The sequence below is a fragment of the Nannobrachium achirus genome (genome assembly GCF_963921795.1).
Source record: "Nannobrachium achirus genome assembly, chromosome: 13".
In the NCBI taxonomy this organism is placed as follows: Eukaryota; Metazoa; Chordata; class Actinopteri; order Myctophiformes; family Myctophidae; genus Nannobrachium; species Nannobrachium achirus.
The window spans coordinates 19,037,567-19,109,655 of NC_137833.1; the positions used below are offsets into that span (position 1 = coordinate 19,037,567).

The following is a 72,089-nucleotide window of genomic DNA, read 5'->3' on the forward strand; positions in this document are numbered from 1 at the left end:
TCAGTCTGGCTAATGCTAGGCTAGTCTTTTCCTTGCTCTGCGAAAAAAGACATGATTTAACTCTTTTACTGCTACGGACGTTCCCGTTCGCCCCATTTTTGATGGCGGCGCGATGCCAATACGGCTAGTTTCTTTTTTACCTTGTTTTGATGTCTGTAAGCTGATGGGGGGTCGCGCAGGTGTGTACAGTAAAAAAATCTCCCGTAATGCTGCTCTCAAAAATCCACTTCACGTAAACATCAATTTAGTCCCAAATTACTTCCTGGCTTTTTTCTATGGACAGGCGTAAGACAGCGCATTCCTATGCTGTGGACCACGGCGAGCCCCATGGGCTAATTCCATTAAATGTGTTGCATATGGCTGCCCTCTGATGCCAGTATGGCCAAAGTACATATTATAAAACCCATTATAAAATGGATTTGTTTAAAAAGAACCAATAGATCATTTTCTATAACATCTCAAAGGAAAGCTGCTTTTTGCTGGCACCAGACCCAAAAAATAAATAATAACATCTGGCAGTAAAACTGTTAAATGCCACAAACTTAACGTGCACGTCCCTGCAAATGCATGGAACCAAATGGACCCGTACAGACAGTTATGACGGCCGTGCGTGCATGTTTGCATCGAGCGACAGCTGCGAGCACCTGAAGGGTGTGAGCCTAGAATGAGTGCACCCGAACTTCTAGTAATTGTCTCCACCAGCCGAAGGCATGGGGGAGAGTATGTTTTCCCCTCCGTCCGTCCGTGTGTCCGTCCGTCCGTGTGTCCGTGCGTCCGTCCGTGCGTCCTCGCAGTTTGTGTGCAGCTAATCTCAGTCGCTGTTGGCCCGGTCGCTGCCAAAGTGAGCACACACATTCCCTGGATGCCAATCTAGAACCTCTGCCCTATATTTTTCAAATGGGCTTTTTCTAGCGCCACCTAGTGGCCGATGTTCGCAAGACACATTTCTGTGCACTACTCTTACAGATTTTGTCCAAAAATCCTACAAATCGGTAGGAAGTATCTCGACAGTCATGTGATCGACACGGATCTGTCCGATTTTTCATATTCCATCCTGATTGGCTAAGATTGGCTTCCAAAGTTTGTAGGATTGAGCCGTTTGGAACAAAATGCCTCAAATCCCAAACGCAAAGTGCAATTATCATGAAATCGCGCACAAATGTTCCCACTAGGTCGAAGAAGAAATGCCACTTACAATTTTTGAAATCAGCCTCATGGTGCCGCTATAACAGGCCGATTTGTGGTTTTACCTATAACTCCATCGATCAGTTTCAAACTTTGTAAGCGCATTCCCTAGAGGCTAAGGATAAACCTTTGCCCTGCATTTTTCACATCAGCCTTTTATAGCGCCACCTTTGGGCCGACTTATGTAAAACACATTTTTGGATATTACTCCTTGAGATTTTATCCAAAGATCACGCAAATCGGTACACAGTATCTCTATAGTCATGTGATCAAGTCCGATCCGTCTGTATTTCATATTCCATCCTGATTGGATAATATTGGCTTCCAAAGCTTGCAGGATTGCTCAGTTTTTGAACAAAATGCCTCAAATCATCAACGCAGCTTGCGATTACCGTGAAATTTGCCACACATATTCCCACTAGGTCAAGGAACAAATGCTATCTTTTTCACATTGGCCTGGTATAGCGCCACCAGCAGGTAGACTTTAGCAAAACACATTTTTGGAACACAATGCTTCAAATCATGCATGCAGCATCAGATTGCCATGAAAGATCTAAGTTGAAGAACATATGCCACCCTTTTTACATTGGCCTATTATACAGTAGCACCACCAGGACGCACGGCCTGGTGGAGACCTGTGCTCGGAAGAGCACTGCTTCTAGTTTACATTGTGAGAGTAGGCTGCCACACTGCTCAAACTCACACTGCTATTGAATGTTAAGTGTCTATTATGTCCAGAGTATGTGTTGCAGTTATGAATGGTTAGTACGTCACTCCAAGGTTAATAAGTCAAATTCCTGTTCATGTCAAGTGACTCTAAATCTGATTGTGATCTCATTTTCTTCTGGCTACCATCCTCATGGTTATGTAATCATTCTTTCAAAGATATCATCCACCGCACCTGTATCTGGTACACCTGGGTGTAAATGATGTGACTGCCTGACACAGGGAACACTTTTCAATAATGTAAGGTTGTGTTTGGGTATAATTTATACTCCGTCAGACATACAAAGGTGTCACACATGAAAATAGCAGTTTTATTGAAAAATATAGTATTACAATCGTATTGAGGAAAAAGAAATGCTGCAATTTTTTCCAAAAGATTTATACCCTGTATATAACGGTACAATGTGACATCAGAGCCCATGTGGTATGCACCTATATTTCAATTTATTTCCATAATTTTGAAGAATATTTTCACATAATTGTAGTTCATAAAATGCTTTAACCCATTTGGTTGTATTCTGCTGTATTACTGTTTCTGCCTGTAGTTTATACCAGTAAAGCAACCCTTTTGAGGACTATATGGTTGAACTTCACTTGCCGATACCCTGCATACAATACATGCGTATTTTTGAGAATCTTATTAAAATTTCCCACCAACATTTTATTTAAAATAATTAATTTGATTAGTTGGTTTCATTAACTGTTGCACATCCGCGATACGGTTGAAATGCAACTCATAAACTGAAATCTGTTCTAAATTTGTGCCATTTCAGAGGTGCAATAAAACCACAGTTTATAACAGGGCCATGGGAAGTTTAAACAGCCAAGTAATGTTAAACGTGAACAAATGGCATGCCAATCTGCTCACTGGGCACAGGGGCCAGGATTATCTGCATGACGTGCCACTGTAATGTAGAGAATGCCAATAAATCCTCCATTAATCACTTTAATCTGGACCGCAAAAATGAATGAGTAATGCTATACCCGCCCTCAGATGAACTCCCAACAGCTCCGGGTGAAGCTGTGCAGTGGCCAACACTAGTGGGAACTGGTAACTGCGTGTGCAACTGTACTCATGTGAAGAAGGGCCTTGATCTGATGACTAAGAACACACACACTCACCAAATTGGCAGACTACTAATTAAAAAGTATGAAACCTAACAACTGTACATGTAAAAACATATGCATGTTTTAATGAAAAAAGTGATATGAGGAAAATGGGTCAAAACCCCGCCCCGCCTCACAAAAAGGTCAAGTTACCACATACTGTATCACAACATATCGTCGTTGTCGAGTGGAAACCTTGTATGTCCAAAACCGTTCGTTTTGTATTTATCACTTTAAAAATGATTTAAACTAGTGAAAACTAGTGAAAACTAGTGAAAACTAGTGAAAACGGCACACAACGCCTCGCGTTGGGAGGCGTTGTGTGCTTGTAGATCTGCTGTTTTCACTACTTTTGTGCGACGGCCTTGTGTGATGAAGCAGGGCTTTACTTTGCGAAAGAACGTACAAATTTGCCAAATTTGTAGGTAACAGCGACACGCTCCCAAACTACAAAAGTTAAAGCAAATAAGTTGCCATTAAGCTAAAGTAATGGGTTCAGATCTTGAGCCAAGTCTCCTGAGGAGGACAATTAACGTCTCCAGACGTAAAAACAAAAATCGACAAATTGACATATTTGTTTAATTACTTTTTTCACAACTCATGTTTACCGTTAGTCAGGCTGAATTAAAGCTACAACACTGAATACATGTTTCTTTTAACCGATCTGCACATCTGCAGTGGTTGGAGGTAGTCTCCTACTCTTCCACTGAGAAATGTAGACCCTGGTGTCAGGTAGCTACTGGTTGACAATTGTCAGTAAAGTTATTTGAAGTTAGACGGTGCACCAGATTGTACACTAGATAAATTGCAATTACATCTCTCCATCGGGAGAGGGAGACAACAGTCATAAAACATAGGGATTGTAGCAATATATATATATATATATATATATATATTTACGTAAGCTATTTGTCATAATAGAGGTCCTAAAATGCCTTGTTTTTTTTTCTAATCCCCCAAAGCACTTGCTGGGCTCACAATGTTAGCCTACTCTGTGAGTAAGAGAGAACTGAATGCATAGCAGCTACGATAGACATCAATAGAGCAAGTGTAGACATATCAGATAGACTTTCCTCAATCCTCACAAACTCTACAGCTCAAAGATAAAATGCCTTCAGTTACACAACTGTTTTATGGCTGAATTAATCTTTAAACTACCTGTAAACATGGGGCTGTATTTTGGTCCATGCCTTATCCCTTATTCCTAAACCTTTTTGCAATTTCTTACTATTTTGAAAAACATTTTTTTGAATATTTCAATGGCTGATCTACAAGCTCACAACGTGTAGATGTCGATCGGCTATTTGAAGTATTCAAAGGGATATTTCACTTTATTTTTAATATTTCTTTATTGTATTACATTTTTTCCATTTTCCCAAAGAATTATTAAAAATAACTGAAAAAAGGTTATTGAAAAAAAACACGGCTTGCTCACGTATTAGGAGGGTAGTATGAGTCACCATGGGTGTTTTTAATTAATCTATCATGGTTAAAATGGAGTTTGAAGTTACAATGGGTGTGTATGGGGAGAGGCAAATTAAATCAAGCAAATTAAAAACTGTTCAGGGTGTTCATAAAAGCCTGATTAGACGTTAAAATGACCAAAAGTTTTTTTGAAAGTGAAATATCCCTTTAAAAATGTTTTATTGCGACCGTAAGGTCGCAGTTTAGTATGAAAACCTCCACCGGCCGTCCGTCGGTCACACGTGCGGTCGACCGCACGTCACACGTGCGGTCGACGTGTGATGAGGTCACGATGAGTCATCTATGCCCAAATATAGATTTCTAGGTCAGATGGCCCATAGAGTTTGTGATGTCAAACCTAGCAACCCAATATAAACAAACCTGATGTCAGACCTGAAGTATCCTTTTATACCCATATATGGAGATACAGAGATCTCCATATATGGGCATATTAGAAAGCCCATATATGGGCATATACGGATGACATCAGGGATATCCATATATGGGCATAAAAGGGACAAGGGCTTACAGTTAAGAGATCTCCATATATGGGCATATCAGAAAGCCCATATATGTTCATATACTGATGACATCAGGAATATCCATATATGGGCATAAAAGGGACAAGGACTTACAGTTAAGAGATCTCCATATATGGGCATAAAGGGACAAGGACTGTTACAGTAGATATAGAGATGTCCATATATGGGCATAAATGAACAAGGACTGACAAACACTGAGATCTCCATATAACCTATGGGAATATAAGGGACGAGGACTGTCAGCTTGTAGACCTATTTTCTAAATATTGTTGTACATTAAAAACTTGAAATGGGTCGTTCTGCATAGTACTTGGGATTTGTTGATGTAAATGTTCACATAGTGTAATAATTGGTAAAACAAACTTTTGGCCTATTTGTGGAGATCTCCTGATTAGGGAGTCTTACTGGTAGTAAAAGAAAAGGCACAGATGTTTAGGGATAAGGGGTAAGGCATGGACGAAAATAGTATGCAACCCCTATGTACAGTATATACAACTGAACTGATACACAATCATGTATTCTTCTCCTCCAACTTAAGCAAGTTGGTAAAAAAAAAAAGAAAAAAAAAAGAAAAAACTTCTCCAGAACTGACAGGGAGTAATTGGAGGTCACACTGTGGTGTCAGCAGAGGCCTGATAGCAATGCTTTATTTCACCTGGATTATTCTCCCTTCTATAGCGTTGACAACTGTTATGGGTTTATTTCTGCACACAGAGCAATATAAGGCTGCTTTTATGTCTTCCCTGTGGCATGCCCTGGGGCAGCTGTGTGGTGGGTGGATGAAACATCAGCGTTAACGATGGCTCCCTTATCTGCTGGCTTTGAGCCGGTGGGAGCGAGGCCACGGCTGGATGCGCCTCCCTTATCGGCAAATCTACGTCTGTGGGGCGAGCCCAGGGCCCGTGGCCAAGCTTTTTTTCGCGACGCCATGCCTCTGGGTTTCAGGTGGGCTTTTTGTTCCCCGTGCTGGCAGAATGCAGGCTGTGGGCTGCCGGGGAACAATACTGTGTACTCTGTGTACAGACAGAGTACAGGAAAGAAACTGCACGTAGCGATCGCTAAAGTAAGGGAACTCCCCCTCACTGTACCTCTGAACCCCAGCTGACTCTCTGTGTGGGGTAGGACTGCCTGCCTGCATGACTCAGGTCAAGTAAACGTTGTGCATAATCAAATATATATTTCTTGACTGTACAGTGCGCGCGCACGCGCACACACACACACACACACACACACACACACACACACACACACACACACACACACACACACACACACACACACACACACACACACACACACACACACACACACACACACACACACAGTTATCTTTCTGAATTACCTCATCACACTTTTTATCAATGTTTGTTGTAATGCAATCCAGTGTATCATATTATTTTGATTGAAGTCCTCCAATGACGGCTTTTTCACCACGTAAGTTCATTGTCCACAAGATAAGATTTAGCTGAGATGATCATATTATGACAAAGAAATCCATCTTTTAATGATATAATATAATGTATATGTCCAGTTTTTTGGGTGTATGTACAAAATGGTATAAAATAAATAAACAAATTGTACGTTCCCCCATTACACTAGCCATGTATCATTGGAGTTAAGGACAACTTCTGTTGAACTGACACCAAGTTCAAGGTTGATTTGTTTATAAATGTATTTGGAAACCCTCTCAATCGCAGTGCACGAGAGTGTACAGCAGGGAGAACTCTCGCAAACAGATTCATTTTCTTTCTAGAGGTAAGTTTAGTATTTTTCTATATTAATATCGATCGTACATGTACTGTATGTTGTAAATGTTAATGCTATCTTTTGCAGCATAGAAAGTCTTGAAAATACATGTCAGATTTGCACAATATGTGTTTATTATTATATACTTCACAGAGGGAAGAAGTTAAAACATACTTTATGAAACATGCCAAGTACCTTGGTACAGTTTGTACTGATACTATACTGATAAGCCCTATAAGCCTATATGAAATAACCCTGAGAGAAAACAGTCAGGAAAATTACACATTGTCATTTTAAGAATGTTGGCTGTATACATTTCAGCAGTATTTCTTATTCATGTATGTATGTTGAATACATGAATATATATTTCACGTTGGTAAGACAATTGATTGAACATAACCACTTGATCCTAAATTAGCACTGACAAGCTTGATACAAATTGGTGTTTGTCATATTACTATGTCTATGAATTGAACCATGCATCTAACTCCAGACAACAGAATATACATACAATATACAGTACAGTAATACCGGATGCATACATTAAACAAAACTCTTGATAGTCAGTCTTGCTAAAATACAAGTATGATCCTATAAGGAACTTGTGTGATGAACAAGGTTGAATAGGAAATGGGGTTACTAGTGATCTTTGAGAAGAAGGATTCAAGGAATGGTGATGAATCATTTTAAAGGGTTGATATATCTCAGTCTAAAGTACAGGGAATTAAAAAATCCAACTGGCCATACCACCCATATTACTACATAGCCAAAGTGAAAGGACATTCTATTTTCACGGGTCACCATATGAGCATACACAAAGAAAGAACAAAGCCACTGTGCTATGATGCATTGCAAACATCAAAGAATAGCACTTAAAGGGATGCTAAACCTACTATGTATGCTATTGTATGTATTAGCCTAGGGCTAATCAATAGGTCAATAAATTCCACTAGGCTTTCAAATATAGCTGACAGAGATCACTTGAGGATACACAGTACTGTTGTGAGTGGATAGGGGAGAGCAGGAGCTTCAGTTGCCGCAATCTGCAGCCTTGGATGTGAGGTTGCGTCACTGGAGTGAGTACCGGATCACTCGTCCATAAACTGGCCTTCAAGTGTTTAATGGAAATGTGTAACTAGATGTGGATCATTCTTATTTGCAAAGACTTTCTTGGTTTTTTATCTGCAATATCCTACAGTAAGCTACACAAGCACACTTGACATCCCTCCAGCAAAAGCTCCTCTATCAACATTTCTACCTTTTTTTTTTATGAAATAAATACATACATACATACAATGCATATTTAGTAGTTCAATCAGCATCATATATCAGGCTGACAGCGGACCAAAGGACCTCTATTCTCAAAAAACTACAAAGAAAATAAAGAAATGTCAATTACAATGATCCCTCCAGGCAGTCAGTACCAGTACTAGTCAACTGTAGACATACAAATACACAGGCCAACTGGGCCAAGCCAAGTCCACAGACAGATGTTAGATTAAACGTCGATTCTCTGTTAAAATAAGTGTTAAATGTATAGAGTAAAGGCCTGTCCATAGTATCTCTGAAACCGAACTTTTGTTCGGTGAGTTGCGACTTTCCGACGTGCAGATTTCCGAACTCTCCCAGCAAGCACGGTCAGGACCTGGACCAATCAGTGACGTCTCGATTGGGGCCAGAAGCCAGATCACAAGCCCATATGGGGATGATCTTGACGTCATTACCAGGACGTCATATGGACTTTATTGTTTGACAGGATTATTGTTATTGTTTGTAGTTGAAATATGAGCATATAAGGTTATATTCTGGGACATATATAAAAAGTTATGATATTTATCTGGCCTATAATATCACCTGATTTCAACCAACATAAATCCTGTCAAACAAAAAAGTACATATGATGTCCTGGTAATGACGTCAAGATCATCCGCATATGGGCTGTGATTTGGCCCCAATCGAGACGTCACTGATTGGTCCAGGTCCTGACCGTGCTTGCCCAGTGGGCTAATTCGGTACCTTTCTGACAAAAGGTTTGGTTTCGGACGGTCAAAGTATGGACAGGCCTTAAAGGGAAACACACACCGGACGTGGAGGCGGCGCGGAACGCGACGCGTCAAAACATACGCCCCCGTTATTTTCAATGAACTAACCCACACCGACAGTCAGGTCCCCACACTGTCAGGTCAGTCACCCACATTGGTGACTGACCTGACATTTTATTTTTTAACAAAAAAATATCTACAAAATATACACATCTGTCCGTCTCTTTCTCTCCCTTCCAGCAACTCCCACATTCCTTCCACCTCACCTCACATTTTCCTCACCTTTTTTACCTGCCCATCTACACACCTGTTCCCACTCTTTTCATCAGACCAGTTACTGGCCACTCTCACATGTTTCCACTTCCACCAGATGGATGGATGGCATTCTTTAAGATCTGTAATGCTGATGAAAACTGCTATGCCCTCTGGTTCTCACTGATACTCCACAAAGATTCCACAAAGGCAACTGGCGGCCCTGGAATACTGATATATTATTGACTCCAGCTGTTACAATTCCAAACATGCAAACATGACTCGCTTTAATTACAGTAATTACAGTCTATATTAGTAGCCTAATGACTTAGCAGCACTAGTCATTTTTGTCCAATGTATTTGTATTCAAGTTAATAAAGTTAACATACTGTACTAAGCAAAAGAAATATTCCAGATTCCAATAAAAAAATAGCAAAAATAGCAGATCTACAAGGTCAAAACGTGTCACACTGCGACGTGTTTTGAGCTTGTAGATCGGCTATTATTGCAATTTTTAACTTATACTATACCGTTGTTTTGGGTTATTCCGTTGCTGAGTGAGGTCAGCAGACAAAGTGACATGAGTGAGATGAAAAAACCTGTGTGAAATGTGCCAATGTCAACCAGAAACATCGGTATATGCATTTTGGCCCTCTGGAGTAAATGTGGAAATATAGTGGCCCTCTCCGTCATCAAAGTTGCCCACCCCTGTTCTATGCCTTTAATGCTCTGATGGAGAGAGTCAGGCTGGAGGAGCTGTCATTAAATTCTAGTGGCTCTGGACCCCATGTTGGCACCATGGTACACAGAAGTGAGTAGTGACCCAACTAAAAGTAATAATCTGTCATTCTTCAGGAGCCAGAGGTAGTTCGATCCCAGCAGGGCATCACTGATATTGGTCCAATGGTCCATCCACTTGTGACAATGTTCCAGGGGCTCTCCAATGGCAGTGCCACAACACAGATTGTTTCCCACAGTTGTGCAAACAATTACAGAGCAGACAATGTTCAGTCCACTATCTCCACTTGCAAGGTGAAATGAAATGACTGGACTTCCAGAAGTGGTGTGTAGAAAGAGGAGTTGATCTGCTTCCTCTGCTCTGTGCTCATTTTCTGCAGTTACAATCAAATGGTAAATGGTCTGAAATTCTATAGCGCCTTTATCCAAAGCACTCTACATTCACCCATTCAAACCACCAACCTGCTCATCAGGAGCAGTTAGTTAGAGGTTCAGGGTCTTTGACACCATCAAAGTAAATATAGGGCTCAGCTATCTCCTTGTGCCATTTGGGGTTCAGAGAGAAGTTATTTTTCAGCCACTATGTCCTAAAATGCTTCCTACAGGGAATTAAAAGGAGACGCCCTGTGATGTGCTCAGCGAGAATTGTTGTGCTCGAGGCTTTGTTTAAAGTTTTAAACGATTTGAACCGATTGTTGAAGTTGCTGTCATGTGTCATTCAAAAAGTATTTCTATATTGATACTTTTCCTTAAGTAATGAATGGATAGCTTTTCCCATTCAATACCTTGCATCTAGCATAGATAGATAGATACTTACCTTATTATCCCAAGGGGGAAAATCAGTTGCCCAGTGGTAGCACAGCAGTATAAGGTTATTTACAAAGTTACAGAGAAGTAAGAAAAAGATAAAAGAAAAACAAGAACAGAGTACAGTAAAGAGCAAGGTACATTAAGAGAGGGAACAAATACTATATACATATATATACATAAAGTGTACTTAAGCACAACTATCAAAATAGTACAGTCTCCAAATCAAAAGTGACCATAGCAACAAGTATCTCGCTGTCATGTCAAACACAAGCAAAAATACCCAAAAACTACTAACACAACCTAATAGTGCAGTGTCAAAAAAGTCTGTGCGAAAAAGAAAGAAAAAGAAAACGTGAAAGGAAAAGAAACTAGAAAGGGTGTCACAGCCAGACGCACATGAGCACCCTCCCTGGAAGGTCCTTAGAGGTCAGAGTCAGTACAACTATAGTTCCGTCATCCTAGGTTAGGAAGGTAGTCCTCCTCAATCGACCTTTGTGTGTCTCATTGTACATTGTACATGCATCTCTAGCTTGCAGTTAAGGCTAGATGCATCCTAGAGGCAAGTTGTGGGCAAGCAGCCAGGGAGCTGCCAAGCAACTTTGATGAGACAGAAGGGTGGGGGGGTTCTACTGCCAACCAATAGGACAGTCTTTGGTGTAAACATTCAAGTCTTTCATATGTAAACAATGAAACATTCAACCATACTACTACAGGTGAATGATGAAATCAGTCAGGAAGAAAGTATCGTTAAGCTTGAAGCTTATGTGTTGTTGTGCGTGTAGCAATTTCTGTTTCTTTGTAATGTTTATACGCCAGAATGCGTTAAGCAATGCAGTAAACCTGTCCGAATTAGTTTCAAATGGGAAATCTAGGACAATATTTAACTTAAACACAAATCTAGGGAGAGCAAGGCAGAGTAAGTGAAAATTAAAGTGAAAATAGATCACAGTTGCTTAATTTTCCTTTCGTTCGAGTGTTTTTGTAACCCTAACCAAATGGACCCCCAAAATCAAATAGGGTGTTATAAAATGTGCCTATATTGATAAACCATATATAGCAGGAATTATGTTAAACTATCTAGTAAAATAGCAGGTGGCTTGTAATTGATGTTATCAAAGTACTCTGTTCTGTTCTATTCTTCTGTCTTTCAATGTTATATGAGATACATAAAGTGATTCCTGTGTAAATAATACGTAAATCTTACTAGGATCTCCTTGTACCAGTGATTTGTGCTGTCATGAAACTGTACTTTTTCCTATGCAAACTTCTAATAAGCTCTTCAATCAATCAAATAGCCACTTTGTGAGTTTCTGTAACCCAGAGAAGGGACAAAATGGACCCTCAAGGCTGTCATGGGTCCAGTGGTGGAATCTTTAAGTAAAAGTATCAATACCACAATGTAGAAATAATGTACTTAAAGTACCAAAAGTACTCATTATGCAGAATGTCCCGTTTCACGTTTTCAAATGTTTAAAGGGACATTTCACTTTCAAAAAAAACTTTTGGTCATTTTATCATCTAATCAGGCTTTTGGGAACACCCAGGACATTTTTTTTCTTCATTCAGTATTTAGATATTTGATCTTCATTTCACCCATGTTGCCCCCTTCCAGGACCTTCCTATACAAACACATTAAAACTTCAGACTCCATTTTAACCATGATAGATTCAATGAAAACAACTGTCCTTTTTTCTGGTGACTCCTAACACCCTCCGAATACATCAGCTGGACGTTTTTTTTTTAACTATTAACTTATTTCATTTAATTTAATTTAATCTATTATTGTATTCATTCTTTCATTTCCCCAAAACATTTATAGAAATCAATGAAACATTTTATCGAAAAAACGCGGCCTGCTCACGTATTTGGAGGGTCTCAGAAGTCACCAGAAAAAAGGACGGGTGTTTTAATTGAATTTATCACGGTTAAAATGGAGTTTGAAGTTAGTAATGGGTTTGTATAGGAAGGTCCTGGAAGGGGGGAAAATATCTAAATATTTCGAAAAATATCTAAATACTGAATGAAGAAATTCAAAAACTGTCCTGGGAAATAGCAGATTTACAATAGCTCACAATGCGTCGCGTCTATTTTCAAATGGCCAAAATGTATATAGGGCTGAAGTGGTTGATGTATAGGTAATCAAAATATACAAAGTAATTAGTAACTAAGTTATCAAATAATTGTAGTGGAGTAAAAGTACAATATTTGCCTCTGAGATGTAGTGGAGTAAAAGTAAAAGTATTGGAAATTAATACTCAAGTAAAGTAAGCAATTTACCCCGAGTGAGAGGACATTATGCTCTCATAATGTCCGCAGTGAGGGTGTTATCGGACGAGGCGCAGCCGAGTCCGATAACACCCTCACTCAGGACATTATGAGAGCATAATGTCCGACCCCGAGTGGTAAATAGCTTTTCTACCACTTTTTCCCGTATACATGAAAGAAAACACATAGTTGTAACTTGCAAGGATCTTAAGTTACAATCATTATTGCCTATAAAACTTCCGCGAGACAGCAGATACGCCAGATAGTTCCACAAACAACATCTTCTACTCACCAACAGATGGCGCCAACTCCATACTAATCCATGCGTCTAGCTTACAGCTAAGCTAACGTCAGTTAGAAGTACCGTTCCGGCCGTAAATAGAGGCTGTTCGCTTCCAGAAAGGCATAGGTTCAGAGAAAAGGGGCTTTAAAGTTGGCGGATTGCATTGGATCCAAATAAATCGGCGACTATAGCATGCACGTTAGTAAACATAGGACCGTTGCCACCGTCATTTGTTGGTTGGGGGAAAGGTGTTCCGACTACCTCCTGAAGTCCCCGGATGTACACTGAGGTGCATTGATCTCGGACAAGTCCTCATACAACTTTGCGGCAGTTGTTTTGTCATAACCTCCGGAATTTAGCCAATCAGAATCCAGTATTTGAACACGTGACTAGAAAAAGTGGTAGAAGTACAAATACCGGTATCAGCTTGGCTGCAGCCTGGTAGGTACCAGGGCCAAAGGTCCAGACGAAGATCTTCCTGTCCACCAGCAAACCTCCACAGTAACAATGAGCGGGCCGCTGGCACGATGTTGGCGGACGGCACGTGTCTGCCCAGCGGCCAGGCCGAAGTTCTGGCCCGCCTTGAGGCCCTGAGCTGGGGTGTGGGGGGTGGGGGGTCTAGGAAAAAAATAAAAACAATATTACATCTGGACCAGTGCCCCCTGGTGGTTAAATAACGGACGCTCCCTAAGAGGCTTTCAGCTTTCAGGAAGTAGACATAAATACACAAGGAAGACAAACCTGCACATTATAACCCCACCAGGTGGCCTATTATATATATTTTTTTTTATTCTTTTTTATAAATTTGTATCCCACAACTTTGTAACCTATTTTTCACCCAGTGCCAATTGCCTATGTAATCCCTCTGCCGTGCCTGGGGAGACAACGGACTGACCTCATGCTTCCTTCTATGCATGAGGAGTCCAAGTTGCTTCTTATCACCGGACAGTGGAGATTTCCCTGGTTTGGATGTAGCGCGTGGAAGGAACACCTTATTCCAACCAGTTCCTTTCCCCTCCATCAGGCGCCCCGGCTGAGACATTATTGAGACCAGGATGACTGCATGTTTTTGTGAGGGTATCAACCCTAGGAGACACGGGGAGAACATGCAAACTCCACACAGAAGGGCCCTGTAGCCAACCCCACCTAGGGTGTGGGCGCTGATGACGCAGAGGGAGGAACACGCCGCCAGTGCCCACAGCGTCCCCCGGCGGGAATCGAATCCAGGACCTTCTAGCTGTGAGGCGAAGCGCTAACCACTGCGCCACCGTGCCCCCCACCAGGTGGCCTATTAGAAATTCTAGAATAATGTTAACTTCATAGACACATACAAAACACTATGGCTCCACCTATTACTATTATGTTAGCCTCCCTACTGATTATTATGTCATGTTAATTTAATTGCAAATTAACATCATTGCATTCACATGCAAGATAGGCCTACCAGTAGGCCTACATAATTGTGAAAAATATATATCCTATTATTATAATAAAGATATGAGATAAAATCATTATGCAAACCAATGTAGAATTGTCTTACCAACAACAAAACACAAACGCGGCTTCACTGCTAGCTTGCAGAAAATTCCCAAGTAGAATAAAAAGAAACAGCAGCAGGCTGAAGTCTGAAGAGGGAACGTCGGCGCTATGCTGGCTGGTGCACCGCGGAACCCTTCTGCGGGGCAATTTAGCAAAGACGGAAGGTTTTAGGAGTTGCACAGTGACCTGGACTCTGTCAAAAAGATAGGATAGGTGCTGCTGGCCTGCATCTTACCTGCCGAGTAAGCTCTATTATGGCTAATTATTTATGAATAACAATGACATGAAATGGAAGTCGTCTTGGTTATGCATGTTTAAAAGTAAGGTTGTGTTGACAGCGTAACTTAATGGAATATATCCTGGTTGAGGGATGGACTTTGAACAGGGGCTAATTCACGTTATTGTTTATGATACAAACACCATCAAACATTAAGTAACTAGGAGTGAAGGCAGGTTACTCTCTGGCTGGGTTGTCATTGGATATCGGTGTGTGAAGGGATCTTGTAATGTTATCTTGTAACGTTAGAGCTTCTTGGCAGAATTAACCGCTCGTGAATTGATTGTTCATCCAATTACCCAGCCAGCTGGGCCAACCAGTCTTTCGTGTAAACATTCAACATGTCTTTCGTGTGTAAACCATTAAACATTGATTCAACCATACTACGTACAGGTGAATGATGAAATCAGTCAGGAAGAAGGTATCGTTAAGCTTGAAGCTTATGTGTTGTTGTGCGTGTAGCAATTTCTGTTTCTTTGTAATGTTTACTACGCCATAATGCTTTAAGCTTTGCAGTACACTTGTCTGAATTAGTTTCAACTGGAAAATCTAGGACAATATTTCACTTAAAACACATAAATCTAGGGACAGCCAGGCAGAGTAAGTGAAATTGTAATTAGTTTAGGTCTATTTTAGACTGTTTTGCACTTTAGAAGGATTATCCTCTTGACATATCCAGTATCCAACAAATGAATCATGGTGGGCATATACATTATGCTGCTAATCAGCTGGATTAACATGTCAGAGGTCCATGGTTTATCAAGAATGGTTGGTTATGGTCTAACATGGTGCAGATTTTAGTAACAGCTGGAACAAAAATACCGCAGGCTAGTTTAAATCGAAACCAGCCTGCGGCAATTTAATTTATTTTGAATTGCTTGTGAACGCAGCAACATATTTGCAGAATGGCTGTGAGGAATGTACACCTAAGGCTGGACATGAAAACTACAGACGGAAGTGTCTTAACCCGAAGTACAGGAAGTCCAAGGCTACAGGACGTTCTGGTTGGCTGGGGCCTCCCCCTGCACTTCCTGTACTTCCAGTTAGACACTGTTGGCAGTAGTTCTTTTGAAATTAAAATAAAACTGGGAACAAAAGAGTTTAAACACCTACTGTGTGCAGAGACATCAGCCACTTCGGAGTGTAAACAAGTCAGCACAACAGAAATCCGAAACATTTCACTATAATATATTGACCTGAAGTGTGGCTTCATCTGTTTGTGTAAAACGAGATGAGGGCTGGCAACTCACTTTTAAATGCTCCAAATTTTATTTACGGCAAACGGCAGCACATGCGACGCCAGGGTTTCCTGCAGGAAAAAGTCTTGACCAGGGGGGGATCTCATGGCGCACGCGCAAAGCGCGTGCGCCGAAATTTTTTGATAATTAATTAATTAATTCGAGTAATTAATTCACTTAATTTTTAATATTAATTCTTATTTTTCCCCTATAAAAAACACATGAATGTGCCCATGATGACGGAAAACACAACTACATGCTATCATCCACATTTATTCAACATTGAATAACTTATATTGCCGGTTCGCCACCAAAGGGTTAAAAAAATAGTGTGCACGCTGGTGTACGAATTCGTGCACAGATGATGCACTATGCATGTACACGCTTTTCACAGCTTTCAAACAAAAAAATCCGCTTGGAAATCCGTTCAGGCATTCAGGAGATACCAGCCCTTATGTTTTCTTCAAATGTAAACAAACATGGCTGCCATGTTTGAAAGATAGGGTTGGTATGGGGGTTAAACATGCAATTTCGCGATCGCGATCATGCCTAGTACATTGTTGGAGGTCCAAAAAGTTTTTTTGAAAAAAAAAAAAAAAAAAATTTTTTTTTTTTCTTTTTTTTTATACCCTTGGGGGAGCGGGGGGGTTTTCTGGCCTGTAAAGTGCTGCAGGAAACCCTGGACGCTTTGACATTTTTTTTTTTTTTTTTTTTTATACCCTTGGGGGGGCGGGGGGGTTTTCTGGCCAGGCGGGGCGCCTGGCCTGTAAAGTGCTGCAGGAAACCCTGGACGCTTTGACACTGTTTGTGTCCCTTTCCTTCCCTTGGAGGTCTCCAGCATGGCCCAGGCAGACGGCAGGGTGCTGGTTCTGGGTGCACTGGCTGGGGTTGCCGGTATCAGCTTGGCTGCAGCTTGGTACCAGAGCCAAAGGTCCAGACGAAGATCTTCCTGTCCACCAGCAAACCTCTACAGTAACGATGAGCGGGCCGCTGGTACGATGTTGGCGGACGGCACGTGTCTGCCCAGGGGCCAGGCCGAAGTTCTGGCCCGCCTTGAGTCCCTTATTCAGTGCGTTTCGGAGCTGAAAGATGAGATGAAGGCATTGAAGAACGCTCTGCCCACGCTGCAGGACCACGTGAGGGATGAGCTGAGAGGTCGTAGCTTGGCGGAGGGAGCCGCCGGAGCCCTGCACAGGAGCACGCCCACGCGCAGGAAGAGGGCTGCACGGAGCCGCTCTGGAGTCAGAGCTGAGGGTCAGAGTTCAGAGGAAGCAGAGAGCGAAGGCGGGTGAGTACCCTAAAACAGTGGTGTGTGCAAACAGTGCAGTACGATATGACCCATCAAAATTAGACCAATCACAGCTCAGGCCGCATGACATCATGAGACGGACCACAAACCACGAATGAGCAGTCTGTGTACAACCAAGGAAGATCAAAGAAGGAATGGACACCGACGTCATTTTAGGCTCCATGGCCATCCGCCATGACACTTTGGGTGGCGGAAGTGGCACCTGAGGTTCGGTGAATAACATTAGCGTCTATGAGCTTCGGCTGGGACAGCTCATGAACAAAAAATTATTCTGAACGATAGAGACCTTTATAAAACACTCAGCTCAGGAATATAAAAGAAAACATGTCACACATTGTTTTGTGCTGTGTTGCTTTTCGGTGAGTACACTGTATAACATTATAGAGGCATCTAAAGAGCACAATTTGCGTTTCTGAACTAGATAGTATCGCGAGACTCTCCACCATTCCCTGTCTGGAATCCAAATCTCGCGATAGCTCCGAGACAGAAACAGCCGCCGCCGCTGTTTAGCTGCCTCAATAACATTATGTACCGTGCACATCGAAAAGCAAGTGATTGTAAAAATACCTGTGGTATGTCTTTTTTTTATATTCCTGGAGCGATTATACAACAAAGGTCTCAATCGTTCAGAATTATTTTTTGTTCATGCTCTGTCCCAGCCGAAGCTCATAGACGCCAATGTTATTCATCGAGCTTCCGTTGCAAGTTCCGCCACCCAAGTGTCATGGCGCATGGACCGTGGTGTGCCAACTTCCGGGTGGGTGTCTTCTCCTTCTTTGAGCCTTCTTGTGTACAACCAGGAAATGCCAAAGTGAGCGTGTAAATGTTGTTCATCATAGTTGAAAATCTAGGCATGATCTCTTAATTACACATTTTTTTTTTTTTGTGAAGCAGTTTTGTACTTACTGTTAGAGGGCAGGCCTAGGTGATATTGGAGACATAAACCGTGACCACACTAGTTAATATCAATATTGAAAGATTATATAGGGACGTCCTCAGCGTCCTCAGACTTAGCCTTTAGTATTTTGGTTGTTTCTATAACTTTCATTATCTTAGCCAGATTACTGTGTGATAAAAATAATCCCATTGTTATTTAGGAGCAGCTGTTTGTATCCTAATCATGGATCTCTAGATTCTCTACTGTATAGTATTACTGTACGTACTGCTTTTTTATAGGTCGTCTATTTTTGGTGAATATTCCCCCAGAATAGGGATTGGTATTCTCATTGATCGGGCTGAAACCTTGCCCAAGTCAAACTACATAGATATGTTAGATGACTACTGTCATAGAGGACTGACATCATGAATTATGTTCTTTCGTGGTGGTCATGAACGATATTCCATCCCCAAGCCCCTTTCGTAAGTGGTTGTAGACTACTACTGAGAGCCGGTTCTTTTGCTGTCTAAATGCAAATATCTGGTTAGAGATTAGGCAGAGACATGACTCGACACACAGAGAAAGGAAGAATTAATTCTTCCTGAATTACAGTGGAAACATATTTTACAAAGGAGTGTGGTGTGGGAGGTAAACAAGGGAGGTAGCACAATGCTTTGAAAAGACATAAATCAAGGTTGACCTACTGTACAGTATGCATGTCAATGAGATCGGAGTAGATGAAGATCACGTTACACTGCCATCGGTGAAGGAAAGCCGGTGGTATAAAAACACAGTAGGACCCAAATGGCAATGTTGAAATTGCCTAATATGTTTTGCAGTCAAAAACCCTCCTGCAACTTTTAATCTTGTAAAATATAATGGCACAAAGACAAGTATTCATTTTGCTCAAGTTGTAAAAACTGTAGGGGAAAATAATTGTACTCAAATCATGTAAGCCAGTGTCCTATCATTTGATGAATTGATTATTATGATTAACCGTGTCACCAGCAGTGGCGGAAAAAGTATTCACATATTTTACTTAAGTAAAAGTATCAATATTGCAATATAGAAATGCACTGTTACAAGTAAATGTCTGGATTTCAGAATGTACTCGAGTAAAAATGTTGGCATCAAAATGTTTTTTCCCAAAAAAGTATACAGAAAGAGTTAAAAGTTATGTGGCCACACTCCCAGTTCATTAAGTATGCATGGGTGGCATGGTGGGTGGTGACCCAGCTGATATAGCCACACCCCACAGTGTTGGGTGAATGGCAATTGAGGAGGAGTTGATACTGTGACACACTTAGTATCTGTGTTTTTTTAACTGACACTTTTGACCACAAGGGGCAGCCTCCAAGAGAAAACAAACAAATACTAAGAGAATACATCATTTCTCAAAAAATAACACATCAGGGGGTCTAATGAAGTACTTTCAACCTCCTAGACACATGAAAAACAGAAAAAGTACAAAACTATGGCACCACCTCTTTAAAGCACCAAAAGTAAAAGTACAAAATATTTACTAGTATCTAAAGTGTTCAAATAAATGTAGTGGAGGAAAAGTGCAATATTTGGATCCGAGATGTATTGGAGTAGAAGTAAAAGTATTGGAAATTGGAATTACTCAAGTAAAGTACAAATACCTTAAAGTTGTACTTAATTACAGTACTTAAGTAAAGGTACTTTGTTATTTTACACCACTGGTCACCAGATAGATTCATCCAACATCATCAGGGTCAACTTGATATGTAAACTTATGTTTTAGATCAGTATTTTAAGTCATGTGCCCGTTTGGCATTGCCAGCTGCCTGACTTGCTTATTTTCTGTGGCTAAATGTGAGGTATGAATCTGCCTCAGGTGTTGGAGAGAGCAGCGCGAGGAATCTTGTGCCACATGCCCAGTCATCCTCCTCCTATCCACAGCCAAATACCTTGATCACACGCCAACTCAAAATAACATAAACAACAGATGTCTCTCCTTAGAATGGACTGCCACTTTAAATCTCGTCTTGTGAAAACAAATATTGGCAGTTAGGTGACAATCATTAACCCATTAATATCTTTAGCAGTCAGGCAGGCTTAAGCTTTTTTCTCTTTTGGACAGGGGCAAGGTGTCTTCTCAACACTCATTTCATAAATTGTATCAAACCTGGGAACGAGACAAATGCAGTTTTGGTCCTTGTACGGTATGTTGCCTCAGGGGATCTAGACTAGAGTGCTGGTTCCAATTGTGGGTCCTTCATTTTGTTTTTAATTATTCTTATTTCAAAATATTTTCAAAAAACATTCCCAAGTCATTTCATGAATAAATAAAAAATCTGGAGCTAAAAAGCGATCTGCAGATCTACAGTATGTGACGATCTTTGGCAGGGTTTCATACATCTCCTGACTACTGACTCGACCAATTAAAAAGCTGAGCCCTACCTGCATTGGCAGCGCAGTCAGGGATGAGGTGTGTAATGGGCCCTAGATCAGAGCTATGTGGTTCCTCCCCACCTCCGCTCCGTGTTTATACACAGCAAAATTCTGAGTGTGACTTTAACTCTTGTTTTATTATAACTCTGAATGTGTTAGCAATAGACCCATGAGGATACTTTATTAACTCTCAGGTCTTTTTTGCTGCGTACCCTGGCAGCAATCAGCTATTCTGCTGGGAGCAATTTTGTGTAACAACATAACTGAACAGGCCAACTGAACAACCAGAGTACCTGGAATAATCAATCAGATTTTTTTTAATTATGTTTTAAAGTTATACTATGTAACTTTTTTTATAAAACATATCTTAAAATTGTCCTAACTATTAAATCGCTAAAGTTTTAGACCCCCCACTCTGTTAATTTCAGCTCCCAAAGCCTTTTCTTTATATGTGTTCTACTGAGCCCTGGTGGCCGTGACCGGGGCTGTTTTTCCCGGCAAAATTACCCGTCATATGCATCATTCTGTACACGTGTCTCCCTACCGGCCAATCAAAGCCCAGATCATACACTGCTGAGCTCTTCAGGAAGTACACTGCAGTGTTTACACTGGGCTAGGAGTCTAGCATGTAACTCCCCAACCGAGGCTCGTAGAGGGACACGAAAGACCTCTATGGATAGGTCTCGGCGAGGCGAGGCGGACGCGGTGGTCTGAATGCCCGGTCCACGGCGAAAAACGGCCGAAAAAAGCAGACGCGACCGCGGTTTGCTCTACTGCTACTGACCACTAGTTGAGCAACTTACACAGTATAGCTTTAAGAAGCACATTGTAGCCCCTGGCTACAAGGATGGAGTATTTGTGCGGGAGACACGTGCCATATGTGCCAAACATATTATGTTTGGTCAAATGGTATGTTTTAGCAGTGGTTCCCAAACGTTTTAGCCTGTGACCCAAAAGAGAAATTAGACATTTTCCCAGGACCAAAACTAGTGAAACAGCAGATCTACAAGCTCACAACGTGTCGCTTCCCACATTGCACAGACTTTGCCTGTGTTCCCTATCCCTGGGATTAAATGCAATGCAACAGAGACATAAAAAGAAAACCCTGTGTGCACTATGTTTGAACAGGGGTCATATCAGCTCAAACCTCTCCCCTCTGTAAACATCACTCTCCCCATTTGTTGGAGAGGCAGACAGAAGCGTGAAGAGACTGCCCTCTAGCAGCCAACAAGCCCAGTTCTTGATTGGCATGCATCGGCCCTCATCAAACGCTCTTAATTACAGTCCGCGTTATTATGCTTTAAGAGAAATCAAATCACGCACACACCTTGCGGTAATTGAAGAGCCTTTTCCCCGCGCTCTGTTATTTGTACGAGCGGAGGGTGTGGGGTTTTAGTGGGAAAAGGTGCAGTGAAGAAATTCCACCCCCTTAGGGAATGCCTGGCGTTCAACCAGAGAAACCAATTACACCCCCTAATCCTCACATCCATTTAAAGGGCTCTCCATGTCTGTTTGGACTGTCTTGGAACTTGTTGGGAATCATGGCATAATATCTCCATGCTACATTCTCTTATGTAACTAAGAACCATGATGGTAAGGGTGGGGCAATCCGTGTTGCTAAGTACTGTGCTGTTTTATTGCTTTTTGATTCAAATAAATTGCCTTAAAAATATGGCACGGATTTGTGTTAGGGAAGCATTTTGCTTTGCTTGAAAAGTTGAATTACAGGTCAGTTTGACTTCAGTGTCTGCAAATTGTTGAATGTAAACAATCCTCTTATAGACTCAGTCTAAAACTGATGTCACATGCTGACAATTATCATCAAAGAGTACATTTCAGAATGTGTGGAATATAAACTTCACTCCAGTAAATCACATACATAAACAAAGTTATGTATTTATGTGGCAACTACAGGGGCATGTACTAGGGATGGTACGATATGCAAATTTCATATCACGATTATTGTGACCAAAGAAATCGCGATTTAACTCATTAAATGCCAGGCCCGAGTTTCCCGAGTTATTTCAGTACCCCCAGGATGCCACGGCCCGAGTTTCCCGAGTTGGCAGCCATTTTGAATTTTGAATCCAAGCGGATTTTTTTGTTTGAAAGCTGTGAAAAAGTACTACACATATGGTGCATGATCTAGGCATGGGCGTGCACGATCCGTGCACTAAAAATTGATCCGTGCACTAGAAATTTAGGAACGTGGCATCCTGGTACTTGGCGGCCATCTTGAAAAGGCAATGAATGTATCATTTATCAAGATAATCAAAATATCCCCAACATCCATTATCTTGGGAACATTTGCCAAAAAATAGCAGATCTACAAGCTCATCTACAAGCTCACAACGCGTCGTGATGCGTTGTGAGCTTGTAGATCGGCTATTTTTTGGCAAAGAGACTGAAAAAAAAAAGACTGTATCAAGTATGTAAAGTATGTATATTATAAGTATGTTTTACCAATAGAGGGTTTAAATGGTACCCGATATGCTGCTCGGCAAATAAAAGGTGAATTGATCGCAGTGCATGACGGAGGACGATATCACGATAAATTAAATCTCCACGATTCGATTATCGAGTGTTTTTTATCACGATGATATCACTTATCGTCCCATCCCTAGCATGTACAGATTGGCCTCTTACTGTAAATGAACGGAGCTCTGCTTATTTTACTGGAGGTGAATGTTTTTTCAAGCTTCATACTTTTCCAACCTGTGTTTGGAAACTGGCTTTCTAGTTCTATTAGAGCAAATTGCCGTTTATTCATGTAATAATCTTAGTCATCATATTTTTTTTCAAACCAGCTTTGTCTGGCATGTTTGTAAAGATATCCCAACTGTGACCATTGCTTGGTGTACTTGCTGATTAGATGGGTCTTGCTCAAACATGAGTCTGTGTGCACTCACTACACTACAGTACTTACTGTATGTGCTGTAGCAGCACTCTTAATGTGTACCAATAGCAGATCTACAGCACTGTACAAATTTGCGATGCATCAATAAATGGAGCGAGCGGCACCGTGTTACGATATCGCGATAATCAAAATATTCGCCACAACCATTATTCTGGGGCAGAAAGTTTGCCAAAAATAGCAGATCTACAAGTCACTCAGACCCAAAACGTAGATATTGTCGTTGAAATTTTCCACACACACTCCTTGCCTGCCAAACCACAACCTTCAGGACCCCCGCACCTCCACGGACCCCCAGGGACCCCCTACCACTGCCACCAAATAGTGCAAAAATGACCAAATCAACACCCCAACTGGGCTGCTCACGGGGAATTCCCGGGGACCACAGACTCCTGCTGCTCCAACAGTCCTTCACCTTCATTGGTTTAACTTTGCCCCGCCCCCTCCCCTCATTGGCCAAAACTTTATTTGGCTTTACTCATCAACCGTTTGGCGTACAAACTTGTGGGTGGTGTCAATTGACTTGATTAAGAGTCCTTCACCTTAATTGGTTTAACTTAGCCCCACCCCCTCCTCTGATTGGCCCAAACTTTATTTGGCTTTACTCATCAACCGTTTGTCGTACACACTTGTGGGTGGTGTCAATTAACTTCATTAAGAGTCCTTCACCTTAATTGGTTTAACTTTGCCCCGCCCCCTCCTCTGATTGGCCGAAACTTTATTTGGCTTTACTCACAACCGTTTGTCGTACAAACTTGTGGGTGGAACCAATTCCACTTACAGGCCTCTTTGTGTATACTGTGACCTGACGGTCGCTTATCTCCCGATTAGGGAGTCTTACTGGTTATTTTTATTATTACAAAACATCGGTTAAACATCGGCAATCGGTGGTCTAGCACTCACCATCGGCAAACATCGGCATCGGTCAAAAAATGTCATCGGTCAGGCTCTAAAAAAGACTGAATCATTTCCAGGTCCGTTTTTTACCAATTATAGAGGGTTTAAGTGGTACTGGATATGCAGCTCGACAAATAAAAGTTGAATTGATCCCAGTGCCACTGAAAAGTAGAGAACTCCAAACGCTTGCCCAATTCACCTTTCATTTGTCACAACAGCTTCCTCAGTGCTACCTCTACAAGTAAAGAGGCCATCAATCACCTTGACTGTGTGCCAAGCTGTCAGAGACTTCATTTAAATGTCTCTTGTAGGAACTTGTAAATCCTCCAACAGTTCCCACTGCAGTTTATTCACGTCACGCCGCTGTAGCTCAAGGACATTATAACACACCCCCCGCCCCCCGCTCTCTAAATAATACCATTTATGCTGCTGGCTAGTTGTTGATTTAAGCAGATCAGTTTTGTTTAACAAGAGGCATGTCTGATCATCACACACAGAAATAGTTTATAAAGAGAAAAAGGAACTCATTGTCTGTTTTGGGATTAAACGCTTCTTGCCTAATTGTTCAAATGATGTCACGGTGGTGTTGAGTGTCCAAAACAGACTCGCTCAAATTTCTCCACTAAATACATTACATTACGGACCCCCTTGAAAACGTTTTGGAAACTAGAACAAATATTGTGTGCATAAGTCATTCCTCTTAAACAGAATTTGCCATAACCTTGGTCAGTCTGACATATCTGGAGCATAACTTCAATCACCCACAGTTGCTACACACTTACACAGGCTGGCTTTCCTACTGTAGGCTCCTCCAGGTGCATCATTTACAGAAAGGTTCTCATGCTAAAAAAAACTCTCAAACTAGGCTTTGCGTTGATTTTCTGAATCTGATCTGAGGGACCCCTGCAAATGGTTGCACACAGAGTATCTCTGTTCTGTTCCAAAAATGCAACTGGGCTTAATTCATGTTAGATTAAAAAAAAGGAGGAAAATTTTATGCTTCTGTGGTAATTCTCAGCACGAGACGTGAACACGCTGGCGGCCTTTGTCGGTTGGCTCTGTTCCTCCTATCAATTCCAGTGTTTTGCTGAAAAACTAGTACTGTAGGCCTCACGTCCCCACCCCCCATGCACGCGCGCACACACACACACACACACACACACACACACACACACACACACACACACACACACACACACACACACACACACACACACACACACACACACACACACACACACACGCACGCATTGCTTGGGGGATAAAGCTTTGTAAGAAACTCACACCATGTCAGTGACATTGATATTTCTCACCTATGTTTCTTTTTCATTCAGTTATAAGTACAGGCGTCCCTCTCTCCACCCTGTTTATGTATATTGTTGGATGTTCTTGCCCTCAGGCAAGTTTCATTACGAGCCTAAGCCTCCTTTGTGTACAATAAGTTTCTTGTGCAGAGGTGATATCTGAGGGCAAAGACCTCATTATGCAATGCAGTACCAACCTGTCCTTTTGAGGGACAAATCACAGTATCTCCTGATAAACCTGCTTCCCCAGTGCAGACGAGAGCTGTCAATGGCACCTGTCGGTAACAACTTGAGAGTAATCTGGTGTGAAAGAAGAAACAACGCAGTGATTTATTGCGTCGTTGTAGCGCTGATAATGTCACAACCCGTCTGTCACAGATGAACGCCACCTAATTGTTCGTCATCATGTTCATTTGTTGTTGTGCATGCCATTACTTATCACAACAAACAGGGGGCATAGTCTGCGCCCGGCTGGTTTCATGATGTCAAGGTGAAGTGAAACCCGATGATGTCACCACCACATGGCCGGTTCAGCAGCTGATCTGTGGGAAGCAGGGGAGGATTGGAAGGTGTCTCTTACAGATTTGATGTTGGTCCAGCCTGCCATTGTTATTTTGCAGAGTTTCAGTGACCTTTCCCCAAGCGGTACACAGGCTGAATGAGCCGGGGCTGAATGCTCCGAGGCCCAACGATGTTGGGATGGTAACTGTTCACCAGGTTTGTTTTGAAGGATGTAACCATGGTGCCTGGCACTGCTAAACTCCCTAGAAAGAGTGCCTCATTCCCCCCAGGGTCCTTGCATATTCAATGGCCAACCTCCCTTGGTGAGTGCTCACAGCATGTTGAAATGGATGGAGAAGAGTCCTTTGGAGTCTTGGAGATTGGTTTAGCTCATGTTGTTTACCAATGAAATGAGTACAAAGGACCCCGATGTAAACAAGCCCTTGTGCTCCTATTAACCTCGCATCACCAGACTTTTCACCTCGGAGGAAAGTCTTGTATTCGTTTTAAACGGGCCATGTGATCCGGTCTTGGTGTGGCCTAAACCTGAGACGGGAAGACCGGTCCCTGATGACCCTGAAACTCTGAACCTTGAGCATAAAGTCAGACATTGATTTGAATGTCAACTCCCCCTGCCAAGGTGAAATAATGGAAATCAAATGCAATCTTCTTTGGGAGACTGAGACGTACTGTACTTGGCATTGATTGAAAGCTTATTTTGTGATTGTTTTGTTTTCTAGACTGTTTATTTTTCTTTACTTTACATTTGGGTACAGTCAGACATAATCACTTTAAGGATAATGATGACACAGTCAGTCACACACACATTCACGGATGTACCTTTGTACACACTCTGTTGATTATGAGCTGTGGAACGGTGTGACAGGAATGCGCTGATCAGTCAGTTACTCTGCTGCGCTCCTTTCTCTCACCACCTCCATTGAGTAAACAACTGTGGAGAGTTAAAGAGAGAAGAGTACTGAATGAATGAAAGGACATGAATGAATTCGCGATTGAATGGATGAATGACGAAACTCAAATTATGCGACAGTTTGGCCAAATGTCGTCCAAAAGCCTTATCCATCCGTTCACTGTAGCATACAACGCAGGCAGACAAAGAGGGAGAATAAAGCATCGAATTTTACAGCCATTTTACAGACAAAAGCATGCCCATTTAGATTTATTTAAGACAGCCTAGTCCTAGATTACCTGTAAACAAACTTTCCAATGAATAGTTGGAGTGTCTGCCTACACTGTTTGGAGTTTACCCCGCAGTCAGACAGGACGAGAAAGCGAAATAGGGACTACAATATACTATCAACAGTATGTGGATATTCTGGTGGCAAATGATGGCATAAACCCTAAGCCATCCTGCTGTTATGGGTTAGATCATTGGATCCCAAACTTTTTAGCTTGAAACCCAAAAGAGAAATTAGACATTTGACTGGGAGTCGGGACCCAAACTAGTGAAAACAGCAGATCTACAAGCTCACAACGCGTTGCTTCGCGCCGCATTGTGAGCTTGTTGATCGGCTATTTTCACTACTTAAACATTTGTTTTCTAATTTATGGTATTTCTTAGATTTTTCTTTCATTTCTTCATGAAATTACTGAAAAAATCATAGAATTTTGTTTTTTAATATTTTTTGGGAATGTTTTTTGAAAAAGTTTTCAAATAATTTAAAAACAGAATGTAGGAAACAAGAATTAAGGGACTCGTAAAAATGTGTCCACGACCCACAAATGGGTCCCAACCCAGTGCTTGGGAACCAGTGGGTTAGCTCAGTCATCCTTTTCGCACCAAATCACTGGATGTGCGTGAGGTAGAGGTCGATGGCTCAAGAACGTGCTTTGTTTCCCATAGTTTGCCTGTGTGTGTGCAGAGGGATTAGGAGTCTTCCTTTCAAGCAAATAGGCTTTAAAACAACAAGCGCTGGGAGTCTATGAGCTAACAGGCCAGGCCTGTCGGCCACAGAAATGGTAGGTGAGATTGACGTCTGTAATCCCCACAGAAAGCATTTCTCTGACTGGGTGTGCCTACGTGTAGCTGACTTCAGTCGGTTTAAGCACAGAGGAAAAGAATAGGCCTCTAGCAATGACATTTGTACTTTTCAGGTCATTCATCTTAAAATGTTTACCTTTTAATTTAAAAAAAAAAAGTAGAAATTCCCTCATGCACCCCTCATAAGGTCATGCACACTGCTGCGTTTTTTCGGCCGAATATCAGAGCGCGACAGCGCATAAATAAAGAAATCAACCTCACGTTATGTCAATCACGTTTGCACACTGCCGCCCGTTTCGTATAATTTATTTTCGGACCACTGGGTCCCTTGCTCTCTTTCTGTCTCCCCTTGTCCTGAAAAACGCATTTCGCAATGAGAAAACGCAGCATTGTGCAACCAGTGTTTACCCTGATCTTTGTCATTATTGTTTGTCTCAATATAGAAGATGCATGTTTTAGTGGTATTGGGAGAAGCTGTGATTGATCTGAGCCAGAAGCGTTCTTTCCTTACCACACGCCACACTGTTGCGGTGTTCTCTTGATTTGTTGCCCATGTCAGCCACGTTTTACTTGACAGCGTTTTTTTTTTTCTTCTTTTGACTGAAGAAAACACCTCTGTAGCTCAAGAGGCCCAGACTCCTTTAATCACATCGGTGTGGGATTGAAGGGAGGAGTCTGGAGGAAGCCTCTGGCACGGCAGCACCTGTTAGTCCCATAATGTTTCTGCCACAGCAGCCCGCTCTGACACATCCCAGCCAGGACCACTCGCACCCCGAAACATTCCCTTAACCACTGATGACGCATGTGTTGCCACTGCCAACGCTTAATAAAGGCCTTTCATATTTTCATTTACCCCCACGTCTTTCATTTCTACCCGACTACGGCATTAATGCATAATTCTTTTTACGGTGTGTGTTTAAGTGGTAGCTTTGGGTGTTAGAATTTACTTAGGGTAGTTGAAAGGAGGCCGTAACACACATGAGTACGAACATCGCGTGCCTCGTCCCAGGCCAACAAGTCTGCCTTTGTGCATTAGAAAAGCCTTCAGGTATCTACCTTAAGACGTCGAGACTTTCCAACAAACAATTAAGTGACCCCCCTTGTGTAAGCAAACTTTTGGCGGTTTGCATGTAGACATACTGTACAAGTGTACAGACTAGTGCTGATCCATTATTGTCAATGTCTGGCGGGATGTGTGGGGTGGGGGGCTGGGGAGGGTGTGCGTAAAAGCTACTCGTTAAGACTTGATTATGATGGCTCTTAGTCATCACAACACAGATGCCTCAGGAGAGTCTTATTTCATTCCACACACAAAGGGAAGGAGATGTGTTTTAAGTTCAGTGATTGCGACCCAAGCTGTGTTTTTATGATCATAGGGAGAACTGGTAAATGTATTGGTGCACAGACTGCACACCCTAAGCCAAGTGTCATCTTGTGGTTATTGCAGAATCACGTCACATTTATTTTTTGTAATGAACATTCAGGTCATGTTCAGTGCATGTCAGTGAAGTTGACTCATGTATGATTTAAAGTGATTGAGTGCATGTTTTTTCCTTGTTTGTGCTAAAGAAAGTTGCTTCTGTTTTTCAGCTACATAACTGCCCTGACAGACTCTGAGGGAGAGGAGTCAAATGAAGAAGGTCAGAGTGGGGAGGAAGAGCCTGCGGACGAGCTGTCCATACTTCTCAATAGGATTGACGCTCTTCATGAAGGCACTGAATCCGACAAAAGAGAAAGCCTCAACACGTTGCTGGAGAAGCGAGAGGAGGTGAGTTGAATGTTGACACATTATTATCAGCAGTATATCCAATTTCAAAATGGCAGGTCTCACAGTCCTTGGCATTATGATCTTTTTCTTTCATTCTTTTGAAGTAATCTTTCTCCCTAGTTTGGACAGAATTCAACGTTTCTATGGCGACTTATCCGTGCCTACTGTGATGTTCATGACATTAGCCCCAGCCTGGAGGAAAAGAAGACCCACGCAGAGAATGGTAATCTCTCGTTTGTATTCCTTGTTCCCCAAGCTTCCCACAATGGGTAAACCCCAAATTATTGGCTTATTAACAGCCGAGCAACAAGGGTGTCTGTATCCCCTAAACAGACCAGAGAGATGGATTGCTGATGGGGTGCACCACACCTACTACCAGCTCCCAGTACTTACTTGCACTCCTAGTTACCCAAGCATACGATGAGCTGGCTGGCTGAGCCACCTGAGCTCTGGGTACTGATGATGTTTAATCATAATTTGGATTTATATATTAATGCTTACAGTATACAGTGCTGTCTATTTTAGGTTGCTGACAGCCCAACAGCAACTCCTCTAGAGCTGCTTACAAGGTTGATGTACAAATAATGTGTGCACTGCTATCCATGACTGTAGATTTTGTATGATTTTACAATTACCTCCCACGGTGCTTTTAAAAGCCGGTTTTAATAACGTTCCACGCTCTTCGCGCCTTGAGTTACACTATAACAATATGTAGACCACAATGACCTTTCTCTTAAACAGAGGCAGCTGTGTGAGCGCACTGAAGTTCAGACTGGATTGACCTGTTTTTCTATAATCCTTCCTCATTAATGTGCCTTTAATTAAGGCTGGTCAGGTGCTTTCCTCAAAGATACCATTGTGAAAGGTGTTGATAATGTTGGAGATGGGCCTATTTAAAGCAACAGGGCACCGTCTACCTAATGACGTTGGTATTAATAGAGCAAGTGAAATGAGACTGTCGCCACTGAGTGATGAAGGATTTAAAACCCATCTCTTCCTGGATTGCATTACATATCACCTTTGTTTTTATTGCTATAATGCATTGCCTAGTGGCGTTTCTGGTTTGTGTAGCTATTGTTATGTTCATCCAATCAACACCTTCCTCCTAATTCTGCTAATCCAGCTAATCTATGCTCTCTTGTTTTGCTCATGTGCATAAGAATGTCCTAGATGGTTAGTGTGTGCTTTCTTTTACACACAGGGAAAAAAGTTGGAGAAGAAGCCGTGAATCTGAATCCTTTGTGTGCTGACAGTCATCAGTGGTATGTATGTTTTTTTTAAAGATCTTTTCGCCTTTTCTGCCTTTATTGATAGTACACAGTAAAGAGTGACGGGGAGTGACACGCACCAAAGGTCATCTGACTCTGGAATCGAACCTGCGACTCGCTGTCATTAGAGCTTATGTGGAAGCGACTTAACCGCTAGGCCCCCTATTTCATTTGACAATGTGTTACCCTGGGTAGAAACGCCAGCTAAATGCCCAAAATGTAATGTAACTGATCCCAATCAGGCGTACACAAGGTCAGTCAAGTGCACTAGGTAAACAGACTCTAGTGTTACCACCTATGAAGCACATTGTGACTGGCTGTCCAAAGAGAAGTGCATTGTAATGGGATATTGGGAGGCTTGCTGCCGTGTGATCCTGCACTCAGTACTACCGCTGGGAGAGAGAGATCATCATGCACACACGTCACACGCACAGTGAGAACTAGAAGCAGCGAGGTGTTGTGGTTGATGACACAAAGGTTTAACGAAATGTGTTTTGAAATGCTGTTTTTGAGTGATACTATCTTTGGGCCACCTACAGTACCTTTTGTGAATCAGTCATGTGTTGAACACTCATCCAATTAACCTTTTGAGCAAATGGCAAAGCTCTGAAACAGTATGAAAACACACGCTAGGCGTGTTTTCCCCAGATAAGACGACTGGGAGGGCCTTCAGCTTTTTGAGTGACGTTTAAGCCTGCAGCAGCTGTCCCTCAATCCATGACTAAGGCCTTTTTTCAGGCATTGTGTGCAGTATGAGTGAGACATCCTCCCCTGGTTGATTGTCAGTACCAATGGGGAACCTTTGGACAGGTTCATATAAATGCATGAATATGTCCATAAGCACAATTGTGTATTTATGACTCTGTTAGGACTGAAGTAAAGTAGCCCAGGATCACTGCGATTCAAATAAATGTACTATTCATGGGTTGCATTTGTAGTCCTAAACCGACCATATTGAGGACCAAGGTGTTCAATTTGTCTGATTGGCACAGAACCAATGTTCTACGTTAATCAAAACACCTGTGTTGGTCCTCAAAATGGCTGGTGTAGGACTACAAATGCAACCCATGAATACCGTAAGTAAAAAAAAAATTAAAAGTAAAAAGAAAAAAAAAAAAAACATTTTACCACATAGCTTAGCCCTCTGCGGTAGATAAGAGGAGTGGCTTTTCCTTCCTGTAGTTTCCATCAAGGTTGTCCAGTTGATAGCATCACATCCTCTCTGGCTGGTAGAATGTAAACATGGTCTGGTCTGCTATTACATAACCTGATGGTTACAATGGAATAACACATGCATTTGGTTAATGAACCTCAATTACTGCAGGTTGTTGGTTGTCTTGTACATTTGAGTCATACAGTACATGTTTGGGATGTCCTGTTTTTTGTTTTTTTCATAATTATCTTTGCTCAGTGCTTTTCATGAACTCCTAAAGCAGGTTAAAAAATACCTTTAAAAGCATTGGTTTTGTGATTTCATGCTGATGGGCTTTGACATGAGGCCCATTTGTGATCTTCAGTCACTCCACTGCAGTGTTTTGGTTGATAAAGCATATCACCTAAGTTACTTGGTGACTCGAGGGAAAAATCCCCTCACTTTTAATTAGTTGTGTGGAGTGGGCCTGATGGCATGAATCCTGTTTGTATTTATGGAGGCCCCAATGCTGCATTCCACATCTGAAACACTAATCGTGTTAAGACTTGACTTCTCATACGGTGAACTGGTGAATGGAATACAGCTGAGGAGGATTGCACCAGATTACATACTGAGATTGAGATTGGTCTCTTGCGGCTAAAGTTTGAAATTTATTTTGAACACAGTGTTGTCCTGACTCCTGATACCACCAGACAACTTTGATATCCTTTGATATATTTATTATTATAAAATTATTGTTATTTTCTCAGCCAGGCCAAAAGTCATCGCTGAGACTATGTTTTGCACCCTGTCCGTCCGTCTCTGTGTTCGTCTGATTGGCTAAGATTGACTTCTAAAGTTTGCAGGGGTGGCCCGTTGTGAACAAAATGTTGCAAATCATGATTGCGTTGAAACTGTGCACAAATCAGCCTCATGGTGGCGCTATAACAGGCTGAGTTGCGTCTTTACCTATAACCGCACTGATCTGCGTAAAACTCAGTATGCACACTCCCTAGAGGCCAAGGAAAAACAACTGGCCTGCATGAGCAATGCGAATAACACTATTGCACAACAGACCCATAGCATTTAGTTTTAATTGAGCATCATTCAACAGGTATTTTCTGTTTTTTTATCTCTTTTCTGCCTAAAGGAATTTTTGGTGCTGCCCAAAGAGGTTTTAGCCAGCACGAAAAATAGAATTATAGCTTGTTTCAAGTTCAGCCTATTCTACCCCTTTCTTGCTATTTCTGTGGTTTGGAGACAGGTTATCGGAGTCGTCATGTGAGTATGAAGAGTGAAATCAATTCCTGGGAGCAAATCGAATTGCCTTCACTGTTGCACTTATTCATGAAGCGTCCCAATCATGCTTACGATGCATATTCATCCCCTAAGGTCCATTCTGAGTCGGGAACAATCCTGTTACCCTAAAGTGCCTTGTCGAACAAGCAGTCCTATTTGTCCTCATTAGTAAGGAAATAATTGGCATTAACTCATGCACATTACCGCAGCACTCCAGACGTCAAGTGAAAGAGAAGGCTGTGTTTGTTTAGTTAATTAAGAGCAACAGCTTAAAAGAAGCTTAATGCTTAATCTCGTATCCACTAATGGAATTTGTGAGATTCCTAAGCTGGTCGGAAATGCTGTCTAAGTTTAATGGACAGGGGAAAAGTAAGCTAGATAAAGCTATGATTTAAGAAGGGAGGGGTTGGAGACCGGGGAGTGTGCCAGGAAGTGTTGCAAGGGAGTTTATGTCTGAAGCACAGTAACTGTTTAATTGTTCTGCCGATGTCGTGAGAAAACTTCTCATCCCACTTTCCACACTGCTGCCATACTTGTCACGACTTTTGGCATAAACCAAGGCACTCTTCAAATCTTCAAGGCACCTGTGCCATTGCACTGCCAGGGAATTCTTGCCTCTTGTGCAAATGTCTTACTAACCACTATTCTATCCTTTACCAATATTAATGTCCCTGTCGCCTAACCCTAACTCTAACCCTAACCTTAACCCTAACCCTATCCTTAACCCTAACCCTAACCTTAACCCTAACCCTAACCCTAACCCTAACCTCAATAAAACTAACCTGCCGACGCTTGTGAAAACGAGCGCTCTATACTGTTTCCATCCATCTTCTCCAGTGGGATCCATAATCAGGCGACAGGGACGCATTTCACCAGCGTTAGTTTTACTGAGGTTATGGTTAGGGTTAAGGTTAAGGTTAAGGTTAAGGTTAAGGTTAGAGTTAGGGTTAAGGGTTAAGGATAGGTTTAGGTTTTGGTGCACCTCTGCCGCGGTCCAAGTGATTACAATGGAGCGCTCCCTACTTCCGGTTCAGCCAATCACAAGCTTCAAAAATTTGTCCGGGGCGTGGTTATCCATCTTTCCCAGTGGGATCCATAATCACGCGTCCCTGTCCACTTGGTGTGGTTTAAATGCTCAGGAAATAAATATTTGTCTCCCAAGCCAACAAATAAGCCAATCGCTTGCTCATTGATAGGCACCCACGTATCAGAGTGCTTGTTTTGTACCACTCAACGTCCCTGTATGCTAATTACCTCATTGACCAGTGCATGTCTTTAGTGAGGCTGTGATTGGTGTTAAGCATGTGATGTCACACCCTGTTCAAGTTGAATGCCCTGTGTCAAACCTGGATTCAGTGAGTGCAATGCAGTGCATGACAGATTTTAGCTGTACAGTAAAACACTATATTAATGCTTTGGATCTAAGAGTTCAAAACTTTTAATTCCTATCTGAGTGGATCAGATTTAGATGTTAAAGATAGTATTTCATTTTCTTTTTGACATAATGTTTTCTGAGATAATTCTAAGTTGAGATCACAGATTATCCCAAAGTGATCCCAATGCTGTTTTTCTTTCTTCAGTTTTGAACTACCCAAAATCCATATCTGATCCAGGCCGATGGGGATTCAAAGTTTAGATCTTTTGGGCCCTGGAAATAATGTGAAAGAATAGAGGATTGGAGGAGGAACCAGGATTGTAATTAATGGAGCCTCAGAAATACATTAACCAAACAAAAAGCATGATTTTTGGGGGACATTAAGTCTGGGCAGAAGGAGTAGATATCCATCTAGACTAGCAGTCATCGCTGTTTAATAGAATACAGCAGATTGTTGACCCTGTGTCAAAGGCCAAATTCACTGCTTAGGACTTCTTTCCCAGAAGAGGTGGATGAGTACTCCTTTGAAGTTGTTTGTATGGGGTGGAGGCATTTGCCTCTGTCAGAGAACACTGAGTTGAATGTTATCTGCCTCTCTCTGCATCAGTCCATACTGTCACTCCCTAACTTTTGAACTCCAGCAGCCATGTCAAACCAGATGCCCGTTCCCATGATGCCTCCCAGTATCAACTGCAGATTGTTTCACGTAAACCCCTTTACAGAGGACTGGTGTGGAACACAACTGGGATACCATTACTTTACACCACACAGTCAAATTCTCAGTTTTAATTTAACTCTGAAAGTGCACAATTAACGTACCGGTAATCATTTGTGCAATTTCTGATTTACAAATTTGAGACTGGGCGGGCAGCTAGTCTTTGTGTGTTTTGTTATTAACATCTCTGTATAGCTATACTGTAGTGTAGGTGTTCAGCAAGGGTGTGAGGCCTGCGTGTATGTGTGCATGTAGGCATGGATGGGGTTATGGGGTTGCGTGTGTGCATTCGTGCCTGCGAGCATGGAGCCCAGTTGTATAATCCCAGTGGGCTGACGGCCAGGGAGACGTGATTGCATTCTTGTATCGCTGGCTTTGTTTATAGGTGCGTTTTCATTGATCCCTCCGTGTGAATTTAGCCCATGTAAATCCCTGACTATAGGGCCCCTCTGATGGTACAAAGACCCATGGATTAACTAGAGGGCCTTTGCCAGTGCCAGTCAGAAGGGTGGCGTGTGTGTGTGTGTGTTTGTGGGGGTCACTTTGACCTCTGGAGTGACAACTTTCAAACTGAACACATGCCTGTGTTGCTGTGGTCATCATTAGGGTTGTCATGACAACAATGCACCCCTTTCCCCCTCATGTTTTATCGGTTGCTATGCATGCTCTTGATCTTGTTCAGACCTCATTGGCTTGTATGTGGAAGTGTCTGTATTAACCAGTTAAACCCTGTGTACTTCATGGTATGTCAAATAGTTAAAATGGCAACATGCGTCATGATGCATTGTGAGCTTGTAGATTGGCTAGGTTTTTGCCCACAATTCACTCCATTTTTGCAGGTTGTCTATTATGCCCAGAATAGTGTGGTAAATTGATTTCTGGGGGATTGTTTCCATTGTGGTCCATCCAACAGTGGATGTTCATATATTTTGTTTCGTTTTTTCTTACATGTAAATGACCAATGTACCAGTAAGACTCCCTAATCGGGAGATAAGCAACCGTCAGGTCGCATACACAAACTTTTTGAAGGCAATGGTAGCCAATCAGGAGGGAATATGGGAAATGGGACAGATCCATGTTGATGACATGACTTTAGAGATACTGCGTACCGCTTTGCAAGAATCGGCCTCATGGTGGCGCTAGAAGAGGGCCATGTGAGAAATTACTTGCAAAGCATGGTGTGTGAAGGCACAGCACCCTCTAGGGGACATCTTTGGCCATAACACACCTCAACCAAATGGTAGAGATGGCTTAATCAGGTCGAGTTAAGTTCAGCTTAGTTTTCAATGAGAAATTGTGACTTAAAATGTGGTCTACCAATTGGTTGAGCAAACTGTTAAAGGGCTAAGGCTGAGTTATGCTTAAAATAGTTTATATACAATAAAAAGCTCACAATGTGGCTCACTTCTGTGTGCGACACCTGTGCGCAAACACGCATGAATCACTCTTTACAGTCACCGAGTCAGGGTTTTCACAAATGCCCCCACCGCAACGCGCACGCACGCGCACACACACACACACACACACACACACACACACACACACACACACACACACACACACACACACACACACACACACACACACACACACACACACACACACAAACACTTCATTTCTTCAGTCATGGGCAAATTATACATATATCACACATTGCTCATTACCACACCATGTTCCTAACAGGTTGCCCATGAATTCCTAGAGTTCCTCCCATCTGTTGAGTGCAGGTTTTAGCCTGGAGCACAGCCTAGACCTCTCTCTCTGAATGAGCTCTCTATGTTTGGACTTGAAGGCTGAAATCAATCTGCGGTTTCCGCCCAGCAGCCGACACTTAGAAACCGTTGTTTTTACCCATCAGAGTGGGGGATTTCAGTGAACCCTCCCTGATGAAAGCATGGACTTCACCTTGCGCAACTGGCGTTCTGTCTTTATCTCATCTTCCCCCTGTACACCCTCCCCCCTCCCCTCTTCTCCCACTTTGTCGATATTTACCCCCCTCGCGGTGGAAAGTCATGCAAGATAGTATTTCAACACAGGCAAAGAAAGGGAAGGCTAAACAACAGCAGGTACTGGAGGCCCCTGAGGCTTGACACACCTCTCCACACCTTCACATCCCATCTCCCTGACACTCTCCCCTCCCACCGCTTCTTCGTCTCTCTCTGCTCCCATGCATCTCTCCCCTCTGGAGGCACGGCACCTTTTCACACGCCTGAAAATGTAAAGTTTACTTAAGGAATGAGGTAGACCTCTCGCCGTCGTTGCTCGTCACACAGTAAGCTTAAACTGTGGCATGACATATTGAGCTGGTCATGCTTTTATCTCTCTCCAAATGTTTTGTGATGCATTGCCTGTAAATACCAATTATTTGTTAATGGTTGTATATAATAGCTGGGGGAATGGGGGGTGCCCTTACTGTAAATACAAGTTAGGCATGAACCTTAACACAATCGCCGGTCTGTCCTGTGTTAAATGAGCTCCCCTCCAGTGTTGCTCCATAGGGAAACTCCAGATAGAGGAGATGAGCCAACACGCCATTATGTGCTTGGCCAATGAGCTCTGCCACTGGCACTGGCATTCGCACTCGCACTCCTGGGTCCAAATACTTCTGATTAAGCGCTGCCAGCATTGCTACATGCTGAATAATGATACACGACACCAATCAGAGAATAAGGAAAATATGTCCTGCGGTAGCCTAGCTGTTGAGCAATCCTCCCCACACAGCCCTCACCTGTGCAATGCTTGATCTCAACTGGGATTAGTACTACCTTCAGGTATGCTACTCTCGTCTCTCCCCTCCCTTGACCTTAGACAAGATTTATTGCACTTAATAACATAATATGTTTCAGATCGCAAGGATAAAGTATACAGAGAAATTGCTGCCTGATGGGTTAGGAACTTAGGATGATATTATTAATGTCAATGGCATGGATTGAATTTGTGTTTATATTGCTGTGTTAGACTCACATAGCATTGGGGGGATTTCTTTTTGGAGACAGACAAGAGATAGACTATCAGGCCATATTGGTTTATATTGTAACGCGAAACGGTTGAGCAAACTTGAATTGGAAAAATCTTAGTAAGGAGTAAAGCTGGTTGCACACTGCTGCGTTTTTCGGGCCGAATATCGGTGTGAATTTCGGAGCACGCAAATAAAAAAATCGACCTCACGTTATGTCAATCACGTTTGCACACTGCCGCCCGTTTCGCGCACCACTCGGTCCCTTGCTCTCTCTATCTCTCTCTCTCTCCTTGCCCTGAAAAACGCATTTCGCAACGAAAAACGCAGCAGTGTGCAACCAGCTTAAGTGCAGCAATATTTATAGGAGTAAGTGCAGCAATATTTATAGAAGTACAAAGTAATCGTGGTTAGAGTGTACATCTTGAGATTTGGAGGTTGGGGTTCGATTCCCCGTCTGGGTCATACCAAAGACTCTAAAAATGAGTCCCAATGCCTCCCTGCTTGGCACTCGGCATCAAGGTTTGGATGGGGGGTAAGTCACTGCGTCATACTGTACTAGCGTCATGCCCATAATTGTACATCATGGCTGTGGATATACTTGTACAAGGTACATCAAGCTGCCTCGCACTACAGATCCAGGTTGGTTCCCAAGGCTATTTACTTACTTAAAGTTGCCGGCCGGTCACTGTAAAACCAGGGGCCAACGCAGTTGGGGTGCACTTCATGTAGCCCTTGTCCAGAGTGAGTTCATGTGTTGGTAGGAAGTGGTGACCAGGAGCAAACTGCAGCCTTCTGGGTTGGCTTCCTCACAAGTGGTAGCCAGCGATGGTTTTAGGATTTGCACAAAGCCTTCCCATCCAGAAGTGTGTTTTCATTGGAAGCCAGACGGCACAACTGCAGACAGATAGCATCTTTGCTCCTGTGATGTTGTAAAGCTCCCCACTCAATGTACGCCAACCATCAGTGGTGTGGGCACACCCATACCATCTTAAGAAAATAAACATGGGCATTTATTATACAGTTGCTCACGGATCGCCCACCTTTGTTTCTTTGGCAGAGAAAGTGCAAGACACTTAACGCGTATGATGTTTGGCACCGTTTTATTTTTTCTCATTTCCACATCGCCCACATTAAATGGAAGTTACATTGTGTTGCACGAAAGGGTTGAGATTTATGTTCGCAAATGGTTGCACACAATTACAAGCCCCCCTGGATGAAAGCTTTTTTTATTTTTTTATTTTTGGTACATGTTCTGTTTGAACTGCGGTTGTAAGCAATAATCACTGAAGTCACATAAATCAATTAAATATCTGCAGGAGCGATCGAAATTCATAAACCATGATCCAACTAAATGTCGTACTTCCCCATCACCAATCAAAACGTATGCTCTGCCACAAACCGCCAAATAATCCCCCCTTTTCACAATCACTGTTTGCTTTTCACACTGTTTAGGCACGCTGTGCCTGCCTCATTTCACCTGATCAAAATCCAGAGAGATGGTGCAAGTGCTGATTACAGGAGCCTAACTACAAATCATGCTCTGCTTAAGGAAAAAAAACACATGCACGAACGCACCCACCCACGCGAGCGAGCGAGCACACACACACACACACACACACACACACACACACACACACACACACACACACACACACACACACACACACACACACACACACACACACACACTCACACACTCACACACTCACACACACACACTCTCACTCTACACTCGGATTCCATCTACCATCAGTACCACCATGTCAGATGACACTGTTGAGATGACCTTGCACCCCCACCCGCCATATAATAGAGTGTTTTGTGTCGCACTGCAGTGTTTGACACACAGCACCAGCAGGATTACGGCAGCATAGTGGTGAAAGGACTTTGATCACTTCTTCCCGTCTTCTGCAAGCTCTCCGAGCATTGCCTGGCCTACTTCAAACCAGGGGGAAGCAGAACTCCCTTCTTCATCACTCACTGCTCTAAGTCAGTGTTTTAATTAGGGAATACAGAGAGGGAAATGGAGGCAAAGCAGCTTATGTCTGCTGCTGTTGTCTAATGAGGAGCCTTGTTAAGCAAGACAGGGTGTTGTGGCCCCAGGGTTGACTGGTAGCTTGTGACCCAGAGAAAGGGTGGTGTGGCTGGGAGCCACTGTCATATATACCTCAAGTTATTGACTGTAAAATGTGTGTACAGTTGTACCGGGGAGAGTTTGAGAGTGACAAAAGGGATGCCACACACAAGCCTATCCGTAATGGAGGTATAGTTAACAATAGATGACAAACATATTGTATGTATTTCCGAAATCCCTAAAAGTCCAATCTTAATTTGAGTGCTCAAGCATAATGTGCGATTACATCAGCAGGTACTAACCAATAAAATGATGACTGGCACCTGTCAGTCCCGTCGCTCAGTGGCCAATCCCAGTGTCACTGGCCAATCCCTCTGCCAGGCGGAGCTGGTGCTAGACAGTAGACACTAGAGGGCGACGCTACTCTGTAGAATGTACAAACAAATAAAAAACAAAACAAAGCGGATGCAGCTGTGCAAATGGAAGCAGCTAAACAAACGTTTAAGTTTAGTAACATTATAAACTTAATTCAGCACTGCCTTGATGTGTAATGTGTGACACACGACACGGCGTTGCAGGAGTTTAATAGCCCGAGGGGACTGGACAGAAGACTTGCCCCACCGCTGTGATTGGCTGAGAAAGCACCCAGCCCCTGTTTCGCTACGAAATGCATCACAATATGGTCGCGAAAGGCCATTTCAGATTATCTATATACTGTTTATTAGCGTTTTTGTGCACCCTCACTCAGTTAAGACTGTTGTGCTGTGGGTGGAGCGGGGGGGAGTGACTTAGAGTGCGTCTGTGGACCTATTAACAGGGCCGCGGCACTTCACGGGGGGGGGGGGGGGGGGGGGGGGGGGAGCGTTAGCACGTTCCCAAGCGTATTAGGCATCCCATGTGTTAAAAGTGAACACAATATCCTTTGTCTGCAGGTACGCCATCATGTGTGGTATCATGGCAGAATATGACACGGTGCAGAACAAGATAAAGAATGGCTACATATTCAAGGTAAGTTGCGTTCTAGGATAATATTCTAGGCAGCAGTATACTAGATGTGTTACTCCTATGTACAGTATATTGATAAGCATCTCCTTATCTCAGCTTTCAACCTGGGGTAACAAAAAAAAGTGCACATCAACAAGCTCACACTGCGGTTTGTAGATCAGCTGTTGAAGAAGTCGAGTTTAAGCGGAGAAAGAAAGTTAAGAAAACCGCATACAGTATGAACGTTCTTGTTGCCTTAAAGGACAACTTTGTTTTTTTTACAACAAGGGTTCATATTTTAAATAGTCATTAGAGAAAAGAAAAGATGAGTATTAAAATGTTTTAATTTACGTCTTTCTATCGTTTTAGTGATTTTAACGATTTTGATTTGCATGCATCGGTTGGGGGCATGCATGCAAGTGGCTAAATATATCTTTTTAGACACAATAAGCCCATTCCCAAAATGCACTGCTTTCATGGGCAGATGTGACTTATGGGGGCTGGTGTAAATAGTAACAAAGAAATTGCCGGCTTATTGTGTCTAAAAAGACATATTTAGCCACTTGTACGCATGCCCCCACCCACTGAAATCAAAATACTAAAATCGCTAAAAACAAAAGAAAGCCGTAAATGAAAACATTTCAACACATCTTTTCTTTTCTCTCTTATATGAACTCTTGTTGTAAAAAAACAAAACAAAGTTGTCCTTTAACATTTCTGTACAGTATGCATCATCTACCATAAATAGTCAGGGCAGTGCCTTTCCTGCAACACTGCTGCAGAGGGGCTCAGCCTATAGCCCTGAGGCCACTTATATCACTTCTCCTGATATGCCAGTTGCATAAGATGGAGGGTGGAACAACGGCACGTAGCATTTTGTCTGCCTGTCATCTGCTTCCCCAACACTGTTTACCTGCAAAGCTCTGACAGGTGAAGCAGAAAGAGAGAGAGAGAGGGGGAGGGCTTGACAGAAGAGGAAGACTGGAGAAAGAGGGAGGGCGGGGGATGTTTGTTAAATACTTGTGAGTTGGTGAAGCAGGACAGATAAGGTGGGGAACAAAAGCCATGGTAAATCCACCGTGTCATTAATCAACATTACTAAATATTAGGGATGGTCCGATCAGGTTTTTTGGAACCGATCACCGAGCACCGATCACAAAAGTTTGATCACCCGATACGATCAATCACCGATCTGATCAAGTGATTATTTATATATTATTTATATTTTCTAAATGTTAATGTTTTAACTTTAATTAATTAATTCACGTATGAATTCATTTATATATTTGCCTTATAGTTATTTACCAGCATTACTATGTATTTATTATCATAGCAGTAACTAATTATTCCTTCAGCACTGTGGAAATCAATACCCCAAAATGGCCTCAAGTGGGCATACTGAACGGCTGGTTGATCGGATGCACCGATCGGATCGGATCGGTGAATTTACCTTTTGATCTAAACCACCGATTATCGCCGATCACGCTTTGATCGGCCCGATCCGATCCATTGCCGATTGATCGGTAACATCTCTACTAAATATTCTTCCCTTCCCATCTGTATATTTGTCTCTCCTCCCAGGATCACCTGGATAAAGCCATTGAGCTTAAGCCACACGACCCCCTGTCCTACTACCTACTTGGACGTTGGTGCTATGCGGTACGTGACCACACGCACGCACACACACATTGTTCCCCATCTCTCCTCCCACTGGCAAACATGAATTTATGGAGGCTGACATTTGTGCAAGGCCTACCACCTTTGCCAACCCACCCACAGTTTCCCCTCATTCATTCCCAATGTTCTCCTGTTATGTTTCCCACATTGCTTATGGTTCAATCATTTACATTTAAGAAGAATCAATTATTGATGATCACATACATACATTCTTTTCCGATTATTATGATTTGGAACATAATCCCTTTTTAATTTAATAAATGAAAATAATGCACAAAGTATAGAAGTGAACCAACTGTGAACAAGTGCAAAGTATTCCCGTTGATTAGCACAGGTAACCTGTTCTCAATAATGGTTTCCTCAAAGGCAGGACGTTTTTCTTAAATAAATAAAGCAGACACTGCTGAGATTATGTTGATGAATTATGTAACCCACGTGACCCTGGATCGCCGAGAATGTTGAACAGCTTTTTTCCATGGGGTTTCAATTGAATGGGTTTCTGTGAGCAGGAGATAGTATGACTTTGCATTGAACATACAATGTGCAATACATACCGTGGTATTTATATTGTGTAATGTAAGGTCTAGCGGGGTCAGAAGTGGTTGAGCAGAAAACTTGACAAAACCAATATTTTCCCTTAAGCAGGCTTCCATTAGGCGGCTTCTTTATAGCTGATAGAATTTCACAGTTCATATCCAGTTCTCTCTCTCTCTGTACCGTCTTTACAAAAAACAGGAGGCAGTTAGTGATTGTGCACATTTGGATAGGTGGAAGTAACACCTGATGTTTTGGGGGGTTGGATTTGATGTGCTCTCAATGGCATATTCGTAATTCAACAATGTTCTACTGTTTACATTGAGGCAGCAGTTCTCTTTGAAAGGCCCCATGATGACGCCAAGGCAATGCTACACCTGCAATTACACGTTGTGCTAAGATGAATGGGGCAAGGAAGGAACAGTTCATGTTTGACCCAGGCTGCTCCTGGCTATTATCTTCTCTTACAACTGTCAGTGGAAAAAGACCAGTCTACAGCTTTTCTCTGGTCATGGGATTTTAATATTGTATTTTCCAAGGCTGGAATAGATAGAACAGTATATGTAGCTTATTAAAAAAAGGAAGTGTGGATTTTTCTTCTTTTTTTATTTTTTACCCCGCTTGTTTTCCCATGTAATTGCCTTCTGATGGAATAAAAATCCAAAAGCCATATTTCCCTGAATACTCAAGTTTCCAAGTGATATCCGTAATTGGCCAAAACAACATCTTGGACACTCAGATAAACTTGTCAGCAGAGAAAATCAAAACATTGGAACAGAGATGCTGACAAATACCCATTAAATGATATTATAAGTCATAGAATCTTCATTCCTGGTATGGAATTCAATTGTCAAATTGTCAGTTCAAAAGAGTTTGAAAAAGTTTCTAAAGAATAGCTGAGATTGTATTCATTTCTATGGCAGTATTATAAATGGACATATGGAGGCAGAAGTCATATTTGCTTTTCAAATAACTCGAGTGTGTGTTTTTGGTCATTCAATTGTATTTGATTTAATATGTCTAATTCCTTGTGTCAGGTGGCTCAGTTATCGTGGATTGAGAGGAAAGTTGCCTCTACCTTATTTGGAGAGCCTCCAAGTGCCACAGTCCAAGATGCACTGAAACATTTCCTGAAGGTACTTCCATTCACCCTGCCAGTTGTCCCTGCTGTAGTTAGTGTATGTGTGGGTTGTTTAATTTAGAAATACCGCTGGACCAATCAGTGCATTATTTTGTCAATACTTGTTTTAATATAATACTTATTCACTGACTGCTATGATCAAAAATCAATTTTCCCTGTTGCCTGCCACGCTATTTTATTAATTTCTGACCATTTAATGTGCTCACACGGTGTCCAGCGTGCATGGTCGTGCGATCATGCAAGCTGCAGTAATCCATGAGCCATGATTGCATATCGGTGCGATATGAGCCTATCGTATATCGTAATTCGGCTAAAATATCCAATAGAACGCTCCAATATAAGCACTCCATTCCAAGAGTCTGCTCCACGGTCACGCACAACGACCGCAGCAGCATAGTACATTTATAAAAGTGTGCTGCCAGCCCGATATCAGACATCATAGAAAGACATAAAATTATGTGCTATATCGTATCGGTCCATATCGGAATCGTATCGAATTTGATGCTTTCATATCATATATCGTATCGAAGGTGAAAAATCTATATCGCAGCAACACTATACATTATGTCCTACTAGGCCAGAGCTACAAGCTAGCGAATTAGCACAACATCAGAGGGTGCGGACTGACAGGGAAATTAATATGAGAAAACGGCTGTTTGTTCCATGGCATAACATTGGAGTGAATGGAGAATCGGTTTCCTGCACCCGGCCTAACCTGTAAGTAAGTATAACTGGCACTACTGGGCTGCGGATCGGTGATCTTTTTTGGATTCTTTTCAATTAAATGATATAAAACAATTAACTCATCAAACTCGCCATTGGCACTTTGGATGGCCGTTATAAATCGCCAAACACAAAGTGGCAGTCGGTGAGTAATATATTAATACTTTTAGATATATTTAACTTAAATCTCAAAATATTTAGCTTTAATTTCGAAATATTTAAATTTAATTTAAATTAATGTCAAGTTAATGTGGCTCAGATCTGTTTGATACCTATTTATCATCGACTGACATATGCAGGCTACATGAAGGCCCAAATCCACATGACTGCAGTTAGGATGATAACTGTATGTACACCCAATTAATTGGACCAAAAATGCAACCGGTCTATCTCTGTCGATCAAATATACTGTGTCAAATTGCACATCGCAAATGTCATGAGCAGTGATGGGCAGGTTATTAAAGGTGATACACCATGAAAATTCACTTTTCCTATTTTAAAACCTTTTTTGGGGGTCCCACTAGCACCTTCTATCCTCACAAAGTCCCATTTCAGACCGTTGTGTCTTTCTCTGGTTTTGGGAAGGTGGAGGTTAAAAGCATCCCACACTTTTTTTTTTTTTTTTTTTTAAGATTTTTTTGGGGGGGTGGTGCAGTTCAGGCCAAAGGTGGTACTGCAGCTGAAAATGCTCTGAGAGCCATTCAAAAATGAGAGGCTCTCTATTCAGGAGTGGTAATTTAGCCTCGAACCTTTTGAAAAACGTTTTTGGGACATACACAATATGACATAAATACTTTTTAAATGCATGGTGTATCACCTTTAAGGAAGAGTAATAAGTTACTACTTACTTATTACTCCTTTAAAAAGTCATATTACTTTACTTGATATCAAAACGAATTAGTTCCGTTATTATTATTATTATAATACTTTAGCTACCCCTCCCCCTTCCTAAAAAGTGGCGTAGCTACAGTACAATACAACCTGTTTAGCCAGTTCCTTTTAGAACTGATTCCGCTTTATTGGAACAATAATTAACCTCACGGGAAGAGTTGCCAATGAGCCAAACTACACACGTCAAACACGATAGGATACATCTATACATGATGTATGTAAATGAAATGAAAAGTAGTGTAGAGTTACTAGGATTAGTAACTGTATAATACAGTTACTGTGTTGGCAGTTGTAAACCCTTACTTACTGTTTACTGGGGAAAGAAATGATATTACAGTAATGGATTGCTGGCTGCCCAACACTCATGACGGCTTGTATTTATATCGGGAATCTACTGTATGAGCAATGGATTTACCCTGCTACTGTGATTTAACATTTTTACCCCTTGCTTAGCCCCGCATCCTTGTTTTCCTTGTTGTTGGATTAGTTTTTATTTTATTTTTTTATACATTTTAATTAGGTTTTGGCATGCTCTAAAATATTGAACACTAACACCCACTTAAAAAAATGCAGTGCTCTATTTTTCTGGTGTTAAATTGAAACTTGCCTCCAGGTTGCATCTAGCTGCATCCAGTTTTTAAAGACCAGCCCCTCTGTGTTTAGAAAGACTTAATCTGTGTGCCCACATTTCACATGTTTATATAGCAGAGAGATGAAATGTGCTCCTGGCCAATATTCTTATGCATGCATCTTCCACATCTCGTGTGTATCTCACCCATCAATTTGATATAAGTGTTCCCTGTTAGAACTTGTCGCTCATGGCCGCAAGGACTCGGTAGAGAGGCTGTCTTTAGCTTCAACAAACACGTCCTGCAAGGTTATACAACATATCCTCAATGCTATAGCCGGGTGTTATCTGTGCTGGCCTTGACTATGGCAGAATTGCTACGGGGCAGACAGGCCTCCCTGGCCAGTCGGGGCTGTTGGAGGGGAAAAGAACTGGTTAGAATAACATGTTCCTTCCATGCACTACGTCCAGCCAGGGAAACTCTTGTCACCTGTCAGGTGAAAAGAAGCGGCTTTGACTCCTCATGCAAAGAAGGAATCATGAGGTCAGTCCGTTGCCCTCCCCAGGTTGTCAGATGTAGGATTACATTAGAAAAGAATAAGGGGGAGGCAGGTGAGTCAAGGGAAAATGTCCACAGTCTGTGATTACCATTTTTTGTTATCCCTGCTGTAGATCCAGATTGGATTAAATGGCTTTTTAAATGACAGTGTAGGGTCCAGAGACCATCAGGGGTTCAAATAGACCCTTATGGGGCTGTTACTCAGAGAGTTACACTGAGGATTTTACAGTGTAGATTGGCGTCCCCAAGATAAAAAGGTTTTTATTAATTGGGGATCTGAGGCCTAATGCATATAAAACTGTGGATCACTGATTTAAATGCTATTGATGATGACTGTGGCTGAGAAACCTAATGGAAAGAGACGGTAATGTTAATCATGGAACTTGTCTCGTTGTCTCTTCTTGCACTCACAGGTCGAGGAGATTCATCCCAGATATTCCAAAGTGAACTATGCCTATTTAGCCAAGGTTAGTAAGTGACTTTAACCAGTTAAACCCTGACCGGGGTCTCCCAGAGGTCTATCCTTTTATCCCCCTAATGTCTCTGTTGAAAATAGGCGATCTACAAGCTCGCAATATGTTGCATTATGAGCTGGTAGATCTGCTATTTTTGCCAAATCCTTTTGACTCATTTAGCTGAATGTTCAACTATCATGACATGTCCAGAATAGGGTTGCTAGGTTTCATGTGGTTAAGATCCAGATCAATTCAGTATGTTTATTTGATAGCCAGATCTTATTTTGGGACAACATTCTGTGTTAATCTATAAATACTACCAGTAAGACGCCTAAGGGGTGAAAAGTGACCTCGCCATGTGTCGAGGTCGCGCTATGGCTTGGAGATCCATGTATATGGAGATATGAGACCCCAAACGTGCTAAGTGCTATGATGTCTATGACATCTGACATCAATTGTTTCTTTGTTTCTTGGACAGTGCTACAGAGACATGAACCAGAAAAGAGAAGCTAGAAAGATGGTTGAAGCTGCTTGTTCAATGGATTCTAAATCTAAAGAGGTAAAGATTGTTTGTGGCCTATAATGCTGCATTTTGTTTTAGCCATTGACTACAACTTCACAACGTACAGTATGAAAATCAATTTGTAGGCTTAAGATATTTATTGGTACATTTATTTGTTTATTAGTTATTTTTGCCTCCTCCAGTTTTAGGCACTTGCACAGAATGGGTTATATATTATGAGTCAATGACAGGAACTCTAAATATAGAGTACCGTATCTACTACTGGCGATGGCAATAACAATACCACAGTGCATTGTGTCTAAAATGTCAGTGATTTTAGAGTGTTTAAGTGAGTAGCATTGTCACCTGTAAAATCCACATTGCAAATAGCTGCATTCACAAATAACACTGTTCCCATAAACCAAAGGGACGGCCGCTTGTTTCCTACTGTCATCGTTCCCATAAACCGGAGGGATGTGTCAGTTATTTACTGTAGTTCTGCCTGGAGGGACGGGTGCATTGTAATTGGCTAATGACTGAGTGCAATATTGCAACATACATACTACAGCATACTCTGTATCGATGAGTACTCAAAAGTAGTACTCGTAACAACTATTGGAGACAAAGTAGAAATGTCGCTGAGACACGGGCCTGTGTGCTGATTGACTCGGCTAAATAAAAACGGTATTGTAAAACGTTACCTCTCTCCTAGGATGAAGAAGCACAGAAGGAGCTGGACTTGCTATGCCCATTGCTTGGTGTATGAACACACTGTGAAGAAAAGGGGAAGGAATGTCCGCACACCATAGGCTGCGCTCCCATCTTTTTTTTATTATTTTAACCAAACAGAAGGAATGTCCGCACACCATAGGCTGTGCTCCCGTTTTTATTTTTTTATTTTAACCAAACAACGTTTCGCCCATGCAGGGCTTCATCACACTGTCCAATCGTCCAATATTTCGGTGGCCATTTTTTCCACTGATTTAGAAAAGAAAGCCTTTTGCTCCACTGGTACCATATCTACCTTGGACTCTCTATGTTTTTGCCTGACTGTGCGCACGTGTGTGTGTGAGTGTGTTCCCTGAATTTTAATTCACTCTATGAGTGCGTGTAATGTATGGGCCGGGGGATATATCAAAAAGCTACTATCGTGTTCCAGTGTGCATACAGACATAATTGTATCATATGCTAAAGGATATTTCTGAGCTACAGTATATGTACATTTATATTTTGTCCTCTGGCACTCTTACAGTATGGTGCAAGTAGGGGTACATGGGCATTTAGGACATATGACTGCAAAAGGGATTACACCTGTAACATTTATGCTAAGGCACACTCACACTAACCTCTGGATCATCTTGCATGCTCATCATTAGGAATGAGGCACTGTCAGAGTTAAAACCATCTTGCCAGTTTTAAAAGCAAACCGGTAGACTAAACAGATTATGTTTTACTCCTTTTCAGGAAAACAAACAAGTCATATCTGAACTTAAAGACTGTACTGTATCTAATTGTATCTACACAGACCATCTTGCAATCAAGTCTGCAGGATAATACTGTTAAGTTAAGAGTGAATATTTCACAGAATTGTCTTTTATTGGTATAATTGGATAATGTGAGGTGCAAGCACGTGTCCCTGGTCCCTGATCCTGTAGAATTGTGTCATATTTGAAATAGTTGGATAAAATGTATACTTTATAATGAATATCCACTTGAAGGATGAGTGTATATGCATTATGCACCAGTGTGTCTTGAAGACACACCTTGACTACAAAGAGCCGTGAACATTTTAGGAAAGCGATCAGCGGAACCTGTTCCCTCGGCTCCATTTCCTGTTTTTGTTTTGTCTCCTGCTTCACATTCAAGTGGCACTGACCAAAACAAGACCTCCAACAATGGTGCACCCAAACAAACATGTTGATCTGTGACCACTCGATGACCTTTGGGCCTCTTTTCACTGCAGCCTTCAAACCAGCGTGGATGTACAGTAGATTACCGTTTGGGTTTCTCTGTGGTGATGATTAGCGGTTTGTACCGAACCCCTGTAGATTCAGGAGGCACTAGACTCTTGCTTTTCCTGCTTTGACTTCCTTCTTCCTCTTCTGGGCTTTTCAGCTGCAGCGAAGCCTCTTTACTTAAGTCTCAGGCAAATCTTGTATAGACTTCCGTTCCGAACTCTTGTTCCTACAGCGACAGGATTGTTGAGATTAATGTTGTTGGTAACCAGATTCTCCTGCCCAATACTCAGTGTTCTCTGGTAGTGTTTGAGCGTGATCTTTTGATACTTGTGCCTCACCCTCTCTTGAGCTGTGAAGAACCTTCCTCCTGGTGGGCCATGGTGCTGTTCCACATTATCTGATGGCAGAGATGGTTTCCTCCTCAGCAAGGTTTTCTACTGTCTTCCTCTCTTGGGCTTAGGAACAGCTTTCTCCTGAGTAACTGCAGCACTTGCTTCCGCTGTGATCTCAAATATTTGTCAGGCAACCAGTAACACACAAATGTTGGCCCCATCTGTGGCGAGGAGGCACATGAGTCCCCCCTACTACTTGGTAGACTTGTACCGACATTGCAGGCTTTCGCAGTACTGTTCCGCTGCCTGGCACTCCTTCTGGAAGTTCTGTTGATCAAGCTCAGTCAGGTTGGCAGCTACATTGTGGGAGACTTCAAAAGGGTCTGGGCATATTATGGGACCCAAATTTGGTGTCCTAGCGCGGCAGACCTAAGATTCTGGCGGTTCTAAATAAATAATGCTCCATCGGTTCAACTCCGCCCCCTACCGCTGCGATTGGCACAGCTCTTTGCTCAACAGTATGTCTTGTCTTCCTATACTCTTTCACTCGGAAATAGGTCACGTTTCGGAAGTTAAAGTCCCAGAAATATCAATCTCTGATCAATAATTGTACATGACAAGGTTAGTTAAGCCCTGATTGGCAAGTGCATGCACAAAGTAAAATAGCATTTTAATTCTGTGCACTGCATCAGACCAGTTTTCAGGAAGTGGAAATCTGAAAGTTAGAGTTTTGTGGTAAAAATCCATATTGATGCTTTGATGATATATGCAGAGTACAAACTGCAAAACAACAACAATTGGATTGAATTCAAGATGCTCTAAAATCAAATGCCATTTCGGCTCGTCTTAAAATGAGTGTAACTGATATATTTTTTTAAAATAAGTGTTAAATAGCTCTATATTCCAATAGTAATCACTGCTCACAATTTACATGTTGTTCAGTAACATGGGTCTCCTTCTCTCTCTAGTCACATGGTCATACTGTGTAACATATTCAAATGTCTTTTTTGAGCGGTGGTCACACCGTCTCCATAGCGTGGCCGTTTGTGTATCCGTGTATGTATGTGTGTCTGTCTGTATGTAGCCTGAGGTGTATGTAGTCTGAGTACCACTGAGTGACCAGAGAGGGTGCCGTTGAGTCTAGCCTGAGCATCAACTGCAATACACACACAAGCGCACACGCACACACACGCGCACATTACACACACACACACACACACACACACACACACACACACACACACACACCTTGGTGAGCAACACACACACACACACACACAAGCCCTCTCTCGCACACGCACACACACGCACACACACACAAACACACACACAGGGGGAGGGGTTTAGGGGGTCAGCAGGTCACCCACCCACACACACACACACACACACACACACACACACACACACACACACACACACACACACACACACATACACTGTTGAGCAACCTCAACCCCTGCTCCACTCACCCAGCGGTGCACAGCCTCCACCGCTCAGTTCACACAGGTGTGATTTTTTCTACACTGGCTAACTTATCACCAGAAATGATAAGTTAATACATACTGCTAAAACCTTCCAACATTTGATTTTGTTTTGTTATGTTTCAATCTGAATTTTGGGAATCCCAGTTCTTACAGACCAAAGTTGCCAAAAAGATGCCTAAAATGAATTGTTACACAGTATCACTTTAATGAAACAAAAACATATAATTTACACCTACTTCAACCTATTAAACATTTTTTTTATTCAAAGTTACAGGGATGATGTCTTTTTGAAGGCAAACCTGTAAGTATGCTATTGCAAGTGGAAGTTTTGCATTGGGTTTTGGATAGATTCACAAAATAAGCTCTGTTGTAATCTACATAAATCAGCACACGTTTTAATGATTTTTAAACCACAAATGCTACTCAAGTTAAGAAATTGCACATAACGGTTCATTATTTTTAGACTTAATTAGTTAATTTGTTATCACAGCTACTATCAATAAATAAATATAGCAAAGAACCTTTAACAATGTTTTAATCCATTGTAGCTTTATTTTATGATGAGATGAATCCAAATATCGTAGGTTTTTTGTTTTTAATACTTGGGGATGAAGACAGGCCTCTACTACCTATCATACAGTATGTCATGTTCCTCTGTTTTTGATTTCTTTCTTTTTAAGAGTTTTATTACAGGTATGTGAAAGCTACATGAAAAATGTTAATTGTTTCTTAAAAGATCTTTTTTTTTTGTTCTACTGTATCAGGAAAAAATATATTTTGTTTTACCAAGTTGATGTACAGTGTATCTTGAAGATGTATTATAAATTATACAGTACATAGAGATTTTACTGTACACTGTCGAGGGATACCTGACTAATTAAACGAGTGCAATTCTGACACTGTATGTACAATGCTTGGTATGATTCACATTTACATGATTGTTTGTTTGCAAACCTTTTTGTTTGTTGATTCAGGTGGACCCGCTAGTTGTCAAAATATCTCGTTACAAATACTTGCTCATGAAAATAAAATATATACTGGTGTGAGCAAATGTATTAAATTATTAGGTAATAAAGTAATTGGTAATTTGAAAATACAAAACTATAATGCAAATTATCTAAACTTTCTTTTTGAAAAAACAATATCGTTTTTAGAAGAAATATATTTTTATTGCACGGCACCTAGGCGCTGAGCTGTCAAGAAGAGGTCGAGTGAATGAGTTTCTCCTTGATTTGATTGAATTATGCAATACAGCATTGGTTAGCTTTTTTTAGGCATTTTCTGTAACCATGTTTAAGCTACTGTATCAAGCAAGCTATGGTAACTTACAGCACATGCTGTTGTCAGAGCCAGATCAGTGTAATGTTGTTTACGCCTACACATGCTGATCCTTCCTTTGCCTGTAATGTCTGTTTTAGAGCACCGGGGGGCAAATTGACATTTAAGTGGCTCCAAAACGAAGCACCTATATTTGCGTTGTGATTCGGTCCGGTAAGTACCGGTCCGGACATGCTGTATAACAACCGGTTATATACTGCCACAGAGTTTCTGTACCCAACCCTACATCGGTGTGCTGTGTCGAGGCAGGCATAGTGATATTTATAAACTTGACCAATGTGGCCAACACTACTTCACAACATTGTTGGTGTTGGGCGAAAGAATAGCTGGGTGTTGATGGGTGCACTGTTCCTTATCAGCAAGCCTCAGTTTGATTCCCAGCTGGTCAGAACATTTTCTGAATGTCACCTCCCCCCCATTCTATATCTGCATTTGAAAAAGAAAATGGGTTGGTGTAACTAAGAGATTTGCAAGAAAAGCCATTTTTACATTGCACAGTTTATCAACTACAGGGCAATAGTTGCATGGAGGAGAAGCTTTGGATAAAGGTGCTATAAATGCACCATTTACCATTTGACCTCCGCCCTGCCTCAACACCACAAGATGCCACTGTCTCAGGCTATCAAGCTAATAAGTACATTCACAAGTTGTATAGAACAGCTATCTGCTACATTCACAGCAAATGCACTGGGCCCAACAGGATGTCAGGTGGTTACTTGCATCTAAAGAGTGTTACAGGCTACTGTATATTTAGCAGTAGTAAGCCTGGGGATGAAAGTTATTGAAATTACATAATTGATTGAGCATTTAAAGGAGTAATTCAACCCCAAAATGTATTTTTTCTATCGATTACTCATCCCATGGAGACTTGAGTTCAATAATATGTTTTTGTTTGTGTCGCTTTCCTAAGACATTAATTTGATTATAACTAGTATGATGGCTCAGGGCGACGTGCGACCCCGCCCTAAAGGGCCAATTCTTGGCCATCTGGCCAAGAATGTACAGTATATCGGACCAGTTACCAGTATATGGGCATTACCAAATATGGGCATTCCCAGATATGTCCTTAATATTGATGACATTCGGACAGCGATCTCCATATATGGGCATAAAACATATGTTAACTAGAAGCAGTGCTCTTCCGAGCACAGGTCTCCACCAGGCTGTTTGTCCTGGTGGTGCTACTGTATAATAGGCCAATGTAAAAAGGGTGGCATATGTTCTTCACCTTAGATCTTTCATGGCAATCGGACGCTGAATGCATGATTGAAGCATTGTGTTCCAAAAATGTGTTTTGCTAAAGTCTACCTGCTGGTGGCGCTATAACAGGCCAATGTGAAAAAGGTAGCATTTGTTCCTTGACTTACTGGGAATATGTGTGGCAAATTTCACGGTAATCGCAGGCTGCGTTGATGATTTGAGGAATTTGGTTCAAAAACGGATCAATCCTGCAAACTTTGGAAGCTAATATTAGCCAATCAGGATGGAATATGAAATATCAGACAGATCGGACTTGATCACATGACTATAGAGATACTGTGTACCGATTTGCATGATTTTTGGATAAAATCTCAAGGAGTAATATCCAAAAATGTGTTTTACATAAGTCGGCCCAAAGGTGGCGCTATAAAAGGCTGATGTGAAAAATGCAGGGCAAAGGTTTATCCTTAGCCTCTAGGGAGTGCGCTTACAAAGTTTGAAACTGATCGGTGGAGTTATAGGTAAAACCACAAATCGGCCTGTTATAGCGCCACCATGAGGCTGATTAAAAAAATTTGAAGTGGCATTTCTTCCTCGACCTAGTGGGAACGTGTGTGCGTGATTTCATGATAATTGCACTTTGCGTTTGGGATTTGAGGCATTTTGATCAAAACGGCTCAATCCTACAAACTTTGGAAGCCAATCTTAGCCAATTAGGAAGGAATATGAAAAATCGGACAGATCCATGTCGATCACATGACTGTCGAGATACTGCCTACCGATTTGTAGGATTTTTGGACAAAATCTGTAAGAGTAGTGCACAGAAATGTGTTTTGCGAACATCGGCCACTAGGTGGCGCTAGAAAAGGCCCATTTGAAAAAATTAGGGCAGAGGTTCTAGATTGGCATCCAGGGAATGTGTGTGCTCACTTTGGCAGCGACCGGGCTAACGGCGACTGAGATTAGGTGCACACAAACTGCGAGGACACACGGACGCACGGACGGACGCACGGACGGACGAAGGGGAAACTAGAAGCAGTGCTCTTCCGAGCACAGGTCTCCACCAGGCCGTATGTCCTGGTGGTGCTACTGTATAATAGGCCAATGTAAAAAGGGTGGCATATGTTCTTCACCATAGATCTTTCATGGAAATCGGACGCTGCATGCATGATTTGAAGCATTGTGTTCCAAAAATGTGTTTTGCTAAACTCTACCTGCTGGTGGCGCTATAACAGGCCAATGTGAAAAAAGGTAGCATTTGTTCCTTGACCTAGTGGGAATATGTGTGGCAAATTTCACGGTAATCGCAAGCTGCGTTGATGATTTGAAGCATTTTGTTCAAAAGCGGAGCAATCCTGCAAACTTTGGAAGCTAATATTAGCCAATCAGGATGGAATATGAAATATCAGACCGATCAGACTTGATCACATGACTATAGAGATACTGTGTACCGATTTGCGTGATTTTTGGATAAAATCTCAAGGAGTAATATGCAAAAATGTGTTTTACATAAGTCTGCCCAAAGGTGGCGCTATAAAAGGCTGATGTGAAAAATGCAGGGCAAAGGTTTATCCTTAGCCTCTAGGGAGTGCGCTTACAAAGTTTGAAACTGATCGGTGGAGTTATAGGTAAAACCACAAATCGGCCTGTTATAGCGCCACCATGAGGCTGATTTAAAAATAATTAAGTGGCATTTCTTCCTCGGCCTAGTGGGAACGTGTGTGCGCGATTTCATGATAATTGCACTTTGCGTTTGGGATTTGAGGCATTTTGTTCAAAACGGCTCAATCCTACAAACTTTGGAAGCCAATCTTAGCCAATCAGGAAGGAATATGCAAAATCGGACAGATCTGAGTCGATCACATGACTGTCGAGATACTGCCTACCGATTTGTAGGATTTTTGGACAAAATCTGTAAGAGTAGTGCACAGAAATGTGTTTTGCGAACATCGGCCACTAGGTGGCGCTAGAAAAGGCCCATTTGAAAAATTTAGGGCAGAGGTTCTAGATTGGCATCCAGGGAATGTGTGTGCTCACTTTGGCAGCGACCGGGCCAACGGCGACTGAGATTAGCTGCACACAAACTGCGAGGACACACGGACGGACGGACGCACGCACGCACGGACGCACGCACACACGGACGGACGAAGGGGAAAACATACTCTCCCCCAAGCCTTCGGCTGGTGGAGACAAATATACTCTCCCCCATGCCTTCGGCTGGTGGAGACAATTAGTAACGCCAAGCAGGGCCTTGGCAAGTTAGGACCTGGGTTTGATGCCTGGGGATCTCCATATATGGGCATAAGGGGGATTTTGGAGAATACCCATATATGGACTTTTACATAGGTGATGTTAACTGTGATATCACCTGTGATGTCACAGTGACAAGGGAACCAACCCATAGACTGTAAAAATATGTACTGACTGACACAGACGGAGACAAGCTGCGACATTTCTCATGGTAAACTGCAACCTTTGGTCGCAATAAATGTACAACCATTGATTCTGGATGACCCAAATGCATTTGGGTCTCCATCCGGAATCAATGGGGGTGTGAACTACTCCTTAACTCATATGCTGCCATTTAACAATACCTTCGTACTCTTTAACTGCCATTCGTCTCCATAGACTTCCATGTAATTCATAGTGCACGGATCATGCACACCCATGCCTAGATAATGCACCACGTGTGTCCACATTGCTCACAGCTTTCAAACAAAAAAATCCGAATGGAAATCCGTTCAGGCATTCATGAGATAGCAGCCATTATGTTTTACACTGTTGTGAGCTTGGAGGTCTGCTACCTGAGTTGTATGGGGGTTGTATGGGGGTTAAACAAGCAATTTCGCGATCGCTATCATGCCTACTAACGTTTTTGGGGTCCAAAAAAATTAAAAAAAAAAAAAAAAAAACTTTTTTTTTTTTTTTTTTTTTTTATTCACGGGATTCACGGGCGTGGCAGGGTGGGACAACGGGATTTTTAAGGGATTCACGTTTTTGGCAGTTAATGAGTTAAGTACACAAAACACTATTTCAGTATGTTTAAGTATTTTATTATATAATGGTTATTTTCCATCCAGCAAAATTAAAATTAAATACTTATTTTTTTTATATCTATGGCAGTAGTTAATTTGAGTGCATGATTAAAATGTTATGGGGGATTTTATTCTGCTTTATTATAAAACCAAATATTGACATTGGTCCAAGTCCAAAACCAATAGAACAACAGGCAGGTTCATGTGTGACTTTGAGTGATGTTGTAGTTTTAAGGCCCACCTTCCTTTTTTTGCAGACATATATTGTAAATTGTGCCAGGTTTATTAGGATTTGCCACTGGATCTGATTCAACCTAACTTCCTTCCAGTCTAGTCATGTCTCAGTTTTATGTATTTCTTTGCCACGGTGGAATCATTCTAAAGAGGTTGCCTCCGAATTAACACCGCTGTTTGTGTAGTCTTGCAAGAACTCAGTTCTCTGTCAGAGATTGTTTTAGCCTCTGACAAACTTAACATAATTAAATTAAGACGTTTACAAAAATAAATATGTTATTTGTTCAAATTAATGATGTTTATATCTGGCTGCAATTAAGGTCCTGTCATTCTGAAACCTCATTCGTCACTGACGCAGATCAAGTTAGGTGATTTGTTCACACCGCATCATATGAAAAAAGGCTCATACCAAAACACACAGCATGCATGCACACTGGGACATTTCTGTTATGCATCTCGTGCCATGCACTCCCAGCCAGGCCAGGTTTCCTACCCAGGGCCGGCAAAGTTTGAAGGCAGTCATAGCCAATTGGTCGTCACTGTGAAATCTGACTGATACATCTTTATCACAACTCCACAGATAGTACTGTATGTACCCATTTGTATGAGTTTTGTAGTAGCAGGGATGTGCTTTGAAGAAAATGCAAAATTGCTGAAATTTTGTCTGATGTGGCTGCTCTACAGACCACAGTCCTGTGCGTCACCAGTTCAGCCTCCTAGGCCTGAGGCGTGTGTATACCAGGATCTGTCGTCTCGGTCGTCTGGCACACTCTGCTCTGCTAATACAGTATGTGTCGGTTGTGGGTCCAACACAGTCCCGTTGTACAGCACCACAAGAGATTATCTTAGTTATTTTGAAGCCTGGGCATGGACACACACCTTGCAATGTGAACAAACGTGAACTCTGTTTGATCCCACGGGAAGTCCCCTTACCATAGGCTCTGCTAGGCTGCCGCTGCCTGCTCTGGGCTCCCCCACCACCTCTTACATATAGATTGCAGTATTATTTTACTCTGAAATATAACCACATGTTACATTTGTATACTCTCAGGGTTACAAATGGACAAATTAACAATCTCCTAAACTCCTCAAACACATATACAGTAAGTGACCATCATTACATTCTCTCTCATAAACTCTGTTTACTTGGGAAAGTCTTGTGCATAAACAGGTGTTAGGCCAGTTTCATTTCTCAGTAATTAATGCTCATGCACTGGGAGTTGTTGCTGCAGCTTCCTGTGATTCAAGAGGGAAAACTAATAAAAGCTAGCCTTGTAATGTTGTAGAGCGGTAATGCATTTCTCAAAGTCAAGATGACATAGTATTCATATTAAACATACAAGTGGCAGGTCTCTACTACCAGGCTAATCCTGGCTGCAGCAAGCCAGGATCCCAACAGAAATTGTCCCCAGATTCCACACATTACTTTCCCTAGTGGAAGGTGGTAGAAAGATGGGGAAAACACTGAGTGTCTTATCAGAAATCAACTAGCTTTATCTGAATTTGTCACGCACACTAACTTGACTAGTTTAACTGGCAGAGAACCTCTCGCTGATCAAGGACAGGATGTTCTGGGACGCCAAGATAAAACGCCACACAGGGAAAGGCATAGGGGAAAGGGCTCTCCCAAGCACTTCCCTTTTGTTCCCACCTGACCTGGCACAGTGCCCGAAATACAGTACACATCTTCTCAACTCCCTCTTGACAGTGAATGAGACATGTTAATCAGCCTTATCAACCATCAACCGCGGATTGTGATGGAAAATTACTACAGTATACTGTACATTTGTTTGCTTTACAGACAGAATCCATTCTATTGAAGCTACTATGCAGCCAAGTTGAAGGTTATAACACTAAGCCTTAAGATATGCAGGTGAAACCAGATGATTTTGAAAAATCCCAGAATCTCTTAGAATATGATGTTTAATGAAAATAATTGAAATGCATGTGATTTCCTTATTTATGATTGAATAACAGAAACCCCTTTGTATTATGCTTACCTCCCAGAAATAATATTCTTGTGTTAAACATTCAGAAAATGTCATCAAAGAAATACAAAATAATGAATAAAATATGTTTATTTAGTATTACTGTACAATATCACTCAAAACAAGTTAGGTTGTCCTCTCAAGAAAGAGGATATGAAGAAATACTCTGAAGAATAACATCACAGCTGTACAATACAGCTACAGTAAAAGCTTTATCGCTATACAGTGAATATTGTCCTTTTGCTGTACTCATCTGATTTGTGTTATCTGACAAAGGATGCAAGAATTATGACTAGAAGTACATTGTAGTTGAGGCACAGAGGGACGAGGGTTGACGTGTTTTTAATCAACCATGTATTCTACAAATAGAGATAAACGACTCAAATACGTTAGTTCAACGTGGTGGCTTGAAACAGTGTCACAAATGAGGGCCTTCTAACAATACTAAATGATCACAAACGTGAAACCGAGGGTCTAAAATCTTGTTTTGCAGGATTTCTATTCTGCTCTCATAACCTTTTTTTTTTTTAAGTTTTAAGAATTCATGTATACAATTTGAGAACATTTTCAAGGAAGGCTATTGTAGAAACCAAAGAGTAATAATTAATTTCATAAATTCATAATTTTAATTGTCACACATATATAACAGCCTAGCTCCAGGCATTTTAGTAACAGCCTGGAGCTGTTCCTTTCCTATTGAATGGGGCACTGACTTAACAGAGTCACACATTTCTTTGTCTGAACTTATCAAGGGAACTACATAAAGTGTTATAGCCATACACCGTGATTGCCCTTTAAATGTTGTTGGATACAGCTATTTCTTCCACATTTTGAGAGTAATAGAGGGGAGTGGCACATTTTGAGATAATGCAAATGTAGCTTTCCACAGCCAGAGCCAGAGATGAGCCTGGTGCTTGTAATCTATCTCCGGGGTTTTAACATTATCTGAAATTCCCCAACTGATATTTTTCTACCATGAATTAGCAGGATGTCCAATGCCTGGCAGTACTTATCTGTGTCACAGTATGTATTGTATGCATCTTTTGATTAGAGACACAAATTAGATGAAGGTACAAACAAAGATAAAAAAAAAACACTCCATTTTTACCCTGCTGTTCCAATTATACACTGCAAAATCCTGAGCGTTAATTCAATTGTGTGAGTGTAAAGACTGACTCTGTAAGGCTCAATTTTGACACTCATTTAAATTAACATTCAGGATTTGTCTGCGTACTTTAATTGCTGATAATATTCTGTATTTGTTTCAAAACTGCAGATGAAATAATTTGGTACTGTAACTGGAATCTTCTGACTAAGGAACTTAAATAACAGGGTATAATGTGTTTTCAAAGAGCAGCTTCTTGGACATTCAAGCTTATATATGCAGTTGAACATGAGCGAAATAATTGTGTCACAAAAAATATGTTTTAATAACACTGATCTAATATAGATCTAACATTAGTCATTTCATATATACATAGTACAGCAGTTCACAGACTAGCAACATTCGTAAGCTACATACGCAGCCAGTTAATGGTTAATGTTTGGTGCCCATATGCTCTAGCCTAATCCTTTGGATCAAAGTTTAGGCCATAATGTTTTAATTAACATTCAGAAGCATTATAGGTAAAACATTTGGCATGTGATAGGCCTTATTCCTGAGTAACTATGCATTTGTAGTTTGTCAGATGACACATGGTTAAATATTGAAGCACTATATGTGCATATCAGTTCTATCTGTTATAGAAATATTGCATTGCTTATGGTCGTGACGAAGTCAGCCCTATATTCCCTTAGCCCGACGATCCATCAGTTTTGGGCTGGGATTGGGCTTGGGGTTAGTGTTAGTGTTAGGTTTAACTACTTGAACCCTGGCATCCATATTGTGGGGGAACATAGGCCAAAAATAGCAGATCTAAGTTCACAACATGTCACAAACGCTACACATTGTGAACTTGAGGGCTATTTTTGGCCAAGAGATTTGGTGTAGACCGGAATAAGTGATGCCTACAGTTGCAATTCAAATCTGTTTCTCTAAGAATAGAGTGGTTAAGGTTGAGGGAACATAGTACTAGAGCTGAGGGAACATGGGTACGCTCCCCTCTTGACATTTATATTACTAGATATTGTATGAATGCAATGTGAGGTGTTCCAACATTGCAATAGCTAAATTTACACAAGCTCAATGAATTTCAGTTTGATAATATGATATGTATTCTGCCATAGCACTTTACAGAGTAAATTCCAGTGTTTACACTAGCCAGGATTTATTATAGCAGCTATTCTAGCTAGTATTTGGTGAGATTATGGTAATCGTGGTCAGCAAAGATTTCAAGGGCTTTGGGCTGATGGAAGCCCTTACAGATGGTTTATAGCTTGTGTTAAATGGATATACAGTATAGAGCATAGCGGTTGCGGCCATTTTGTGGTTCCACCGATCCACAGCTCATTAATTTTTCCCATCGAGATTTCCAAAAATATTTATATCGATTATTTTAAGTTTAGAATTAAGCCATCTGGGCTAGTGGTGAATCATGAACATAGAATATTTAATTATGTGAAAAAACAAAGGGTATTTATTAATTTATTCATACAATTGAATGTTCTTTTATTATTATTTTTTTACAGAATCAAATGTGTTATTGTCATGATTCCCCAGAACCCTGGATGGCTTGATTCTAGGCTTAAAATAATTGAAGGGAATTGATTGGAAATAGGGGCCTTTTCCACCGGCAAAGAACCGGTTCAGGTTCTTTCTCCCGGTTATGGGATGAACCAGAGGTGAGCTTTTCCACCGAGAACCGAGGTGGTTCCGAACGGTAAAAGTTGGTTCGCGGCCAGTTCGCAAGAACGAACCACAGTTCCAAGAAAGTTGCCATCCCATAGGCGGGAGAAAGAACCCAAACCAGTTCTTTGCTGGTGGAAAAGGCCCCATATGGGAAAAAATGGACCGGTGGCCACCACTGCTGTGCCCTATAGGGTTCATTCTGATGTCCATGTTGTAGTGGAGTCGACTTGAATCCTCCCCTAACTGCAGAAACCACAGTGTAATATCTGTCATGTTTATATCTGAATCTCACTAGTGGATTTTTGAATGCAGTTCTTTACAAACCCAAAGCGTGTCCTAATTATTTAGTGTCCAAGTTAACAGTACACCATTGTCAGGTCCATTACACCATATACGTTGACTCCCAAATAGGCCGGAATCCATTCATTCAGTTCATTCAAGACCCTCATTCAATTTGCATTTGTTGTGTTGTTTGTTTGAGTGTATCATGAGCGACAAATGAAAGAATCACCATGCCTCGAGCCTAATTATGCAATTGGCGTCAGTACATGATGTTTTCTTTTTTCCTTTCATGTATAGGGTACAGCATAAACACTGGGTCCAGTGAGAGAGAGACCAATGTCTTCACAATACTTGGAAAAAGCAACCGTGTCTCTAGACTCAGTCCTGTGAAGCAGAGTATAAAGAATGACTTTTGCCTGAGTTTTCAGCTTACCTATAAATATATATTTCAAAGTCATTTAGCCGACACCTGATTGCATGCAGGTGCTGAGTCTCTTCAGTGTATTGTCCTTCCAACCTTCATTGTTTATGTTGTAGTTATATGCCTACATTATGTTTATGTACTTTTTTTTCTTTGTCAGTCTGATCTATGTCCACCCACGTCCTCCCGGGTCCCTCCGTTCGTTGACTGCCTGCTGGCCTCGTCCAGCAGATCCATGTTGTCTCGCAGAGACACTGCTATGTAGAAGGGGTGGGGCTTCAGAGTCAGGCCATAGTTATAGTCCATAGTGAGCTGCTTGGTCGGGTCTGCAGTGATGTGGCATTGATGAGCCAGCAGGGAAGTGAAAAGGAACAACTGCATCTTGGACAAGTCCTCCCCGATGCACCTCCGCTTCCCCTGAGAAAAGATGAGCACGCTGCTCGTCAGGTCTTTGTTCAGGCCTCCGTCCTGGTCCAAGAAGCGCTCCGGGTAAATGGTTTCCGGGTGCGACCACATGGCCGGGTCGTGGTTGATGGACCACTGGTTGACAAAGATCACAGTGTTCTTTGGTAGGGTGTAGCCCATGATGGAGGTTTCCGTGGTGGTAGAGTGGGGGATGGTGAGCGGCACAAAGCTGGTGAAGCGCAGCACCTCGTAGATGAAGGCCATGACATAAGGGAGTTCCTGCTGGTCCTCGATGGTGGGAAGACGACTGCGGCCCACTACCTTGTCCACCTCCTGCTGGAGACGGAGTTGCAGCTCAGGATGCCTACATTGACAGGCGAAACCTACAGTTTTAGTAGATTCAGAGTTATCACGAGCCAAAGAAAAAACACATACCTAATTATTATAGATGAGGTTTGATAGTGTTAATAAATATATTAGGGCATAGCAGTGGTGGCCATGTTGTGGTGCCACAGATCGAAAACCCATTCATTTGTCCCATAGAGATTTCCGAAGATGTTTATATACTGTACATCTATCTATACTATAATTTTGCCAATGTCTGTCTGAGTGAGTGTCTGTCTGTCTGTCTGTCTGTCTGTCTGAAACAGCGTTTCTCCTCAGTGGCTGGAGCAATTGATTTGAAATCGCATCACCATTAGCATATGAACACACCTGACATAACTGTGAAGCCCGTTTGTCACTTTCACAAATCGTATGCTGTATATTAGCATTTTTATGCTGTATCTACTATCTATTCTGCATCTAGCATGAGGCACATCTATTCTGCATCTAGCTTGAGGCAAAAAGTTTAACTAGCTCTGTGTGTGTGTGTGTGTGTGTGTGTGCAGGCAGGCGGGTGTGTGTGCAGGCGGGTGGGCGGGCGGGCTGGGGGGGGGGGGGGGGGACAGTATCTCTGTAGCCATTAAACGAAACGGGTTTCTTACATTGATGCTCCTACATCATGCAAGCACCAGTTAAAGTTACTTTCCATCCCTCATATACTGTGTGCACAGTGCACATCCCATAACCCACACACTGCACATCATTTCGGAGCTCATGTCTTTGAACGGGTAAGGGCTAGTATACTATAATTTTGCGAATGTCTGAGTGAGTGAGTGAGTGTCTGTCTGTCTGTCTGTCTGTCTGTCTGTCTGTCTGTCTGAAACAGCGTTTCTCCTCAGTGGCTGGAGCAATTGATCTGAAATCGCATCACCATTAGCATATGAACACACCTAACATAACTGTGAAGCCCGTTTGTCACTTTCACAAATCGTATGCTGTATATTAGCATTTTTATGGTGTATCTACTATCTATTCTGCATCTAGCTTGAGGCACATCTATTCTGCATCTAGCATGAGGCAACATGTTTAACCAGCTCTCTGTGTGTGTGTGTGTGTGTGTGTGTGTGTGTGTGTGTGTGTGTGTGTGTGTGTGTGTGTGTGTGTGTGTGTGTGTGTGTGTGTGTGTGTGTGTGTGTGTGTGTGTGTGTGTGTGTGTGTGTGTGTGTGTGTGTGTGCAGGCAGGCAGGCGGGTGTGTGCGCAGGCGGGTGGGCGGGAGGGGGGGGGTAGCCATTAAACGAAACGGGTATTTCTTACATTGATGCTCCTACATATTATCATGCAAGCACCAGTTAAAGTTACTTTCCATCCCTCATATACTGTATGGACAGTGCACATCCCATAACCCACACACTGCACATCATTTTGGAGCTCATATCTTTGAATGGGTAAGGGCTAGTTACTTTAAGCGTGGAACAGGGCTGGATTAACCATTGGGCCAGTGGGGCCATTGCCAGGGGCCCTTGGCTCTCAGGGACCCTTGGGGGAACTGGGCTGTGTGGTCATTGACAATTTACTCAAATTAAATGTATATGTTAATATGGGGGGCGCCTAACCCCTTGCAGGGGTTAATCCGTCCCTGGCGTGGAACCAAGCCTTCCAGCCTCCTGGTGAACCAAACAACATTTGAATATTTAACTATATTATATTAATTTTTACTATATAATAAATACCTTTTTTCGTGGTTTTCAAAATCAAATGGTCATGATTGACATGGGGAGCCTGGATGGCTTGGTTCCAGGCTTAAAATAATTTATATAAAATATAATTATAATGTAGTTATATGAATAATGAATTGGGTTGCACCACAAAATGGCCGCCACGGCTATGCCCTATATAGGCCATATTATTTACTAATTTGTGTGCTAATAAGTGCATTCTTTATGCTGCTTGCTGCTGTGCCTTTTCTATTCAAGTGTCTGACCATCAGTCACCAATGTCATTTGAGATGCTGTACAGAACAGCAGAGATGGGAAGATATTCATAATAAACTTGCATTAAAGGAGTAGTTCACCCCCAAAATGACTTATTTTTTGATTACTCATGCCATGGAGACTTGAGCTCAATAATATTTTTAGTTTTTTGTCGCATTCCTAAGATTAAATTTGCTCCCATTGATTCCGGATCCGGAATCAATGGGGGTAAATTTACTAAAATGTTTTTTTTGCCTTGGGAATGGGACAAATACAAACAAATATTATTGAACTAAAGTCTCCATGGCATGAGTAATCAATAGAAAAAAAGTCATTTTGGGGGTGAACTACTCCTTTAAGTTACAAACTTAAGTTTATGGGCTAACATGGGCACAAATTAATGATCACTTTTCACGTGACACTAGGCCTACATCTCGGTTCCAAATATTTTACTTTAAATCCACTACATTTATTTGAAAAATGTAGTTCCTAATTACTTTTGATCATTATCACAAAACATGCATGCAGTGTACATTAACCACTTACATCCATTTCCACCATATGAAAATAGCGATCTACAGGCTCACAATGCGCACTGTGAGCTTGTAGATCTGCTATTTTCAAAAGATTTTTATACATTTGAAAACTTGAAATGGGACATTCTGCACATGCAAGGATTAGTAGACTACTTTCTACTTTTGGTATACTTTTAAGTACATTGTTATACCAATACTCAACTAGTAAATGTTGTATTCCAGATCTTTACTTGTAACAGAGTATTACTTAAGAGATACTTTTACTTAAGTAACATATGTGAGTACTTTTTCCATCACTGGTCATCAGCATGCATGCTCTGACTGCTCTCTGGTGTTGTGTTAGGTCCTGCCTGGTTATTATTACATAACAGTATTACTGCAGCGCCTCAGTGCCTGACTGTATCTGCATGTGTAGGTTTATGGAGTTTGGGGACATAACTAACAGGGTGGAGAGGATAGCTCTCCACCCTGTTAGTTTGACCAATGGCTCAGCTCTACTTCCATGGCATCATGATGTAGGCCCACCTTATCTTAAAATCTCAGAAGTATTTATTTATTTAGAAATTATGATAGGCTCGTGTGTTATTAGCATACCTACCTGACAAGTATCAGGATGATCCACTGAAGTGCCGTCGACAGGGTGTCTTGGCTTGCTCCGAAAATATCCGTTAGAGTGGGGGGCACATAGTCCTTTCCAACGGGAACACCTCCGACAGATTTTCTCAGTTGGTCCAATGCCAGTATGAGCGCATCCGTCATGTCCCTAATTGCGCTTGACTGGAAATTCTTTCTGTGTTCAGTGACTTTATCTCCAATAAATGCGCTAAATTCCCTATTGACACTTTTAAAGTCCTCAAAGATAGTTTTGATGGGATTGGGGAAGTATTGGAGCCAGGGCATGACGTCCACTATACTCCCAGCGCCCACGGTTTTGGTGAACTGGTCATTTCGACCCACCACCTGCTTGAACTCTTCGTCTTCATAAGAATATCGTTTTCCGAAACATACTGCGCTAATAATGTTGGCAGTCGACACCACGAGATATGTCAGCGGTGAGAAATACTGGTGCGCCTGCGTTTCTTTTAAGAAACGCTGGAACAGTTCTCTCGCCTCACAGATAACGTGGTTTTCGAATGCCTTTTTGGTGTGGATGTTGCTTGTGGAGAACATGCGAACCGTGGACTGAGCCACTTTTCGGTGCACTTTCCACCACTCAGTGGCGGTGGCGAAAGCAAGCCCGTCACCATTGGAGACGTACTGGAAAGAGGTAAAGTCCGGTCTGCCAGCAAAATCGGCTCCCCTTTTAATGAGCGCCTGTCTGATCGAGTCCCCGTTCAGCACCACAACAGTCCGGCAGCCCAGTTTGATCTGAAAGACATTTCCATATTTCTTTGCCATGCGCGTGAGGGTGAGTTGAGGCGCCTTTCCAAGTTGCGCGGCGTTCCCGATGATGGGCCAAGGGAAGGGTCCGGGCGGACAGTGGATGCTGCTCTGTCGGAACCAGCGCCACAGGTGAACGGAGAACAGAAATGTCACGGATGCCAGCAATATAGACAGTGACGATGGCTTCTTGATCTCATCCAAAAAAGCATCCATGGTAGATCCTAAAGAGATGAATAATGAAATGCACAGATTAGCTATGTCAGTGTATATGGGTCTAACTGATATACAAATGACTCAAATTCATAATCATGAATATTACATAATCGGAGGATGTTGAGTACCTGGATGTTAGTCCTTATGTCCTCGGTGATAAATAGCAGCAGCAGCAGCGTTTTGACTGATCCAGGCTGGTTATTTTAATTATTTCATCCCATCTCAGACAGTTTTTTCTTTTTCTTTTTGTTGTTGTCCATATGAATTGATATGGGTTACATTTTGACCTGAAGACAGTTGACCAACAACACAAAACCCATTCAACAAATCTTTAATGTAGACCGAAATAAATCACAGCTGCTTCATTTGAGGTCTATACGTGAAAGCACTGGACCATGTTCTTCTTCTCTCTGTCTCTCTCTCTGTCTCTGTCTGTCAGTCTCTCTCTCTCTTTATCCCTCTCTGTCTCTGTTTCTCTCTCTCTACTCATATAGCCTTTGCTTTATCATTCATCCAACACAGTGCAGCATCATGTCTCGTCAGCGTCTGAGTCCTGGTTTGTTACAGTGGGTGGGTTTGTTGCATAGGGTGTCACATCACCCACCCCCTCCCACTCTCCCTCTCTCGCCCTCTCTCTCTCTCTCTCTCTCTCTCCCTCCCTCTCTGTGTGCATCCTAGTTGTTTTGCGCCCTGTAATTCATTGGTTGAATGTGTGCACAATCACTGGGGGAAAAAGTAGGCTACTCACATTTGTTTTACTTACAGTAAGTAAAAGTATCAATACAGTCTGCTTTAAATACTCTGTTACAAGTAAAATTCCGGAATTCAAAATGTACTTGAATAAAAGTGCATGCATGAAAAATGTGCCAATAATGGCAAAAGTAAAAGTAGTTTTCAAATGTATAAACGTTTATGAAAATAGCAGATCTAGCAAGCTCACAGTGCATCACATTGCGGTGCATTTTGAGCTTGTAGATCTGCTATTTTCAAATGGCCAAAGGGCTACAAGCTGAACGCTGAAGTGTTTAATGTATGTTTTGTAATGATAACCAAAATCTACTAAGTAACTTGTAACTATACAAGTTTCAAATAATTGTAGTAGAAGTAAAAGTACAATATTTTCCTCTTAGATGTAGTGGAGTACAATAAAATACCTAAAAAAATGTGAAGTAGGCCAGTATACTTATAAGTAAATTGAGGTAGTTACTTTACACCTCCCCTAGGGCCCTCCCTCCCTCGCTCTCTGTGTGTAGTTGCGCCCTGTAATTCAATGGTTGAATGTGTGCACACACTGCACAATGTTGCCTCCCCGCCTCTCTCGTTGTAACAGGCGAGAGAAATCTGTGTTATTGCCAAGCACAGTAGCAGATCCTATATCACACTCTAAAGTAGTATCAGTAAAATCATCCCTGTCGATTTAACTTTGAAAGCATTTGGTTACGTTTTGTTTTGTCCATTATAATATAGGCTATAGGCTACTCTTATACGAATGGATTTATTGGATTTTATATTTATTATTATTATTTTATATTTGCTGATGGTGCCTCTGTGGCTATAAATAGGCTAATCTTCAAACATATAGGCTAAATATCTTTAGATATTCTCATGGCATTATTATTATTATTATTTGCGTATTTGTCCGTATATATCGACAAGTTAGCGCCTTATTGATGCATGAGGCCTACAGGTAATTATATCATTGTTATATTTAGTTAGTTTATTAAATAAAAAAATAAATAAAACATTGCTGCGTATTTGTTTGCTGAGATAGGCTATATATAGTTGGATTTTAATACATTTCATATATTTAATTTTTAAAAATTATATTTTAATGTGTCAATAAAAAGGTTTTCATTTTCTCATGTTTCCTCTCAATCAACTAGCAGTTGCCAAGTGGGCTATACGCCTACTGGCTGCGGCAAGGGATAGGCTATAGGCTATGATAGCTACATCTGCAGCAGTTAGATCTGGCAGTGAGTGTGAAGAAGATGATTCTGTTTTTATTGTAGCCCATAATTGAAATGTCATTAGCCTACATACCTTTGATTAAAGACGTATCTTTGTTGTGGATATTATATGCTTAGAGTTTTGCATACAAGTAGTTATATTATCAAGCCACCAGGAGGAGGAGAGCCCCACGATCTTGCGCAATAATCTCACTAATTAATTTATACAACATTCAATAGTAGCCTATAGGGCTGGCTGTTCTCTGATTACTAATAGGCCGTTGTGTACGGGTACGTAGTTCAAACCTTGCGGCACTGATCAAGTAAGTACCAAAATATTATAATATAGGCTCTCTGGAATTTGATAATTCGTTCAATATAATAATAATGACAAATTAAAATACAATTTCAGATGATCTAATCAAGGATGAGTAAAATATCAGCGGTTATTGCCTTGTTTCATTGTAAGGTCCCTGCAGGCTATTCTCAAATATTGAATGAAGTTAGCGCACACTTTCTGGTATAGCCTAAGCCTATACTGGTAGGCCTACATCACTTCCTTTGTTTGCTTATAGACTTTTTGGCCTACTTCTTGTTGGTTTGGTTGTAGGTTTTCATCAAACATTAAGTTTACGCGCCCCATTCAGGAATGGTCCGTCCTTCTGTGGGTGTCTGGTGTGATGTAATAACCTATAGATTCAGCACCACGGATAGCGCTTTACAGATGAAGCCATATTAACCTGGCCTATGACCTTCATTTCATTCTATGCTCTTCGATGGGTTGCTTTTCCCCCCGTTGTTGTAAATAGGCCTTTCTACCAGGTGGAAACAGTACTCAAATGTTTTACTTAAAAACAATACTGCAATAGAAATACTCTACAAGTAAAGGTCGCATTGCGTCACATCGTGAGGCATGCGTTGCATTGAGCTTATAGGGTCGGCTATTTTCAAATGGCCTAAATGTATATACAGTAGGTCTGAAGTGGTTGGTGTATGTTTTGTAATAATAATCCAAATCTACTACAAACTAGTAAATAAAGTTTTCAAATAGCAAAATGTACAATAAATGTACAGTAAATGTACTTAGTTACATGACACCACTGCTTTATTTCTCCATTAATCTTAATCTTAATTAATTTAATTTAATAACCCAAAGACCACTTATAATCACATTATAATGCAGTGATAATGCAT

At 41.7% G+C, this 72,089-nt stretch overlaps 2 protein-coding genes across 4 annotated transcripts; one reads left to right on the forward strand and one right to left on the reverse strand.

The window, feature by feature from the left end:
• Positions 1-6,699: 6,699 nt before the first annotated feature.
• On the forward strand, positions 6,700-53,735 carry rmdn2 (regulator of microtubule dynamics 2). 3 transcript variants are annotated; one of them, XM_080740943.1, is made up of 12 exons: positions 6,720-6,779; positions 14,185-14,443; positions 17,045-17,502; positions 30,024-30,201; positions 30,322-30,424; positions 31,403-31,463; positions 41,956-42,031; positions 43,589-43,666; positions 45,256-45,354; positions 48,514-48,567; positions 49,034-49,114; positions 49,770-53,735. In XM_080740943.1, exons 3-12 carry the CDS (start codon positions 17,054-17,056, stop codon positions 49,821-49,823), a joined length of 1,233 nt encoding a protein of 410 aa, XP_080597069.1. In that variant the 5' UTR covers positions 6,720-6,779; positions 14,185-14,443; positions 17,045-17,053; the 3' UTR covers positions 49,824-53,735. The 3 variants fall into 3 exon arrangements, with proteins under 3 accessions (XP_080597070.1, XP_080597069.1, XP_080597071.1); XM_080740944.1 differs by lacking the exon at positions 14,185-14,443 and having other exon boundaries at positions 6,700-6,779; XM_080740945.1 differs by lacking the exons at positions 6,720-6,779; positions 14,185-14,443 and adding an exon at positions 14,471-14,941.
• Positions 53,736-60,942: 7,207 nt separating this feature from the next.
• cyp1b1 (cytochrome P450, family 1, subfamily B, polypeptide 1) lies at positions 60,943-69,684 on the reverse strand. The gene is made up of 3 exons (XM_080739932.1): positions 69,078-69,684; positions 67,952-68,957; positions 60,943-64,886 (listed from the first exon to the last, which is right to left on the reverse strand). The coding sequence occupies exons 2-3, from the start codon at positions 68,947-68,949 to the stop codon at positions 64,274-64,276; spliced, it is 1,611 nt and encodes a 536-aa protein (XP_080596058.1). The 5' UTR covers positions 68,950-68,957; positions 69,078-69,684; the 3' UTR covers positions 60,943-64,273.
• Between the last annotated feature and the right edge of the window lie 2,405 nt (positions 69,685-72,089).

Bases quoted from the DNA above. Each gene is read 5' to 3' on its own strand.
- rmdn2 (XM_080740944.1), top strand. From the start codon at position 17,054: ATGGCCCAGGCAGACGGCAGGGTGCTGGTTCTGGGTGCACTGGCTGGG. The intron at 42,032-43,588 runs GTAAGTTGCGTT...CTCTCCTCCCAG, and splicing joins AGAATGGCTACATATTCAAG to GATCACCTGGATAAAGCCAT. The intron at 43,667-45,255 runs GTACGTGACCAC...TCCTTGTGTCAG, and splicing joins TTGGACGTTGGTGCTATGCG to GTGGCTCAGTTATCGTGGAT.
- cyp1b1 (XM_080739932.1), bottom strand. From the start codon at position 68,949: ATGGATGCTTTTTTGGATGAGATCAAGAAGCCATCGTCACTGTCTATA. The intron at 64,887-67,951 runs GTAGGTATGCTA...CTGTCAATGTAG, and splicing joins ATCATCCTGATACTTGTCAG to GCATCCTGAGCTGCAACTCC.